Genomic DNA, 72,089 nt, shown 5'->3' on the forward strand with positions numbered 1-72,089 from the left:
ATTCTATCTGACAGGCAGGCAGGAGGTATACAGGCAGAGGAGCGTGCCGCATTTGCCTCGGGCAGCCAACAGGTAAATGGCAGTACAAAGATCTGTCTGAGGTTTGATTAAAATGCAATTATAATTTATTATTCTTTTCGAAGTAATTATACCTTAAATAGACTTTTAATATAAAATAAATAGGCTATAAAAAAAGAAATATTTGTTCTGCGTTCTTACATTAAAAAAAAAATTGGTTTTACGTTTTGCTAGTTTATAAACTGATATCTAAAAACTATTTATTTTTAAAATATTCTAAAACTAAATAAACATATATTAGAAAATATATAGATAGTATATTAGAAAAAAAATTATGTTTTAAATATTTTTTCCTTACTTGTACATTGTAAAGGAAGTATTAAGATCGTGAAAAATGAAACCATTTTGACTAGATTTGGGGTGACGTCTGTACGTACGTACATGTGTATCTCGCTATACTCAAAATTGATTAGCCGTAAGATGTTAAAAATTTTTAATTTAGAACTTTTATAACATCTAGTTGTGCACCTCCACCTTCTGATTGCAATCGACTGAACCAAAAGTGTCCAAAAAAGCCCAAAATCTAAAAGATTTGGATTTTGGAATTTTTTGTGCTAATTATTTGCATTGGTTTCAGAGTTACAGCCAAATGAAATTTTAATTAATGAAATATTTGTAAGGCACATCAGTTTGAATCAGACTTCATCTCTTTTTTTTTTTTTTTTAACTTTTTTTAATTTAAATACATTGATTTATTAATAATTATTAACCTGTGATTGTAAAAAAGTTTTACAATAAATAATTATTCAATAATAACAATAAGAAAAAAGATATCAAAAAATCAGAAGTTATTAGTGAAAAAAAATGTATGTACTTTTAAAAATGTGTATACGTAACTTAATAGTCATTATTACATAAGTGTATATGTAATACAGTTGGTGAAACATTTGATTATTTAATAATATTAATTGGAAATTATAATTTAGAATCGTATTATTTTTTGGAATTTCTATTTTAATTATATTTAATTATCCTGTAATTTCTATTTAATTTTTTCTACATTAAAGTTAACTAAAGAGTGACTGAAAAATAGACCCTCATGAGAACAACATATACACTGAGGCATACATGCCCGATCTTTAATAAATTGCAAAAAAATCTTTTTTTTAGTTCTCCTCTGATATTATCGAACAATATTCTCCCTAAGTCAAAATTGATTATCATTTCATTTATTTGTTTTAGTTGCCAATCATTTAATCGGCTCTTTGGTTTGATATAATTCTTCTGATTTAAATTTGAGCATACGTTCTGTATTTTTCAAATTTTCTTTCTCTTTATACTTATCATCCTCTCTTAATCATTTTATTGTTTCCTTGGTCTTAACATATTCTTCCTCTTTATATTTATCATCTTCTGTTAATGTTTTTATTCTTTCTTTGGTTTGAACATTTTCTTTCGCTTTATATTTATTATCTCTTAATTTTTATACTTCCCTTGTTCATAACATTTTATTCCTCTACGTTCTAATCTTCTTTTCGGTTTTTTTTTAGATATATTTCTTCAGGTTATCTTTCTTTTTCCTATATGATTGTGTTTTTTTTTTTCATTTTTTATTATTCACCAAATAATTCAATAATAAGAACTGAAGATTTTACACTGTAAGGTCGAAATTAACAATTGAAACCAGTATAAAGGAGTTCACTAAACGTAATAGTTTAATTATTATTAACGTTTATTTATACGACACACCAGTAATCTGAAACTTTTGTTAATCAGCAACTCACGAAAATACGAATAATACTGATCTAGTAATACGAGTACTAAAGGGACTTTTACTCTATCCTAATATTTCATGTAAAATTTTTCGATTAATAACTTTATAAATATTTGATGTTAATATCAACTAATATTTCAGAAATTGTGTAACTGTCCAATTTATTATAGAATTGGAGGATCGTAAAAAAAATCTGATGTGAACATTACATTAGATTTTAAATATGGTTCCCATTCAGCCCCCAAGATTTTTTGGAGCATAAAAGTATATTTATTGAAGTGATTATTTATTCCAAGAAATGGCTACAATTTGTTGGAATAATATTCAACGAGAGTAGAAAATAATTAATTGCAAAAAAAAGAAATTTGAGTACATTATTATTATCGAAAAAAAAGTAAATTTATGTATGTAATTTATAATTACTTTTTATTACTTTACTTTTATTTTACTTTTTATTTTAGATTTTCAAAAAATCTGATGTGATGTTCACATCAGATTTTTTTTTGCAAGTAATAGTTATTTCAAATGGAATATTAATTAAATTATTTTTTTATTGAGCAGGTTTTGTATTGATAATGTTAGAAAAATTTGGATAGTAAAAAATCAGGCAAAGGGTTTTCTTATTTTCCCTTAACAGATTTTTATTTACAATACACCTAGGGTCTTTAAATATTAATGATAATTAAGTCTGGTTTTATTCCTTTGATTGAAAAAAATCATAATAATCCTAATAGATTTGTATTACCTTAGATCTCCTTAAGGAAATGGCGTTTTTTCATCTAAATTATTCTTTATTAATTATATTTGCTAAATAATTCAAATATTGTAGTAAATAAATTTAGGTTTTATTTTATTCCATTACTTGATAGCTACTTCATATATCATTAATAACACTAACACCTTAAAAAATTGATAAAATTTAAGAGATTATAAAAAATTCAGGATATATTTTAATTTTTAAGGCGGATATGTTTAGACTTTCTTCTTTTTAAAAACGTTCTCTTCTACAGTAATACTGCTAGATACAAATTAATTTTTGTTCTTGAAAACTAAATTATAAAAATTTGTGTATTTTAAATATGGGTCCCATTCAGCCCCCACGTTTTTTGGAGCATAAAAGTATATTTATTGGAATGATTATTTATTCCAATAAATGGCTACAATTTGTTGGAATGATATTCAACGAGAGTAGAAAATAGTTAATTACAAAAAAAATATAAGAAATTTGAGTTCCATGATACACCTTTTGGCCGATGAAGTCGAAAATCAGACGCAAACCTGAGATATATACTCAAAATTATTATAAAAAGTTATTGTTTAATATCTCGAAAATCTGTCAACCAAAAAATTGAAATATGGAGAAATATTTGTGTATTGAAAGAATTTTCGTTCCAAATGTCAACTTTTTTGGTTCCAGATTTTCAAGATGTTAGACAGTAACTATTTAGATATAATATCCCCATCCATAAATCAAGTTGACTTAAAACTCTGAAATCTGAAATAACTAATTACATCGAAATAAAGCAGGACGTTTTATGAGCGCTATAAAATTCAAAATATCGAAAACCAGCTTTCTATTCTCTTTTGTTTTTCCCAGAATATAATGACATCATGTTGCAGATATAGATATTATTTGAGGCATTATCGAAGCCTTTATAACGCAATTCGAAAAAATTAATTAAAATATATGTTAACACATTCACGGAACAATGTACACATATCTTTTGGAAATATCTATACTTTTTTTGGGTTATTTTTTTTTTTTTTGACAACAGGGATTTTGAAACATTGACATTTGCAAAAACCACTCATCCAATATTTTGACCGATCGATATACACTACCTTTATAGCAATTCTACTGCAGCAACAATGCAGCTATAGCCATGAAAGGAAAAACGACCAATCATACTTGGAGGTGTGAAAAAATACTTGAAAATAAAATATAAATTTAATATTTCGCACTACTACACATTATGTAATATCAGTTTTACAAGGCAAAATATTAGTAGAAATTTTGCAGCATAGACAACAGCTTATTAATAGAAAATTTGTAGTCTGTTTATTACGTGTTTATTAAGTACTTCATTATCGTCCAAGTTAATGTAGTTTTATGGTAAATATATGGTAATAATACTTTATTCTGAAGGATTAATAGTTTTTTTTTTAAAATTAATTTAAAAAATAAATTAAGTAAGTTAATTTTTTAGCATTCAAACTGATAAAAAAAATTGCAGATAATTGAAAAATACTCCCTCCTAGAACGCTTAAATTTGTCGAAGATAAATACATTGAAAGTGCTTTGATTAATAAGCAATTAATAAGCCAAATTTTTAGAGTTTTTTGTACGTTTTCCAAGATTATTAGATATACGAATAATAAAAAAAATAAAATCAGAAAGGAATTAACAAAATGTAATTGGGGGAAAAATATGACTAATCTCGACTTGGCGTCAGACATTCTTTACAAGAAATATAAATAAAAACGGAGCTACTCAATATTTTTTAACAAGTAAGTTGCTTTATAACAGTTTAATGAAAGACATTCTTCGCAGGCTCGTTGGGACCGCTCCTTCAACGGGCGGTGGTCTCACCGCCTGATTCCGCAGGTGAAGCCATGGGTCAGCAGTAGGTTTCGGGAGGTCTATTATTGGTTGACCCAATTCCTCTCTGACCACGGCGTGTTCCGGGTATATTTGAATGCACGACAGCGGGCTGATGACCCCTTTTGTTTATTCTGCGGGGAGCTGGACACTCCGGATCACGTCGTGTTTGCCTGGCGGACCTGAGACAGGGAGCGCTTGCAGTGTGAGTTGATTACTGGGCCACTTACAGTGGAGAGCATCATGGGCAGTATATTGGCGAATGAGGTACAATTCCGTGCTATATCTGATTTTATCATACGGGTCCTAACAGAAAGATATGGCTGCTAGGGCAACGAGGGAATGAGGGACAGCTCCCTACTGAGCTGCTATTCGTTTGTGCATGCATAGATGGGTAACAGTGATGAGGCGCGGGGATTCTCTCGTATAAAAGACCGTAGTCCCGGCGAGAATGTTCTTTTGGGTGTTCTCGGTGGGGAACACAAGGCATAAAGACCGATTCTCGGCTCCTAGGGTGGGGAACAGGAATGACATAGTCGGGCTTGGTAACGTACTCTGGGAGTTAGAGGCAGGCATTAATAATTAAGATCGAGCCGGCTTGTTAGAGTAAAAGGACACTCCCGGGATTGTGTTATGCTTCACTGTAGAATCCGATTCGGTGGAGAGGGGGAGAATAAATAATGAAAGACATTCTGCTAATTTTAATGTTAATGCCGGTTTATGAAAAATTTGTAACATTATTATATCATAAAAAAGTATTACAAACACTAATTAATTAATAAATATTTTGTTACAATATAAGGAAATTCAATTAACTGATAAGGTATTATTTGCAAATAATTTAATCCTTCATACGTAACCTGTCTGATGTTTTAGGATTAAACCGCATCTAATGGTCAAGAGCAACTTATCTTGATTCAGAAATTTTAACTTTGAGTGTGCCAAATGTTACTAATTTTGTTTCCCGTTAGAATGCGCCTGCTAATAAGATCAAGAGTTGTTATCTCAGAATTTTGAAGTTGAAACATTTCAAGATATAATAGTAAGTAATGCTGCTGTTATAAGAAATTCTAACGTAACTCATTCAATTAAATTTATTTTACAATTAAATACTGAAATAATAAATAAATATCTTAGAATATTAATTATACATTTTCTATAATAAATCTTCTATTTATATAAATTTATATCTTTAGTCAAATTGTATCAATCTTTGAATTCATATAATTTCATTTTATTTCAAATTATTGTTAGAATGATTGAAGGGAAGAATCATCGGAAAGAAGAAGGTTGGAGTATATCAAGCAGACTATGAGGGATGTGAATTGTGAAACCATGTCAAACTGAAAAGGAAGGCTCAGGAACTCAAGGAGGCTTGCTGCCAACCAATCTTAGGATTGAATACCAAATAGATAGAGAAAATTTAATTTTTTATATTACTTTGTTACGATGACTTACCAGCACTGAAATTGTTTGAAGACAGATCTTTTACGTTGTTTGTTTATAGTCGCATCAATGCTAATAGTTATTAGCGACTTAAATAAAATTAAGTGATCATAAACAATTAAACAATAAACATCAAAAATTGGATAACAATCTGGAATATGAATAACAAATATTGGAACATCACCACTAGACTACTTTCACTGCGCACACAGTACTCCGTAGGGGATCTCACGTACGCGAAATCACTAAATCAAGTTATTCATCGAATTATCACAGAGAACCGAAAGTCTTTTAAGGTACTCTTTTCGGTTGAGTAAACTCTTCACATGTGAACTCGGGTTTAATTATCGTCGATCAGAACCGAACATTAGCAGTCTATGTATAAGTGATTTATGGACCATTTTACATTATACAGCTCACAGTTCTCTGAGAAGAGGCAAATAGATCGGTACCCGATCCTCAGCCGAGTTAGGATAACTTGGTCTTTTCTGTTGTTTGGGATAAAAGGTTTCGCGAAGAAATTCTCCCGGATACCGTATAAGTTCTTGGGAGGATTCAGAAGTCTCAACTTATTCCACTGAGTATGTAGTTTCATATAGACTGTCTTCATAAAGTCGTTCTCACATGTTAATTCTTATCAGAAGCCATTTATTGTCGCTCTCTTGGTAGCCTCATCAGCTCGTTCGTTCCCGAGGATGCCGCAATGGCCCGGAATTCATAAGAATACTACTGTCTTGTTTACTCTTGAGAGGGTGTCATAGATTATTTGAACGATGGACTGAGATCGTTTTTAACTCAATATGAATTTAAAAATATTAGTAGTTTGCATCTTGCTACTGATGATTAACGTTAGATATTGAAATAAAATAAAGTAATAAATATCAGAAATGATTGACATGATATTTTCTTAAGAGTAGCTCTTGAAATAAATTTAGTACACACCCTATGCTGGGGCAGTATAAAAGAAATAAAAGAAAAGAAATTAAAAAATGTCAAAACAAAATAGCAATTTAAAAACCTGAACAAGAAGTTTTGTTTTGGAAATGAGTTTAAAAATTAAGTAATAGGGAAAATTAATTTAAAACTATTGTGTAACAACTCATAAAAACAGATTAAAATAATTCCAGTAAAATTTTGAGTAAAATGAATTGTTTGATAACCGGAGATGAAATTTTAACATTTAATTTTTACAACTTCCTCGTTCAGAGTTTTTTTAATTCTTCTGGTAGATAAAATTAAAATAATGATAATTAGATAAGTTGAAAATTGTTTAAATGAAAAAAATCAACTATAGAAGACAATTTAAATTCCTTTTAATTAGAAAAAAACCTTTACACAGTTAATCATAGGCTAAGTGATGAAAATTCTTCCAAAATAGTTTCTTTTTTTTCGTAGTAATTATTTTCTAAAAGAGTGTACTCATTTTTATAAAAAAACAAAGGTTGCAGAGAAAAGAAAATAAGCGGTTTTAATGTTATTACAATATTACTTTTTTTTAATACTTAACATGTAGCCGCTTTATGTGCAAAGTAAAGAATTATAAAAATTGCAAGTAGAGATAATTCTTTTTTTCAATTGCAAGAAAATTTATTATAATAACACTTTATTATAGTTAAAACTTTACATAAATAAAAATAAACTATTACTTCATAAAAATAAAATTACTAAAAACATCTATCATAAAATAAAAATAATACTAGTACTACATTTTTTGTAATATTAATTAACGATGCAATTATTAATACCATAATTAACGTTTATCCGCGTATCTACATCGGGATGAACGAAATTTTCTGTGATTTCATATAGTTACTCGTGTTTGTTACATAAATCTGAGTACACAAAAAAAATTAAATTATACATCCCATCACCAAACTTTAAAAGCATCGATATTTTGTTTAACTCTAGCCTTGACGGTCCAAGCGTTTCAACAAGACATATTACGTGTAATTTCTCTATTCTGCTAGACCCTTGTCAGCTTCTTCATGGCAACTTATCCTAAATTTATTCACCTTCGTATATGTTCTTTCGAACCTTCCGTGTCACAGATAGTTAACCTAAAATAAATGAAATTGTGTACCACTTCCAGGTTCCCTAACCGACCTGTGAATTGAACTTGTTCTTCTCTATCAATTATTATAAGTTTATACTTGCCGATATTGATATCTAGTCCATTTGTTTTATCTTTCATTCTTGCTAGTAAGTCAGCAAGTTCATCTTCAGTTATGATAAGAATAGTGGTATCGTCAGAAAAACCTACCGGGTTGGTCTAGTGGTAAACTCGTCATCGCAAGTAAGCTGATTCGAAGTTGAGAGTTCTAAGGTTCAAATCCTAGTTAAGGCAGTTACTTTTATACGGATTTGAAAACTAGATCGTTAATACCGGTATTCTTTGGTTGTTGGGTTTCAATTAACCAAACATCTCGGGAGTAGTCGACCAGAGACTGTACAAGACTAAACTTCATTTACATTCGTGCAATCATCCTCTGAAGTAATACCTTACGGTGGTTCCGGGGGCTAAAACGATGGTTTCGGAAAAAAAATGTTCTCATCAGAAAATCGTTGAGTATTATTGGTTATTCCGCCAAGTGAGATGCTTCTAGCCCAGTAATCAAGGGCTTTTCTAATGATATTTAGGTATATATGTTAAACAATTGGGGAGAGAGAACACAAACGCTTTTAGACATTCTGAAGAGAATTCGGATATGCCTCGGGTTCTTTTTTTTGCTGCCGTATGCTTATATAGACCTTTTAGTAAAGCTAGTATTTGGGATGGGACACTAAATTCTGGTAATATTTGAAACCTAGATGTTCAAAATTAATTGTTTACTTTCGCTATGTATAAGTTATTATCAGATTCTAGAACTGATTGTTATAAAAAACTATCATGATTTAATCACCGAGCTTTTTTATTCTTGCTGAAACTGATATGAATCCTTATAAATGCTTATTTTGTGAAGGAAGAATTTCATTAAAATACTTCCTCCACAAAAGCTAATGTAGTGTGAAAGATGAAAATATCAAAATTTAATATTGTATATTAATTTACTGATTAAATTTCTTTTCTGTTAATACAATTCATTAAATATGTTCCCAGTCCGGGTTTTAACTGTTATTTATTTTTTATTTTACTTTTTGACAACTCTGAAGCTCTAAAAAGGGCAAAAAGAGTTTTATAACGGTAATGATCCAGCTGTGGCACTCATGCGTCGTTCTCCATTTGGTATTTTTTATAACAAAAAAAGATTAAATGAATTAGATAGAACATTTAATTTACTAGATAAAATATTGTACCCGCATTAATTAAATGTTAGTACAACTTTGGGTAAGGTGTGTTTTTTAAAATGCCTTGTGAGGAAAAACTTTAATAAATATGGATGAAATTAGTTAAAAAGATAAAATCTAATAAACATAAGGTAAATATAATTTGTACTTTAATCATAGTATAACGTAATATACAAAAATAATTTTATTCGTAATTATATAGATACGTAGGATAAAGAAAATTATTCTATTATAAGATACAGTAAATTATAATCATTTGAATATTAATGATAATTAAACCTGAAGGAATTTTCTGATGAATAATCCTAATTTAAAGATAAATTTAACAAGTTTTGAAATATTAATTACAAAACTACACATAACTAATAACATGATTTTTTTTTAACTCAAGATCTGCGAGACATCTTACATACAATACAAGATGGACACATACAACAACTGAAGTTGTGTAGTAGTTTAACAATACGAAAGCAATCTGTCAAAAACGGTGCGATTTTTTTCTCCTAATTGGTGGGCTCTCCCTTTGTTGAACATTTCTCAATATAACGAGTAGGCTACTTGTTACAGTGTCGGATTTTATTGCTACACTGCAAAGTTTTCAATAACTGAAGATTCAGCAATCCGAATTCTTTTAATAATGTGCAACCTATAAAAGTTTATACAATAGTAAATGAAATATAATTTTATGACAAAAATAATCCAGGCTAAAAGAAATTATTTCAGTACATATAAACTAGATTTTTAAGGTACCGGTTTCAAATTATGAACAGATTGACACTTTTTACCTGTTAGGATATTCATATCTCAAAAAATAAGGTAGAAAAATGTATTGCGTAACTTTCCGGTCAAGTATACCTTGATAAAAGTACAGTAACCTTTGTAAAATGAAGTATGACTTTTGTGAAAAATGAAAAAAAATGCTTTGGTTCCGAAATATAAGTGCTGAAAATTTTAATAAACATTTAAATGATGAAGAAAAATATAAAACAAAAAAATAATAAAAGTAATAATAAAAATTAAAAGATTAAGAGCCAAAAAATATACATATTTTTTTAGACGTGGAAAGTAAATTTTAAGATAGATTATTCTAAAAATATTTATATATAGATTAAGCTTAACTATTTGCTTAAGTAAAGTTTTCTCCAAATCTAACATCCCTTCAATAAAGACTAAAAAAGAAAAAGAAGGTTTTTCAAAAAACATTTCTGCTTTTTAGACCCTGGGTTTATAACTTTAAAAAAATTGTAAACATATCTTGGTAGTTCTATATATGAAGTATAAACTTACAAAAGGTCTTTGAAAAATATTTAAACCGCAAAAAGATTACAGCATAAAATAAAAAACATTCATTTTAATTCTAAAGGTAGGGGGTTGATGTTTTGAATTTTTTTTTATAAATACTGTACACAACAAATTTTCTTTGATAAAGTTTTCAATAAAATACCCCTAAAGAAAATAGAAACCAATTTTATAAGATATCCCCTCTCTCTGAACTAATTTTGAAAAGATTAATGTAATCAAAACCACGTACGTACAGAAATATTTGAGAAAAATTTGAAGAAAATCTGTTTTTGAAAATTCTGCTTTTGAGATTTAAAATCAAAAGCAGCGGGATCCATATACGTACACAAATACATACATAAATATATTTTTTGGGTCTAGTTGGACCCTACAACCTAAAGATTTGCAAACAACCCGATGTTAACTTTTGACGTAATCATCAAACGAGTAATTTCTCCTTTAATATAATTATTCTATTTATATTGGGTGCGAAAGTAAAATAAAAAAAAATGAATTCAGGGTATCAGCTTTTTTCAATTATTATCAAAATTTTAACTTTTAAAAGTCGGTTTCAAATTAAAAGCTACTTACCAACCCATCATGTGGTGCAAAATTAAAAATTTTCAAAACTAAAAGAACAACTAAACTCTCTTAGAGTGATTTAGGGTACACTCAGATACACTCTCGATCTAACAGATCACAATTATTTGGAAATGAATCTTCGCAAAAAATCGTCCGATTTTCATTTATTAATGTGATCTGCATATTTTCATTTATGTTAATGACATTAATAAAACTACATGTGTTCTTGAAATATTTTTTGCCCAAAAAGGACTGTAATGCATTTAAAAAAATAAACGAAATGATGTTCAATTCCGACTTAGGGAGAATATTATCCGACAATATCAAGATAAGAATTTTTTGCAATTGTTTAAAGATCAGGCATGTATGCCTAAGTGTATAAGTTGTTCTTGTGAGGGTCTATTCTTCAGTCACGCTGTAGTTAACTTTAATGTAGATAACATTAAACTGAAATTCCAGAATAATTAAATAACATTAAACAGAAATTAAAATAGAAAATCCAAAAATATTACGATTCTAAACTATAATTTTTAATTAATATTAAATAATCAGTGCTTCACCAACTCTCTTACATATACACATATGTAATAATGCCTATTAAATTAAGTATACACATTTTTAAACGTACATAAAATATTATTTTACTAAAAACTTCTGATTTTTTTCATATGAATTTTTTATTGTTATTATTGAATAATTTATTGTAATTTATTTTTTTAATAATACAGGTTAATAATTATTAATAAATAAATACATTTAAATTTAAAAAAAAGTTAAAAACAGGAGATGAAATCAGATTCGAATCGATGTGCCTTCCCTTGTAAGATACAAATATATCATTAATTAAAATTTCACTTGGCTATAACTCTGGATCCAATGAAAATAAGTAACACTTGTGATAGGTATATCGTTGAAAAGCTCTCAATGTGGTTTTAATACTGCAGTTAAGAAAAAGTTAAAATCCAATTTTTTTTTTTTTGGATTTTAGGCTTTTTGGACAATTTTGGTTCAGTCGATTGCAATCAAACGTGGAGATGTACAATTAAATGTTACAAAAGTCCTAAATCTCAAATTTCAACATCCTACAGCTAATCGTTTTTGAGTTATGCGAGAAACGAAACAAAGTTCATCATCTCATGTTAGGGTATGGATGTACGTATGTACGTACGTACAGACGTCACGCCGAAACTAGTCACAGGGGTGATCAAAATGTATATTTCCGTTGAAATCTGAAAACCGAAATTTTTCGCCATCACAATACTTCCTTTACTTCGTACATACATGTAAAAAAAGTTTAAATATTGTCCAAAAATATTATATTATTTACGAATACTATATACAAAATTGTCATCCGCACGCTCTTAATTATCCTATATTAAAGAGCACTGTTTTTTTTTTTTTTTTGGTAGTCGGGTTTTTTATTTTTGATATCTTTTTCTGAAGTTGATTAAAAGAATAAAACAACAATAATATTAAGTCTGAATAATCAATAGTAATAAAAAATGATGTAATTTGTCAAAAAACATTTTACAGAAATAATTGTTTATTTAATTATGTGGAATTTTTTTAAGGAAAAATAAGTTGTCTGTAAAAACAGCAATATACAAAACTATATATTATTAATTTATTGTATTTCGAATTTGGTTATTTATTTTGTTTTACATTCGTATTTAATGACAGATAATTAATTATTCATATGCATTTAAAAATATATTAATATTTTATTTAAAATTACAGACGTACGCCTAGTAAAAATAAACATCAAAACCGTTCCGCAATAAAATAATTATAAAGTATAATAAATAAATACATGCACTCTCTCACCCCCCATCATCCCCTTCTACCTCGCCTTTTTACCAGAATAGTAAAATACACTAATTTACAATACAGTGTACGAGTATGTTTTTGTATATGTTCACTCGCGCATTTGTTTTCGTAGAAATGAACATAAAACAAGTAAGATAGAGTCGTTTTTCAACGAACGGGAACAAAAACATTGAAATTAGAGTATAAAATTTTAAACTACTGTAATATTCATGTAATTCATTTAAGTACATTAACAAAAGCGTAAGTAAGTGAATGAGTTAAAGAAAGAAAGATGTAGGCAAAATTTATTTATATTCATATTTTGTGTGTGTGTGTTTGTTGTTTGTTATAAAATGGTAAGTCTATGTTTGCAAATTACAAACTGTTAAAGCTACGTAATAAAATGTGTATAAGCTGCGGTAAACAACTAAGTTATTCACATTAAGCTACAGAATATGATTAAAATTATAAGCATTTGTAAAAGTTTGATACAAATAACTTTGCTATTTTAGTATAAATTAAGTTAATTTAACAATAAAAAATTTTACAAGGATCCTATAAAATAATAAATATCCATACATGAGTTTACATATCCTATGCGGTAGTGATATTATTATTATTATAAAATTATAATAATAATAATAATAATAATAATAATCTATGAATCACATACAGTGTTCTGAAATTCGCATCTGTAGTACGCTAAAATATGCATTGACACGTAGTAACATTATTGTTGTAAGTTAATGAAATTGTACTTTTAACTATTTGAATAATAATTTGGATTATTATAAAATTATTTTGAGAGAATTAGACCTTCTTTTAACTCATAATTGGAAGATTTACATAATTTTTTAAAAATTGTATTCAATCGTTATTAACTTAACTAAATTTATTTTTCTCAGAATTAAGTTCTTTATTAAGAAGTTTCTATTAAGTTTTTGGCAAATTGGCGTTCAGTAAATTTATGCCAAATCATAAACAGCATAATTTTTGAATTCAGTTTTTTAAGTTTTACAAGAATCTTCTTAGAAATTACTGGGAATATAATTTTGGTACATTTTTCATTGATTGTTTCTATTCATGAATGATATCTGCAAACCGTTAATTTCGCTCAATAATTTTTGACGTATAACATTATATAAAATTTAGAATAATTTGGACAAAATCTTTCGCTAACCATAATTTAAATGCAATGCGTTTTAAGACATATTTATATGAACCTTTTTAACTATTTTAATGAGTACAATAAAGCACGGCAAAATTCTTTCTTAAATATTGTGTATAAATTTAATATAAATTTTTAAAAAGAATTATTTAAAAATTTATCCTATGTAAATTAAACGTATTTACAAATTCACATCATAGTGTGAAAACTGATACTTCAAAAATTTTATTGACATAGCAAAAAAAAATAAAAACAACTTAGATGATCAGTAATTTGTTTGTTTACTACCAGTAGTAAGAGGAAAAGCATATTCTAATTTTTATTTAAATTTTCAGGAAAATCCAATCAAAAGTGTATAACGTAGTGGAGACAAAATATTTACGTTTTAATGACTAGTTGCTGCAAAAAAAAAAAACCTTCAGTAGCAATTGGTATATTCCTAATATACAATTCCAATTGACATTTCACTCGACATTTTGATTTTACTTTTTATGTAAACCGACGTATAATTCGTTTTAAATTACTTTAATACCTAGAACGAACGTTTTTAAATAATATTAATTTTCCTGAATATTCAATAACCAATAATCTTTTTTTAGATTCAAAGTTTATTTGCAATCTGTTACACTTATACCTTGTGTAAATTTAATCGAAAATTACACCCTTGTATTACAGAGAACGTTTGTGGCAAGCGGCACATACACTAAGTAATTATGAACAACATTTTCCTAAAGTAGAACAAGAGAAAGCAAAATAAAAGAAGTCACAAATAGAAAGAAAAACTATGAAACAATTGAGGCACCCAGACTGGACGCCTCAATGATAAACTCACAAATTGAGATATATTTTAACCTATACAACTCCTTGTTATCTCTCGGCTCAAAATCTACAACAAAAAAAATTGATAATGGCTCTTTATCAACTTTATTCGGAGCGTCGCAATGACAATCCCACGGACTGCATGACCGTGACTAGTGACCTTTTCTCTGATGAGCTCAACTGATATTGAGAAATGTAAGTTCTTCATTACTATACTCTTTCATCCTTTGTGGTGTAGGTGTCATTAGTTTTTGATCACTCACCAGTCACTTTTTTTTTTGCAGGCTGCCATATTTTTTTAAACAATGCGTAGTTGTTTACAGCTAAACATTCTAATAATGCAGTCCCATTTATCGACTACTGCTTCAATTAATTCGTATAGCCTTCTAATAACATTGATGAGTATAGTCACAAGACTACGGATGCAGTCACAGAGTTGTAGGTCCTAACTAAGGACTATAAGTGGCTTGATTGTGTCCTTCTCATCGGTTTTCACGTTAGATTCCTCCATCTGGAGATCTTGAAAACGAATCGATAGGAGTAAATCATCAGTTGATATGGCTGAGATTTGCTACGTCCACAAAAACCCGGCACAGTTTGTTACGGTGCAAATGTTACATGCGGATTTGTGTTGTAAGTCTCTTGTTTCCTTGTCATCAGATACTTCAAATTCAATATTTTCCCTGATCAGTCTGTGTCGAGATTCTTTACTGTTTACGACAATCTCTACTAGAGACTGACAAGGATCCACATTTTCTGGTCGACGTTTTACCAGAAAACCCGGTTGTTGACTCAGTCTCATCGATGGCCATAGCTCGTCCAGCTGATCCATACTTGAAGCCGTTATCGGAGGTATTAGGTTAACCCAAAGATTTATTTTACAACGGGAAAAATACGTCTACTAAATAATAAAAATTAAATATATAGAATAATACAGTTATAACTCGTGTAGTCCATAACTCACATCTATAGAATAATACACTAAACAAAAGAAAACTCAAAGAATTAAATAGCAAACTGTAAACAATCTTGTTACAAAAAACAGTAAATGCATGTAAAATTTTAAATTTGATTGTACGGCTGTTAGATTATTAATTCTCTCATACAACTGCACCTTCATTCATACAACAGTTAAGAATCCATAAAATGGTAAATTATTTAAAAATTATACTTTGTAATTATTACGCTTAATTAGTTTTTCATTGCTACTTGTACTAATTAAAAGTTAATAACTAGTTACATGTTAGATGAAACATCTAAATAAAAACAATTTATTCAAATCTTCCCATCAAATGTTTTAGAATTAATCCGTCGTAATTACTATGTAAGTAACGTTACTCGTTCTTACGTAACGTAGTAGTTCTCGACTACTATAAACCACAAACATACTCATAATACACTCATACTACAAATGTAATAAATGTATGAAGAAATTTAATACACTATAAAAAAAAAAAAAACAAAACAAATACTGATTCTATAAATATTGTTTATAAGATTTAATAGAAGATAAACACAGAAAAATAATATAAAAGACATATAACACCGGTCAAGAACGAGTTTTTAAAATATTCTAAAGACGTTTTACATATTAGTTTGAACAGATATTAATAGATTTAATGGGAAAAATATATCTATTAAAGTTGTAATTAAAGAGTAATCTCTCTTTCCAATTTGACATTTCTGCCTGCTGTATTCATGCATGATAGTTGCAATGATGTTGGAAGTGTTTGCGAAGCAATTTTCTCTTTCTAACATCACTTTTAAATCATATTTACTTATATAATTCTGCTGTATTTTTAAAATCCCTTTGTTAATTCTTATCATTTAATGTCAGAGAATGGTTACTAAAATAAAGATTACTAAAGAATGAACAAGTGTGTTGAGGTATACGTCTCTCGTTATCGATAGTAAAGAATATGGTGATTTTTCTTTATTCCTTACTAATCTGTTATATACTGCTATACTGTTCTCATTCAAAGCAAATATTCAGGATGCCGTAGATAGAAAAAGATCATCTAAATCATTTAATAATATTTTGCACATTGCACATTTCTTACGTAGATTAGTTTGTAGGTAATTTGTCCTTGTAACTAATGTAGAAAATAGGATTTATGTAATCCTTTGGTGATTACATATAATTGAAGAGATCTAAATACTTTTCAACTTATTTTTTTCTTAGATTATAACCACTATTTCTTTGCAAAATGACTAAAATTAGCGATATATAATACGTAATATTTTTAAATAATTCGGGTGAATAATTATATTATATTAATTAATATTATATAAGTATTTACAGCAAAGCAAAATATAATTTTGTCAAACAAAACCGTCAAAATTTGTCACAGAATAGAAAAATGCTTAAGTAAAATTTACTAGAAACTAAATGTAAAAAAATCAAACGTCATTTACTTACATAAAGAAATACCTTAGAGATTGCAATCATGATATACGGACTCACCTTTAACAGAAAAAAAATTATCAGAACCTTAATCTAGCAATTTTATATTAGCGAAACTAAAAATACTTAGAAACAATAAATGAACATTTTTTTTATAACAATATAAAAATAAATTTGATGAGTTTCATATTTGCACAAACAATATTATAGATATAGACATACGATATGTCATTTTTATATAAATAAAAAAAAACTACAAGAAGAACCATTTTATTTAAATTCTAATATTGTTAATAAATTAAAAACTGGAAGAGCATTTTTTTCTAAAATGTAGTTCAAAAATCTTAAAAAAAGGAAATACTTCCAGTAATTTCAATGAAATCTATTTCTGTTATAAGTTAATTTAAACAGAAAAATAAATAATAAAACTACATGTTCGTTTTTTAATAAAGATTTTAATATGTTCCATTTGAAATAAAAAATAAACTTCGTGAAATTTTATTTTCCGTTTTATGGGCATCAAATTAGGTGACATTGTTTAAAGAAGAATTAAATCACCCGTAAAATTGTCAGAAGTAAGCGTGAATAGAGTCGTTACATTTTTGTAAAATACAAAAATAAACGGAACATGAAATATTTTAACAAAACGAACACATATAGGTCTTAAATATATAACGCCCTGTGTAAAGGGCCCATGGAATGCTTCGTTGAAACATGAAATAATGCTTCAACTATATAAATGGCGCATTCGCTGCAATTTATCGCTGTTATTTTGAAATTATATGAACAATCATACTGTTCAAGAACGAGTTTATGAGTACACGTTAGAAAAAATGTTGAAAATGGCACACCACAAGGCTCGCCGTTGAGCAGTACCTTGTTTACGATCCCCATAATTAAATTGATGTTAGCATTTCAGGAGAAATAAGGTAATAGCGTTAACTAATGGACTGATGATCTTGCAGTCATATAGGCCAATAACAATAAAATTATGCCGAAATATAAACTGGAAGGAACTATAACGCCTCAACGAAGTTTCAAAGAATAACGGATCCAAATTATTACCAAAGAAAACTTGCTGTGTATTCTTCTGTGGGAAGTTAACTCCTCTCATAGTCCTGCTTTGGCCATCGACGACCATTCTAATCAGGAAAAAGATAACATACGCTTTTTTAAGCCTATTATTAGATAAATCTCTTACTTCGGGATTAATCATACAGGATCTGAATGTTGGATGCAAGAAAGCCCTAAACATTAAATGTCTATCGAACATCAATTGGGGCCCAGGAAAAGATAAATTACTGCGATTATATAAAACATTGGTTCAATCGAACCTGGATTACAGGTGTATTACATATTTATCCGCTAGGAAGTAGCACCTAAGACATGCATAACGTCATGACGTTATGCATAACAATGAAACGTCATGCATAACAATGGAATCAGATATGCCACAGGCGCTATCCGTACAAGCCCTGTGACTCGTTTATTGTCTCAAGCCGGCATAATGCCATTACATTAAATTACATTACAGTAGAGAATTGTTATTATTAAGATGTGCAGAAAATACATGTATTTGCTGCCCATAAACTATAAAACCTTTAATAAAATTCTGTTGTTGCATTATACAAACACCGTAATACTTATTCCAGACAAGCCGGAATACGGTATCGTGAATTAGAAACAAAACTCTGAATTTATTAGCTGAAAATTAATTTACTGAATTTATTAGCAATTTCTATAAGAGAAATTCCTCCGTATCTTCTATAAATTATAAGCAAATGGTTAGATCACTCTTAGGGAAAAATTAAACAGAAACCAATAATGCTCATCTTACACGAATCTTCGTCAATCACCAGTAGCTATGAAGGATATTTAAAAATCTATACCGATGGTTCTAAAACTGGTGTTGGATGCTCTATATATATATATATAAATGTAGACAACGATGTGGATTTGTATTAACTCCAGAACAAGCTGGTGCCTTAGGAAATGAAATCACAAACAAAGCTGCAGTAATGGCAATAATATGTGAGAATATTGAAACTATCCATATTCGCGTGGCAAACGTTAAAAATCGTCTATCACTATCACACGTGGATATATAACTTGAAATTACTATAAGTAAAACTTAAACGTGGAGTAGCAAATGAAGAACAGTAAATACGGAATTACATGAATTAAAATTACACCATATAAATGGAATAACGACGTGAAACTAACTCGCCTGGAACAAGGGTTGACCAGATTCAGAATCGATCACATGCGAAAAAAATTTATTTGCTAATTGGAGAAGAAACACGAATAGGAAGTATACGTTATAAACCACTTACTGTTAAGTATCTACTGGATGAGTGTACAATAAATAAAAACCTCCGAAAGAGCTACGGACTAAGCATTAATATTACTACTGATTTCGAAAATGGTAAAAATTATAAAAATAATTGCTTACGTACATGCCAGCGATTACTAACAAGCTTATGTTAAACCTTTGTGAAGTCAGTATGTGTTGTTTGACTGAGAATCGTTCATCAAGATATTATATCAAGGTAGTTTACACCCAAGCATAACGAGTCCTCAAATTTACATGGTATTGTCCAACATTTTTTGTAAATTTTATTTTACTGTGTGTTTAATGTTCTAGTTTTATGTAAATGTCACAGCCCTTTACAATCTGTAAGTTTTATATATGTTTGTTTTGTTTAAATGTCTCGTGTTCCGTTTATTTTTGTGTTTTACTGAAGTGTAAGGGCTCTAATCACATTTACGTCTGACAGTTCTGCTGGTGATTTAATTCTTGTTTAAACAATGTCACCTAATTTGATGCCCATATAACGGAAAAAAATTCTACTTAATCTACTTTTAATTTCAAATGGAACACATTAAAATCTTTATTTAAAAAACGTACAAATAGTTTAAGTATTATAATTTACTGTTTTAATTAATTTGTAACGGAAATAGATTTCATTAAGTATTGAAATTATCTGATTTATTTAAATTTTTATTTTTTATTTACTACTTAGAAAAACGTGGTCTTCCAGCTTTTCTGGAATATTAAAAATAAATAAAAATAAACAAATAAAATATTACCTCAACCCACCTCGGAATATCTGTTATATTATTATAGTTTTGGACAATAACATAGATATCTTTATACATCTAACACAATAACTAAAGAAAAGTACTGATAATGTTGAAAATCTCCGTTAAATATCAAGGTACATTTCAGATGTTTTTATTACGTTAAAAAATTCATATCATACTGCAGAAATTTTCATATCTGGTGAAGTAAAAGATTTATAATTACGAGATTTGAATAAGCAATCTTTCTGTTAAAATAGCAATGGTTAAAATTATTAATTTATTCGTATGGAGTGACCAAAACATTTGTAAAACAGAAATGAACCAATAATAAATCATAATGAATATCTTTTAAAATGAACAATAAAAATCACGAAGGGGAATAACGTATAAGTAGGTCCGGGTTGGTGAAATGAGGGTGTGTGCCATTTAACATCCGAATGATTTTTAAAATAAAGTCCATCTGATTATTCAAGGACAATTAAGTTCTTTTACAATTCGAAGGACTATTGTTCTATCCACTTAATATAGAGAGAGAACTTCATTTAAGCTGTAGATTCACTTGAGCATCATATTACCTGTGTTATTTCTTTTGTAAGAAAAATCAAATTCTGCCTTGCTGTTCTGTGCTTCAATATGAAAATAGTGCCATAAGAAATACGTACTATAACAAAAAATAGTAGAACTGTACTATTGATTTTTATTGGAGTTTATCAGAAGACATTTGGTTAATTTAATCACGTTCTACCAGTGATATTCAGACTTTATTTATTTATAATCGTTTGCCATATATCTGCAGTAGCATGCAAGGTAATCCGAACACAGATCTTAATTAGTAAAAAGTAAATTTATTTAGAAAATAAAAACCATACATGAACAATTTGTTAATATTTAGTAATTAATATATCCTCCTTCATGTTTAATCACTCACGTACACCATCAGACATCGATTCAACAACTGTGTTATACATTTTTTTTTATTTCTTCATAATGTTCATCACGAAACCATACTGATTATTATTGCTTTAATGAGGTAAAGTTTTGAACTAAAATTGTTTTTGGGAATCGATTTTTGACTGTTGCCTATAGATTTTCAATTGGATTTAAGTCTAGGATGTTCCCTGATCTTGGGAGCAATTTAATGTTTCGCTCTTTTGAAAAAACTTTTCCACTTTTTTAGAAGTATGGCATGGCGCCAAATTTTGTTGTAACATTCTGCTGCCTTGTGGGAATCTATTTTGAAGTTGTATCACACCCTGATATTCTAAGGTGGTTTGCGGTAATAATATTTTATATTGCTTGCTTATTGATTAGACAGAATACAATGTGTGAATGTATTCAACTTTTTCTTTGTACTTTTATTAATTTATTAGGTAATTATTATTTATCTATTACGAAATAAGTTTTTTTATATAATAAATTCATTATCTTACTTCCTATACTTGTATAATTGTAAATAATCATTCTCAAAATGGTTACAATACTTTATGACTTCAGATATATATTAATCGGTCCATCCCTTTTTTTACATGAATAAAACTCTGTTTAGCGTCAGTATAAAAACAGAGTTTATTCTAGATACCTATTTAAAGGCGGTCAAATAAACAAAATGCTACTCTTAAAGAAGCTTGTCTTCCAACACAAGAAAATATAATACAGGAAATACAATAAGCGAATACAAAAATTTATCGCACAGTGGATTTAAAAAAAAATAATAATTTTAACTTACTTAATATTTTTCGAGCTAGCTAATTTTATAACAAAAATAAATAATCTTTATAACAAAAGATTATTAGTGAATTAGCGGATTAGTGAACTTATTTAAAGATTTTTAAAATTTACATCTTAAAAGAACATAAACACAAATTTCACTTTGCAAAGAATGATAAGACTCCATCAATTATTCTGGTGGGGTGGTAGCAATTTTTATGTTTCATCCGGAAGATTATGGACTTGAATCCTGGTTCAGTTTGGTATTTTTAATATCCCGTAAGTCCTGACTTAATAATCTAAGGAAAAAACGAATCATATAATAAAACGGATAATATAAAATATAATTACTGCATATTTTTTCTTAAAATATCTATTTTATGGAATAATATTTAAATTTTAATAAATATATTTTGAGAATGCTTTTATTTATTTCTATTTAAGCCATTTTGAAAGCAGGCTATTAATGTTTACTTTTTATGTAGGAAAAACATTTTATATCTATCTAACGTGGAGATATACTGAAATTATTTTTTTAATTTCATTTATTTCCACTGATTTTTTTTCTTTCTTAAAATAAAGATATTTTTCGTTTTAAATATTAACTTTTTCTCTCATAATTAAGAAAGCACTACTACAATTATTTATAAAAGCCAAAAAAATTAATTTCTATTCAAAAGGTGGAGTAGAAATATTTAAAAAGCGTTTTCACTTCGTCAACTACAGCCTGATAGAAATTTACAAAAAAAAAAGATTTTGTCAAAAGTTGTCATTTTCCCTTTATTTTTATTTTTACACCAAACAAAACGTTTCCTACACAACGTAAAAAAGAATCGCGATTAATTGCGATAAATTCGACTGAATAGAACGTCGGTATGGAAGGAGATACTTTTTCAATCACCGACTATTTTAAAATATAATTTAAAATTAATTATGGTATATTTGAACAAATCTATACTAATAGGTATCTAAATCAAGCAATTACAAATCTGAACAAAACGATAATTTGCTAATTAAATATGTTTAATTCTGATTAACAAATGGAAATTTTAATCCATACTTGGAACTCCCAAGCCGTTAAATGAAATAATATAATTCCTTCATACAGTTTAATTTAAACAAGTATTTGATTACTTTTTTAGATCTTTGATATTAAATAATTTAACTAGTAATTTTATAAAATATACACGTAGTAATTTTTTAAAAATATAAATCAACTCAATAAATAATAAGTAAAGTTTTTTTAGGGAAAAGAAAAGTTAAGTATGTAAAAGAAACGTACATCAAAAGAAAGAAATAACTTTTTTTAACGTAATAAAAGTGAATTTGATAAAAGGTAACATCAGTAGTATCTACAAAATCTGTACCTTTTTCAGTATAGAATACAACCCACTCATTCAAGAAGAAATATCCTTACAGATAATGAAAAAATTCAGCGAGGCGTTTCTTTTGTAAGTACAAGCAGGTAACCAAATAAATAAACAAGACAAGACTATAAACGTTACCGGTTAAACAAAAATAAAAAGTTAAATGTTAAAAGCCAATTCTCTTAGTAAATCTAATTAATAGAAATTTGTATTTATATTTTATCATTATAATTTGTTTCTAAATTTTCCATTATAAATTATACATTTTAATAATATGAATCGATATTTTTACCATGGTATGATAATAAAATCCGGGGACGTAATTATTTATACATTTCAATTTCTGCAAATTTTGGTATTTCTAAACTTTTAAAGATCCTAAATACAAAAAAAAGAAAAGAAATCTATTATTACAGAGCTCTACATGTCCGACCCTATCTCTACATTCCCTCTACATGCTCTACATTTGACATGCCCGACCCTATTCAGGTCAGGGATTGTAATTTTGGTCACTAAATGTGTCGTACATTAGGGACGATTTAATCGAAAATTATGAAATAAAATCTGGTATCTTGTGTATTAGAAAGACTGATTTTAATATTTAAAAAAAATTGTATTTGGGGAAGCATGATGCTGGAAAAGAGCAAATGCTCTTTTCCAGCAAATATAATATACCCCAATATATACCCCCAATATAAATACAAGTTTCGATTGAGAATTTAGTTTAATTGTTATTTATGAGTAAGCCACTGATCAGTCTTGCATTTTCATACAATAACGAACATACATTTTTTTATTCACCCTTTTATATAATGGATAAAACAATATCCTTCATGACCGACCTTGATCTCTTTCAGTTAACACTAACTTAAATAAATTCTTAGCTGTTCTTTTACATCAATCGTTAAATAAATGGTGTCTTAATAAGAACACGTATTTAATTAAATTAAGATAAAACTTACTTTTTTATCAACAATATTAAATAACATTTTTTATTGTAATATAAATACAATGTACGAGGTTAAATATGGAATAATATATCAGCCAAATGTTACATTTTAATAAAACTTTCCAGTACATAGGTCACGTCTGCAAGTCTATTCTTTAGTACAGAGGCGGATTTCATTCTTCAACTCTAGCCTCTGTGGAAATTGGCGTACACGTTACTCTTTAAATAACCCGACAAAAATTAATCGCAAGCTGTTAGATTGCACACTAATTAGTTCTCTAATGAGAACTAGTGACTAGTTGCTGACTAGTTCTCTTCTGTAAAACGAGAGATAACACTACCTGGAAATTAGATCTGCAATAATGGTTTCACGAACTGAGTGTCAGGCGCACCGTCCTGATGCGACCATATATCTTCCAAGTCCATATCTTCAAAGTTTTGGCAAAAAGGATTTTAGACCATCGCATATAACAAACAGTATTCACCGTAACAGTAACATCGACGTCGTTCTCGCAATTGTCTCCAACCACTCCCTTAAGCTATATTGCGTACCATAACGTTAATTTTTATGAATTCTAATTTTAATTGGATTCAAGGAATCCCTGCGACCTCCTTGGGTTTTTACCGCCTGAAATTCGACAATTTTATTTGTTTTAAGAAGTCCTTGAGGTTTAGATGAGCATCGTCAGTAAAAACTATTACCTGTTGAAATTTTTTTCATCATCCACTTCCTTAAGTTCTAATACCCATTTGATGAGGTTTCTTCGTTGTTGATGGTCTCTACAAAGTAGATCTTAACTGAATTTTGTATGCATGAAGAAGAATGTCTTTTGTCAAAATTCGCTATACCGTAGCCCGTAAAAAAATGTTAATTATGATCGATGGCGTATGGGTATTTCCGAATCAATTGTTACAATCTTACTACTGCAGCGATGTTTTGTGCTGACCGTAATGTTGACCCTTTCAAGGCCTTTCAGGAAGTCGGCCTCCGTGGCGCGAGTGGTAGCGTCTCGGCCCTCCATCCGGAGGTCCCTGGGTTCGAATCCCCCGATCAGGTATGGCACGGCATTTTCACACGGTATTCTCATTCATCTCATCCTCTGAATCAATACCTAACAACGGTGGTCCCGGAGGTTAAAAAAAAGGTCTTTGAGGAAATACGTACGCTCAATACTTTATAATCAGCTCTTCAACTGTTGACCGAGATAAGTTATTGTGTCTGCCGAAATGATTATGTTATATTCTCATTGTTTCGCCAAACATTTCCCATTTCTTTTTTTTTATTGGATTTTACATTAAATAAACGTCGTTCTAACGTATAACGGGATATTTATAATAATCTTTAAGTTTCATTAATACAAATCAAATATTAAATATAGGCTAGAATGTTTTAATTTGAAAATTGCGCGAAATAAAAAATATCAGCTCTTATAGTGGCACTTATATATCAAACCCAACTAAATAATAATTTTACGATAAATCCCATTAACTTTATACTCCTGATATAACTTAAAAAATCATTCGTATATTAATATCAATTAATTAAACTTACTTCAATTCAATTTTCGATTAACATGATTTACCGACCATCTATCTCCTTTTATAAAAAATTATTCCGTTACTTTACTCAAAATTAAATTAAATCTTACATGTCTAACATTCGATGTCTTGTTGCAAAATCCTTTTTTTACTTCATCCTTATTTTCTGGTTTTATAGATATATTTTTAAATTAAATAATTCTATAATTTTATTAAAAACTATATTTAATATTTCTTTTTTTATTCAAATAACTTTTTAACTTATACTGATTACTCAATAAATAAACAATAATGTTAAACTTTTTATGGAACGCAAAATATTTAACTATAAATAATTCAGTATGTATTTATTAAATGTTTAAATGAGAGTGGTAGCGTCTCGGACAATCATCCAGAAGTCTGGAAATCCTGGGTTCAAATCCCGGTCAGGCATGGCATATTTCATACGCTACCCTTCCATATCCCACGCACAAGCTTCAAGCTTATGTGGCGATATCTCAAGAAAAAAAAAAGAAAAGTCATTTACAAGATAACATTTTTCTTCAATAAAAAAATAAATAAATAATCTGAACAAACTTATAATTAATATTTTTGTAATTAATTATAGTATGTAAATTAATGCTAACAACACTTAATTTATGATCAGCCAGATGAAGTTACAAGCAATTTTTTATTTTTAGCTTCCAAGTAATTATAAATCATTGTTTTTTATTTTCCCAGTTAATTAAATTTGTTATAATTTAACGGCAATATAGAGTTCCTGCAATCAAGGCTAAAACAATTAACAATACTCGGATTAAACTAATTAAAATAACATGTAAAACATTATATATATATATATATATATATATATATATATATATATATATATATATATATATATATATATTATTATTTATGTAAATAAAAGAACAGGTAAAGGATTCTAAAGAGAATCCAGTTCGTACAAAAAATACGAAGCGCCTAATATCAACAGTACTGCAGAGATATTATTTTTACCCAACATTCTTAGAAAAAAATTTTTTTTATTTATCATATTTGATCTACTATAAACAATATTTATTCATGGATGAATTACATATTAAGACATTTTATGGTAGCAACTAATTAAAAAATTAAATATTCAGTTTTACTATTAAATGGATTTATATAAAATAAAATGAAGTAAATCTACAATCAAATTCGAAATAAATAACAAGAAAATCTATATTTTATTACAAATTTAACTGAATAAGAAGTTTCTTTAGCTTAATCAAACAAATTTTTGATTGTTAAGTAAGAATTGAATCATTGCAAGATAAAATTACCAGTTATTCTATATTAGCTTGCGTGTTTAAATATAAGTGTATATTTAATTAACTAAAAAAAAAAAAAATAAATAAATTATTAATTTAATTGTTCAAGATAATGCGAAAAAAACCATATGCTGTATAACGCTAGATTAGGTTTCAAAATTGAAAATTAGTTGCAAAATTTAACACGGTTAAATAAAAATTATAATTTAACATAAAATTTGATTAAAAACGAAATTATAGTAACGTGATTTGAATGTTTTATTTAATTTATTTTTTTAGGCCTGAATCCTTCAGAAATTCAATAAAGAAAGTTAAGCATAAAAAACTAAAAATCGGTTTCTAGTTTTCATATAAATTGAAATTCCGAATTTTTGATTTTAAAAAATTTATTTATTTTTTGAAGTAAAACTGGCTAGTTTTACAAATATTCGGTTTCATGTAAACCTAACAAACAGTACAGACTTTGTTCAAGTCAACCAAATTATTCATGTACCATTGTGAGAAATTATTGTATTTTTCCCAATTGACGGTTGACATTTCTATCCATTTTAATAGAAGTTGTTTTTTCTTCCTAATTATTTTTTTCATTTCGTGTTAATTAAAGTTAATGACGACAGCTTCCTGATAATAACTGATTATGAGAGCACTTGAGAGCTTGAGCTGCAGACGATCTGAACCCATCATGCAAACAATCTATGACACCCTCTTAAGAGTAAACAAGTCAGTGGTATTTGTACGGGTCCGGGCTATTGCGGCATCGTCGGAAACGAACGCCCTGATTAGCCTGCTAATAGAGCGCCAAAAAATGGCCTCCGATTAGAATTAACATATGAGAGCGACTTCATGAAGACAGTCCACGTCAAACTAAGTACTCAGTGGAATAAGTTCAAACTGCTGAGTCTTCCCACGGCTTTACGTGGTATCCGGGAGAATATTTTCGAGAAACCTTTTATCCCAAACAACAGAGGAGACCAAGTCAATCTAACTCGACTTAGGATCGGGCACACAATACTAACCCAAGCTCAACTATTTGGGTCTCCTCAGCAGAACTGCGAGAACCGCCATGTAAAATGGTCCGTAAACCACTTACTCATATACATACTCCTCATTGTTCGGGTCTGCTCGACGACAATTAAACCTGGGTTCAGATGTGAAGGGTTTACTCAGCCGAAAGAAATACATCAAAAGACTATTGCGGTTTCTCTCTGATTTTGGAATAGTAGGAAGAACTTAAATTAGCGGTTTTGCTTGCGTGAGAATAATGTGTGCGTATTGAAAATAGTCTAGTGGTGATGTTCCAATATTTGTTACCTATTTGTTATTCATGTTCCAATTTGTTATCCAATGTTTGGTGTTTATTGCCTAATTATTTATGATCAATTACTGTTGTCGTTGATGCGAATGTAAACAAACGATAGAAAAATAAAATTAAATTATTGAATTATAAATTTAAATAAAAATAGTAAAACACATGTTTTTGATGGAATAAAACAACATAACTTAATTTTAATTATTAAAAAAAATGATTGAATAGCAAATACATAATAATTTCTCACCAAATTTTCGGAACGTTAATCATACAAACAATACTAATATACAAACATAAATATGACGATACGTATTTCCTATTAGTCCAAATTTTTTCTTTCAATAAATTTTAACACATACCTCAAAAATAAACAAGATTTAGTAAAGTATAAAGCCAACTTAAAGAAGAAGCTTTTACTTAAAGAAGCTTTTACTTTTCAGAAAATATATTATAGTATAAAAAAATTGATTCAAATAAATGTTCTAAATTATTTTTAAAATTAATAACATGATCAAGAAAATTATAATACTTATCACTAACAAAGGGATTAACTTTAACCTCATTATAAATAGCAGGAAATTTTAATAAATAAAAAATTTCATTCCGTACTAAAGACCTGATTTCACTCATTTAATAGCAAAATATCGTAATTTAAATACAATCGACACAAGAAAATACATGATTTGAATTCACATACACGAAGGATTTTTACAAGTTTAAAAAATAAAATAAAATAAATTGGAAAAGAATGATGATATAAGATTAAGAATATGCGGAAGAATTGCAAATGTATGGTTAGAAGAAATGAAACAAATTCGTATGATAACCAATTTAAAACTAACTGCACTGTGTTGTACGAGATGCACATATACATTTATGCAATACGGTGATCCAAGTCAATTTAAAATTTATAACATTTCTTCTGCTACTTTTCTCATCTGCACTGCTATTCAAGATTCAACGAATTATTCATGTAAATAAAATATTTTCCATCATCCTGATCAGCAAGAAATAAAGTAATCATAGTTGCACTTACTTTAATCCTGTGATAAATGATGAGATGAAAATCAGAGTCATAATATATCTAAGGATAAACTTTACTCAAAATGTTTCATTTATTATAATAAAAATAATAATAATACTAAGCCATAATAAAAAATTTGTATTTATATAACAAATACATAATATTTTACGTATTAACATTTAAATTTAATACTACTTAAAAATGTTTTCTTTAAGTCTATATTTGTCCATCACGAATAGGGAATTATAAAAATATGATTTTTAATTTGAAATTTTGATGAGCGATAAACGTTATATAGTATATTTTGTTTTATCACACAAATATCAAAAATATTTTCCCAGGAAAATATTACAAATTTAACACGCATAAAATCTTGAAAAAAACCGCACTGGAAAATTGATGTAGAGGCACAAAAACATTCATAAAAAAATCCCGTCATAAAAATAATAAATGGCTATGGAAAAAATATTTAAAATAAATTATATAGAAGTGAATAATTAATTATATAAACTATTTTTAAAATGGTGGGCTGGCTATACTTTTTCGGATTCTACTTGTAAAACTAAACAAAAAATATCCTTAGGAAAAATGGCGATTTCTCCTTCGTTCTCTTCTTGTCCGCCATTTTGGAATTTTTATATAAAAATTTATATCTGAAGTTGGAATAGAGAAATCACATTAATATTTTGGTAAGCCTCTTGGTAGTACAGTTTTAAAATTAGCAAAAAACCAGGAATTAAATAACATCTCACATTACAAAATAGCGGCCATGTTTATTTCTCAATCCGTTATATCTCCGTAAATAATAGTTTTATCAAAATTTATGCTATTCGCTAAATTATTAAGCCCTTTATCTTGAACAAAATGACATTTTATTTTTTAAATTTCGGTTAGCCGAGTTATGGCAGAAAATTGATGTAATTTTGTGTCTGTTTTCATGTCCTCTACTTTACGTTCAATTCGATTAAGTATTAATTGTTTTTTATTTATCGTTAATTGTAGTATTGCAAATTAAGAAAAAAAGTATAGCCAACCCACCATTTTAGAAATATTCTATATAAATAAAATAACAATAATAGAACAGAAACAGGTTTTAAATTTGTTAAAAATTAAAAAAACACGCCTGTCAAAAAAAATTTAAAAAAATAGTATTTCGGGCCAGTGCAGATAATTTGCACGACAGTGAAATGTACAAATGCGGAGCCCCTAAATTTCGAACCATTGCCATTAGATCTGCGAAGTTTTTATGCCAATATGGCTTGGTTAAATTATTTAACTTGCTTAAAATATCCACATATATAAACTTCCTGTTGCCTTTACTATGGAAATAACATTGTTCATTTCGTTCGACGTATTAATTTTGCTACGTTATTTGTATATAGTATAATTCTTTTTTAAAATTCGTTAAATTTATTTAAACATATATATATTATACATTCCTTTTTGGGCAGTCGTGAAAAAGCGATAGAGACCATAATACAGATACCGTACAGAGCCACTTTATACAAAATTACAACTGTTGATTTATCATTGAAATAAATCTTTGTAAGAAAATTAAAAACAGAAAAATCTGTTGAAAAACTTGCATTATTTCTTTATTTTAACTCTATTTTATTTGAAAAAGCCAATAGAGTTTAAAAAAATGTGATGAGGATACCACATGACTTCCTTGTACGCCTATTAAAATACATATACAAACTTTAATTTAAGTACAAAAAATTTTATTTCATAACTTCTGATTTTTTTCATATTGGTTTTTTTATTGTTATTATTGACTTAATATTTATTGCAAACATTCTTTTACAATCACAGGTTAAAAATTATTGATAAATCAATATATTTAATTAAAAAAAAAAAATAAAAATAATGTTAAAAAAAAGGAAATGAAGTCGAATTCGAACCGATAGTCCTTCACCTTGTACGATCAAAATATATTATTTATCTGACTAAATAAATAATAAGAACCAATAAAAATAAGTACCACTTACGATATATCGTTGAAAAGCTGCTCTCAATCAAGGCCTATTACTGCACTTAAGAAAAAGTAAAAAATCCAAATATTTTTTGGGTAAAGGGCTTTTTTGAACGTTTTTGGTCAGGCCGATTGCAATCAAAGGGTAGTTGCACAAATAGATATTACAACAATCCTAAATCTTAAATTTCAACATCCTACGGCTAATCGTTTCTGAGTAATGCCAGATACATACGTACGAACGTACAGACGTCACGCCGAAACTAGTCAAAATGGATATTTTCGTTGAAATCTGAAAACCGAAATTTTTCGCGATCTTCCTTTACTTCGCGATACTTCCTTTAATTCGTACAAGAAAGTAAAAATAATTGATTACATGTATATTGTACTTAATTTGTCTACAGCAAGATATATAAAAAAAAACCCAAAGAAAGTTTTTTTCATAATGTTATGACAGTATTTAGTAAATAAATTATTATGTGAAACTTAAAATATATATTATTCTTGTTATAAGTTCCTATAAAACTGTTCCCGATATTTTTAATTAACACGAAGTATATATTGCATTTTTCAATACAAAGCTTTTATTAATTTTCTTATCAACAATATTTGTTCCTGCCTAGATTATGGCTGTGATGGGTATAAAGCATTACACCTGAGGTACAGCAATCACCAATTAACGTATATTAAAATATATACTAAGTGTAATGTGAAATTAAAAATTTTTTCGTGCCACATTAAAATACGATTTCAGGTAACAAGATTAGAACTATATACCATAAGGAAGACAATAAAAATATGCAAATATTGAATAAGATCACTAAATGATTACAAAAATGAATAAATAGAAGTTTGAAATCAGTACCGTTAGTCACCAGAAGGTAATAAAAAAATGTGTATTTAAAAATGAAATCAGAATTCACTTATTACGATGGGAAATGTTCAATTTCAAAATTAATTTTAATCAATAATATGTGCTTTTGCACTGAAATCAGAAAATAAACATGTTTCCTGTAATAAGAGAATGACAGGCACTCGTATATACAACATAGTGGGTGAGTGCATTTCCAATAATGGGGCTCGATAAACACATACGCGTGAATAACGCTAACGAATTAGGTAGCGGGGAAAAATGTTTTGGATAGGAGATGGTGTGATAGTAAAGGGAGGGAGTTTGAAGAGGAAATTTGAGTACGATGGGGTATTGTGGTGGGGAAGAGTTGTCAAGGAGGGGAACTATGGCAGGCGGATATTGTCGTTTGGGCAATCAAAATGATGAACAGGCGCTAGAGGCATGAACAGGCAGCGTGCAGAACTGAACAGTAACTGCACACATAGACATGCGAAAACACTTTTACACATAAACACAATCGTACGTAAAACGAGAGAGAGAATGGCAGATTACGATTCGAGAACCACGAACTCTGACCTAACAATATGGTAGGAAACAATTTCAAAAAATCGCATCCTTCTATGGAAATTCTGTCTCTATCTCTTTCTATATAGTCATTCGTGTGTAGTTCAGATACTTCCTTTCCTCATTATAAAAACTGTATACTTCTCTGTTCATGTAAACAAAGAGTACTTTTTACCATTTTCTAAATTTTAAAATAAAAATTCTCTATAAGCTTTAATTTGTATAAAATGAGAATTCTTTATTAGTAAAAATAATTATGGTAATGAATTTAAATTACTTCTTCAAATCAAAATAAATTACAATCTAAAATTTGTATGATTTACAATTTAAAAATATAAATAATAATAGTATATGCAAATATTTCTTCCAATTATTGTTCCCTATGAATAATACGAAAATTTAAAATGATTAAGACATAGGATGGGAACACAATCAAATACGCTTGTGTTGTAATGACTTTTGAATCAATTTATTAATAATCTACAAAGGAAATCTCTTATTTTCAATTTAATTTTAATTAATGAAAATAAATAAACATTATTTACATATGAAATAAAAATAAAAACAAATATTCGAAGAACAAAGCAATTCTTCAGGGCTTTCATCAATAGCAAGGATCTAGCGGGCATAAAGCAAAAACCCACAAAATATTCTGGTAATATTTCAAATAAACCAAGTTTTGATATATTCCTGCCACAATTTTTGGGGAGATCAAACAATCATAACTTCAGTTGGGAAAATGTCACAGCTCAAATACCGTGCATTGATCTGCTTGAAGTATGCACTGTAAGCAACAGACGTTTCTTAAGGTTTTAAAGAGCCAACTTGGAACAAGCTCTTCCTAGATTGTGTGGCTTTAGAAGTACACTAGTAAAGTATAAAATGTTAAGACGTAGTCACACAAAAAAGAATATATGTTTTATTTATAATGGCAAATTTAACCTCAACTAAATTTCTTACGTTGTTGGTTCATAAAAAGCTCTCTATATACTCTGACTAACAGTAATTGACAAAAATCACAGTAAAACTACTGTAGAAACGTATAATAATTTTTTTTCTCATCTACCCATTACGTCGTAAGTATATTTAAATAATAATTAAATATAATCATCCAAATTTGTTAGCTAGATGGATAACTGAATAATTTTCTGTTTTTTCGGTGCTACAAATTTATTATTATATGAAAATTTTAAACCACAGCAGTTCTTGCACACAGAAAATGGTTGTATTTGAATAGCTTATCATTAAACGTCGCGCTATGCGGTCTGACAACATTATTGAGAAAAATTAAAGGGAAAAATAATACTATATCAATTTTCACCAAACAACTTACAACAAAACCGAAAAAATATTTTTTTTTTTTATAATTAATAATGTCTGATCAATAAAGTGATATGTATTAATAACGTGAATAACTCAAATTCTCATCGCTATGATACTAAAAAAAATTACATTAAAATATTCAAAGGAAATATTCCATTTAATATTATTAAACTAAGAATGAAAGAAAGTTTCCAGAGAAAAACAGATTTGTTGGTTTGAGCCCAAAATAAATTTATCTCTTTTTCGTAAATGACTATACTTGTTGTACCTCTGGATTCCAAGACCAGTATTTAGGTTAATTAGTATCTTAAAAAATTTAAAAAAGTAAAGAAAATGAATATTGAAGAATTTTCCCGGTCTTTCCACTATCCGATATACTAATAAAATAGAAACGCTAACCCTCTGTGCCAATCTGACTCGTTGATAGTTTTCATCTGATGACTTTTTCAACTCCCAGTTTATTTTTTATTTTAGCTTCCGATCGGTAAAGACAAGTCTGTAAGCAGAGTAACATCTACCAAACCTCAACAACACCAAGAACTCAGAACCTCTATAAGGTTTCACTTCCTTACCAATGATACCGGACTGATCATGTAATCGAAAAGGATCTATGTCACTTTACTACTAAGGATATAAGGGAGATAAGAATATAATAAGAGATGCTCTACCGAATGAGGGATCGCAAAAAAAAAGGTTATAAATCCAACAAAAGATACGCCCTCTTGCAAGCAGTTGATTCTATTATTAACATTTCTTGGAAGTTTTGGGTATCTTATTTTTGCAGGCTCTAGCACAACCAGCTCATATACATATATAAATATACAATCTGAGAAAGCAAATTTAAGCTACACTAAGGAAAATCTTCGCCCATCCACAAAGTTACGTCTCGAATGGAAGAACACAATAATATTCCGTGAAAGGATAACAATATCTGCAATTTAGAACGTAATAAAATACTCAATATTTTCTGAAACGTAGTCATGATTATCAAAAATGTACACTCATAAACACAAAATTTATAAATATTTTAAAAGTTAAATTTTTTGAATCGCATACGCAGTCAGTCCAATCGAAAAATTTATTGAAATTTTATTAATTTATCAATAACTAATATTTTAATAATTCAAGTGTTTTTATTTTAAATAAGATACAATAATTGCCATCATATAAAATTAAATTTTCAAGAATAAATGAATTATTTTTTATCGTCATACGCTCTATTAACATAAAAAATGAAAATTAATGTCCCTATAAAATATATTTTTCACGACTCTTAGCACAGAACACTGAATGATGCTCTTAAAAAAATTAATAATAAAAACATTCAGTTTATTTTTGTGTTTTTTTTTTTTAAGAATGGCATTATGTCAACCAATATAGCATAGATAAAAGCCTCCCTTAGATGCATTTATTACTAATGTTATACTACATGTATCATTATCATTATATCTACTAGAAAAACAGCATATAAAAAATTCCAATTTTTTTTCTAGTGTCTTTTGTACGCTAATGAAAAAGTGAACATTAAAAAAAAAAGACATTAAAAGATTTAAAATTTTTATTACAACAAACAGAGATAAAAGTAATGAAATAAAAGAAATATAAACAAAATAAACAAAAAAATAAAAAACATCTAAAGCAAATAAATTGCTTTAGAAGTTCACTTTTTTATATTATTTATGAACTACATAAAAGTGGATTTGTGAAAAAAAAATTAAATAAATAAAAATACTGACGTGGATCTCAAAACCGGCACTTACTGCATCCGGACAGCTGAATTATTCTATGTGAGTTATACCTCTCTTTTTTCATTCATTATGTTTCGCAGGGAAATTTAAACTGTCCATCCTCTTAATGGAAATAATTAAAAAAATTATATTACTTAAAAATTAAATACCGCCATATAAACATATATGCTCGTATTTTAATGTCTTTCCTATGCTTTAATTTTAACTTATTGGGCATTATAAATAATTTTGTAATACAGACTATATTTTTTTTAATAAAATATCTTTTTGTAATAAAATTTCTTCCACTATTGTTTTATAATTCATATGACGTAACTGTAGTCAAAACTTTAAATTTACATAAATTTACTTATCTACTAACGGGTTAAATAAATACGATGGAAAAACAGATTTAAAAAACTACGGTAAAATAGTTCTACAATATATTAGTTAATTAATAAAATTAGGTTTACAATAGTTGAAAAAGCAAGAACGGAAACAATTTTACATTAACATAATAAATTATCACCGTTTCACAAAACTAAATTAATATTATAAACAAGTTGATATGAATTACAATAAAATGTTAAACAAGCTGATATATTATTCGTACTAACAATATTTATATACTAAATACAATGAATGAAATAACGGTTTCACGTTTATTTCGTTACTTTTATATCACAATTAAATTAATTCACTGTTTAAAAAAAAACAGAACGATATAAAATAAAAATTAATACTATTAAAGACTTCCGGTAACAATTTAAAAATTTTATCAAAAGCTAACATTTATTATTCACTTGATCTAATTAAATAATTATTTCGATATACTTAATTAAGGGAAAAAAACGAAAATTTATTTAGTTGAGATATATCTATAAGTAATACTGAATATTATTGCCTTTATCTTTGTATGAAATATTTATTAAAAACTTCAAACCATTTTATAAAATTTAATTCATTTATTTACTACTCGCGTCGATCCATTTCCTTTTTTATATGATAACGTTTCCGACATCTTTAGAGCATTTTTATTAATTAAATATTTGTTATAATTTATCTTTTAAAAATTATTAAAAAATTGGTTAAAAATAATTTAACATGGATTTTCACAATCAACATTGTTTTTTTATGCATAAAATTATACAATTGTAAATGAAATATTTACCCATATATACATAATCGAATTATTCTATTTTTATTCTGCAATTAATATTTTTCTTTCAGCAATATGTACATATTTTTGAAAGATAAATATTTGTATACATTTTCAAACAAATTGATTCCTTTACCAATTTTTTTTTTTAAATAAATTTATATATATATATAAGGAAATTATGTTCTTTTTTACTTCCTTGCACAAAGTAAAGGAAGTATTGTGATTGCGAAAAATTTAGGTTTCCAGATTTCAACGGAAATATACATTTTGACCATTCCTGAATCCATTTTAACTAGTTTCGTCATCGTACGACATCTGTCGTACGAATGTATCTCGTATAACCCAAAAACAATTAGCCGTAGGATGTTAAAATTTTGGATTTAGGACTATTGTAACACCTAGTTGTGCACCTCCCCTTTTAATTGCAATCGACTGAACCAAATTGTCCAAAAAAGCCCAAAATCCAAATATTATGGATTTTTTTTACATTTTACTAACTGCAGTAATATGCCACATTGAGATATTTCAACGATATATCATAATAAGTGGTACTTATTTTCGTGGGTTCCAGAGTTATAGCCAAATTAAATTTTAATTAATGAAATATTTGGATCTATAAGGGGAAGGCACATCGGTTTGAATCAGACTTTATCTCCTCTTTTATTTTTTTAACTTTTTTAAATTTTATTTTTTTTAATTAAATACATTGATTTATTAATAATTAGTAACACGTGTTTGTAAAAAAAATTTACAATAAATAATTATTCGATAATAACAAAGAAAAAGAGGTACTTACGTATTAACGCCATAGAATGCTACAGCTTTTTTTAAAAACAAAGTAGTCAATCGGTGTTCTGTGGAAAATGAACAGTCTTTATTATTTTAATAAATGGTTATATATTTTATAAATATAATTTAACCAAACTTAACCTATGCTCGCTTCGCTCGCTAACCTTGACTAATTAACACCGTAAATTTTTGAGTATTTATTTAATAAATTCAATAATTATTCCAATTATTTATTATTTAAATAATCAAAACACTCCTGTTAATTAGTCCAGGTTAGCGAGCGTAGATTAAGTTTGATTATATATTTATAAAATAAATAAATATAAATAACCATTTATTAAAATTAATAAAGAGACCGTTTTGAATCTATGTTATCTCTATATCGGCCCATTTTCCACCGAAATCCGATTGACTACTTTGTTTTTAAATAAAGCTGTAGCTGCGGTGGCGTTAATACGTAAGTAAAGAAAAAGATATGAAAAAAAAATCAGAAGTTATTAGTGAAATAAAATTTATGTACTTTTAAAAATGTGCATGTATAATTTAATAGGCATTATTACATATGTGAATATGTAATAGAGTTGGAGAAACATCTGATTATTTAATATTAATTCAAAATTATAATTTAGAATCATAATATTTTTGGAGTTTCTAATTTAATTGCTGTTTAATTTTATTTAATTATTCTGGAATTTCTGTTTAATTTTTATCTACATGAAAGTTAACTACAGAGTGACTGAAAAATAGACCATCACAAGAATAACATACAAACTGAAGCACACATGCCCTATCTTTAATAAATTGCAAAAACTTCTTATCTTTTAGTTTATTACTCCTCTAATATTGTCGGACAATATTTTCCCTAAGTCAGAGTTGATCATCAACTCGTTTATTTGTTTTTTGTTGACAATCATTTAAACGCTCTTTGGTTTGATATAATTCTTCTGATCTTAATTTGTGTTCACGTTCTCTAGTTTTCAAATCTTCTCTCCCGTTATAATCATTTTCTCTTAATATTTTTATTATTTCCTTGGTCTTCTTCTCTCATCGAGTAAAGTTTTATTGCAGTAATTGTTCGATGCACTTCATCATCCTATTTAATTCATCTTTAATATTCACCCAAAATGATGTTAAAAGTTAATTATTTACAGTTACTGTATACTAATTGTAATAATGTTAATTGTATAAATTCATGTTTGATTTGATAATAATTAATAACCTCTCATTGTAAAAACAAATTTACGATAAATTAGAATTCAATAAGTTATTAGTGAAATAAAGTTTATGTACTTTTCATTTTTTTTAAATGTGTATGTGTAATTTAACAGTCTTTCAAGGAAGTCATTTGTGTTCACATCAGAATTTTTGTTTTTAAAAGTTTTTGTTGTTGTTAATAAGCTAAATTCATGAACGTTATTTAGTTACAATTGGCAAGAACATTTTACTAAATCATGCGAAATGAAACATAAACCAGTAAAATTTTAACGGCCTGCCTATGCCAGCCTTTTTTTTAGTGTCATATATATATGTTAAAATAATAATATTATACGTAATATAATAATTATATGTTTTAAAATAATTTATTTTTATTGGAAATTAAACGGTTATCTAATTAACTGCTTATTTTCTTAGGGAAAAAACGCGAGTCATTTTTTTTTAATAAATTTCAAAATAAATATCAATACAGTTATAAAAAAAGACTGGATCTTATACACAAAAAACCCTTTATTTAGAAAAAAACTACAACACCAAGAAATATTAATTACGATCCAATCGTATGTATTAATTTACACAGTACTATGTAGTTTTAAAAAAATAATAATTACTTAAAATTGATTAGTACCATCTTTTGGAAAAGCAGGTAGCAATTATAAAAGTAAAAGAACGAAAAGGAAGGTAATATGTGATTTAGAAAAAAATGAAATAATTACTAGATTCCATTGCAATGGTGATGAAAAGTAATTTCCATTGCTGCGAGTTGTATATATAAGAAACAATACAGAAATTGAAAAATATATTTGAAATTGGAATAACTAACCGAGGTGAAAAAATAAAAATTGATTCAAATTCAATTGAAAAAGATTCAGTGATGAAAATCACGTAGAAGAGGAGGAAGAAATAGTGAATGACATGAATATATTTTTTTTCTAGAAGAGATTTTCAGATTAAAAATTAAAAGAGCAAAACAAAAGCTATAATATGTGAAATAAAAAAGCATAACTGACTGGTTATCCTTTGATTGGATTAAAGTACAAAATGTTAGACAACTTTGTTATTTAGGGAGTAAAATTATTAAGGATCTATTAACAAACGAAAATATAGAAAGCAATCAGGGAAAAGCTATGAAATCTTTCAAACGAAAAACAAGTCTTCTACTAATAAACATATATCTAAGAATTATAAAGAAATTCCTGAAAATAATTCTACGGAATAAAATATTAACAATATATGATACGGAACAGAAATATTAGATATTTAAAATATGACGTTAGAAAAGTATCACGAGAGAACAGAGGTTTTATGGAATAATCTTATGAAGAAATTAGTACACAAGACCAACAACATGTATTAGTGAATATTAACATGTATTAGTATCATGTTTCGATAATATGTTTTTAAAGGGACGCAAAGAAGGTAAAAACAATACAAAAAGACAAAAAGACAAAAATAAGAATTTAGGAGGCAATAAATTCTTCTTCTTCACCCCATCGATACCATATAGTTGATGTAGGCCTCCCACAAATTCCGCCCTCTCTTTCTTGAACCTGTCATATCTAATTATTCCCCGCTATCGTTGAAATATTGTTCATTAACGCTTCTCCGGTATTCCTCGATATCTATGTTCCTTATACATCTCCACTCTATTATGGGTTTAGTCCATCTGTCGTCCTTTACTTCGGTTAAGCGTCCGGTAAATTTCCATTTATTTTCGCTATTCTGACTCTAACATCATCAAATCCTGTCTGATCTCATACTTTGTCTGTACACTTTATATTCAGTATATAACTTTCCATTCGTTTTTTACACCTTCTTTGTATTTCGGCCACGATACTGATCCATAAATCTATCCTGGAACGATACACTAATTAAAAAACCTCTTTTTTTATTTGACTCTTTAGGTATCTTTTGATACTTCCATAATCTATCCATCCGGACCTTATACTTCTTTCTTCTTGATCTTTTACTCCTTATATTCACCTTCTTCCCAAAGTAAACATACTCGTATGCCTTTCTAAGTTATGAATTACTTATCAGGTAATAATTTTACTTGAGAGGTAAATTATTAATACCTCTCAAATAAATTATTTGGGATTAAAAAGATTAAAGGACAACAAAAATAAATGAAGAATAGCATCGAAACAGAAACTGATGATTCACATAAAATATATATAGGAAGTAATAGAATCTTTCGGGTTTATTAACCCGCAAGATAAAGTGATTTTATACGGCTTCACGGTAGTTCGAAACAATTTTTTATAGATTTTTCACTTAAAATATCGAAACAGTTTGTGAATTTATTTATAAAATAAATAAATAAACAATAAAGTTTCTGGCGAAGAAAAAATTGAAATATAATTTTATATGTCGAACGAAAAACACGTGAAAATTTAAAATCAAAGATCTTGCATGTATTAAACAAATTACCTACAGGCATCCTTACCCCTGCAGAGGAAGACAACTGCCGTTTGTGTTGATATATATAAATATATCAACACTGGAAAGAAAATAGAGTTATTATTGATTAATAAACAAATTCATTCAATACGGCACTATAAGGAGAGACTTTCAATATTCTTTATTGAGGCTGAATTCCAGTCGTGACATCAGAAATGAAATATGTAAAAACATTCTCCATCCACTAGCCTAATTTTCGTAGTTTATAAATTATTGTATAAAAAAAGTGTGCAAATTTGATCAGGAAACTGACAAGAATGGTTAAATCTGGGCCTAATTATAATTAATGATAGCTGAATATAAATTGCTCCCACCATAACCTCACCTCCCCGGAATCATGCCCTCTTAGCTACGATGATCGATATCACGACTCTACCCGTTGCTATTTCCGTGTCCAATTGAGGCCAACTGTAACTATGCAGCCTGAATGCTTACTCCTCAGCACAATGATAACTGTATTGGTCACAACAGTAAATCCCGAAAGCCAAACGCTTATAGATCCTTTGATCAGCGTGACGGACAGACTTTCCCTTTGTAGACCTTTTCACTATACAAACTTAATGAACAGCATTCTTTTTATTTGTGCATGGAAAGAACTTAAGTCAGTTTATGATGTAAAACAACGAGGTCTTACCCCAAAAATTCTCTTTCAAATTCCTATTACAGTATTCGTATTTTTTTTTACTCTACTAACAACTATCATCTATTTTAATAAAAAATTTCTATATTTATACTTTAAAATAATCAAATAGTAATCAATATTCTTGAGAGTACAAAAAAAAACTGTTAAAGCGAAAAAGTGCAATGCATTCAGCATAAATATAAAAAAAAATTAAGGAGCATCAAACAGAACATTACACCGAAAATGAGCCCATATAATCTAACGGTAAAACTCTATATAAAGAGAAACATGAGTAATTTTTGAAAAAAAAGATATTATACGGAATACAATATACTTTCATTATTGTGACTGGTAAAAGAAATAGACTAAATTTAAAATAGGGATGCGTATTTTAATTTTTTGATAAAAACAGGGAAAACGCCCCAAAAAAGTTAAAAAATATATAGATAAATAAAATAATATTCTGCTAAAGAAAGAAAAAAAAATTGAATAGTTAAAAAAAAAGTACCTCAACATTACAAATCCGGCTTTAGATTACTTCTGATTAAACCATAAGATTTTTTTGAAAATTATTTTTAAACAAATATTTAAAAAATTTTAATTATTTTTTTAATCTATTAATTTTATTTTATATTTAAAAAAATGTATGACAAAGTGGGCACTAACACAATTTAAGATTACTATTAACTGTTATTTTTAAAACAAGAAATAGAACAATCTAATTTAACCAAGAACGGTAAACAGATATGCAAAAAGAAAAAAATTGTAGAATGGATACAGAAATATAGCATAAAAACATGAAAATTTATAAACTTATGCTTTAAATAAACTCAGTAGTAGTCAATAAAAATATGACTTCAATTTTTAGATAAATATATAAATCTAATTCTTGGAGATAACTCATTTTAATTTAGAACGATACATATTCTTCTTTAAATACCCTGCAACCTGTATGGCAACATTAAGTTGAAGTCGAAAAAATAAAACATATTATTTCAAATAAATACATGTTATTACACAATAAGAAATAAGTGTTACGTGGTTTGGTAAATACATAAGAATTAAGCAGAACTGGAACGTATTATTATAATTTTTATTTTATTATTAAATGAATCCTTGAATAAAATTAAAAAAAAGATTTATTACGTGATATGCTGTATAGAAACAATTTTCAGTTAAATTGTGAAAATAACTTATGAATAAAAAGCATAGTAAGGACGCTATGAAACTAGTCAATGAATTAAACAGTAAATATTTAACAATACTTGTGATGTCACTGTATAAATATGCAGGTAGTTAAATCCATACTCGATTGAAGTTACTTTACCTGATGCCTATCCCATTGTGTTAGTTAAAGGAGAGACTTAACGACTCCAATCAATTATAGTCAAGTTCGTCAAGAGAACAGATAAGTATAGTATTATGCATAAAAGCGTCAGTCAGTATTAAAGGATTTAGAGCGATAGTGTTAAGTGTCAGTTATCAACGCGAAATGTGAAACTGCCTGCTGATGATTTGTTTTAAATCAACTAGTACAAGTTCAGTTTAGAGGCTAATTTATTCATATTGTCAAGGAGGTATTTTAAAGGCTATAAGTATCAAAGGCAAGTATATGTCTTGTTATTAAGCAAATCCTGTTACTATTTTTGGAAGCCATTTATGTATTATTTTACAATGTCTTTTTTTAATATTTAAAGTAAGTTCCGTACGTAGAATCTGTGTAATTTTTTCCCCGAATTCTGAGTACCGTTATTTGTATCATTTATTTTTCTGTTACACAATTTTATGTATTTTCTACTTTATTTTATTATTTAAATAATGGTTTTTCTTTTATTCAGAATCAGTTTATTTTCTGTTTTAAATAATAGCTATATTTTTTTGCAATATATTATGAAATATTACAATAAATATGGAAGATATTATTTTTACAGCTTGTAAATAACTGTAATTTCAGCTAATTGAGTTTTTTTCTTACTTTATTGTAGTACCCTAATGAAAATTTTGAGGGAAAATTGTTTTATGCCATAACGTGGGCTGGAATCTAATTTTGGCTATTATTATTTTTTTAAAGAAATTTTACAACAGTAAAAAAATTAAAAAAAAAGAAGTTATTTAACATTTTGAGAAAGATATACGAACAATTTTAAAATAATTAATATACCAACAACGGTATGAATATAATATATTATTTCAAAATATATTTAATAAAATTAAAAGTTAATTAAAAAAAATTATCACATAGTTTAAAACTCTTAGAAAATAAGTTTTGTTCAGTAGAAGAATTCTTGTTGGAATAATTCAGAAATTGTCAGATTTTTATTTTACATTTAATAACTATCGTATACGAAATTATATGATGTATAAAAATTTTTTACTACTCTCTTACTCTATTATTAGTTTTTTATCATAAAAATAACCTGCCGAAAAAAATTAAACAAACATCATGAGGGGGGGGAATGCAATTTTGGTCTGTTAATATTAATTTTCTCTCGGTTATTATTTATAAAAAATGAAATCGTATTTACATTTAAACTGATTTAAAAGATATAGGTATCCGGCAATTGATCTATTGCTCAATAGTTAATTACAATTTTTCGAAATTATATATATAATATGGCTAAATCGGTTTCTACCCGTAATTTTCTCTTTTTGCGTGGGAAATTAATTCCACACATAAGCCTGAAGTTTGTCCGTGAGAATGTAGAAACCAAATTTTGTAACGTATGAAAAATGCTATGCCTGATCGGGATTTGAACCCGGGACCTCCGGATGAAACGCAGTGATGTTAGCACTCCAGTTAATTAATCCAATATATTTATTTTAGTAAATTGCTTTTTTATATTTAAAAAAATATGTCTAATATAACATAATTATCAAATTTTAATTTCTTTATAAAATGTATAATTATAAATGTGGCCCGCATTCTTATATCTGTATTATAATAGTAAACTTCATAAACAAAAATCATATCATATATCATAGTCGACGTAATAAAAGTTGCTATATCAAATTAGGGAATGCAGCGTATATAATTAAAATAAGAACAAATACTGTGAATTATTTTCAAATTCTGAAAATCAGCAACTTGCATATGCATATGCAAGTGCATATGCATATGAACTTGTTACTGCATACAACCTAGTCACTACGACGTTGCTATTAACGTATTAAATAAAATATTCAGCTGATAATCCACAGACGTACGTTTATGACAAATATCTATTTAATTTCCGGAACTATAGAATAATACGTATAATAATAGGTTGCGTATAATAATTTTAAAAAATCAACAGTAATTAAATAAAATTTTTTAACTAAAAACGAACAATTACTGTAAAATTTCCAATAACCTGCAGAATAATAATGAAAAATCTCAGTATTTATCAGTTAGGTGTAATACGAGTAGCCTTAATCGTTTTAGCTGAGGATAAATTCCTATTTTTTTTATTTTATTAAAAATTACATAATCAGTTTACTCATCAAATCAGCTTAAAGTAATAATCATCATAACTGCAACTAAATGGGAACGTAGTAAACCGTGAATTCCTATGATAGAAATTCATCGAATACTGATATAAAATTGAATTGGCATTTAACCTTGACAAAAAATGAAAACAAATACCTTTGGTTAGGAAAGTTTCCAACATACAAGAAAGAGTTAAAGTTAAAAAATAAAATAGAGAAAAATAATTCCTAAATGTTTTGTATGGATATTATTTTTTATTCTAGTATTGGAGGTAGCAATTGGAAATATTATTCAGATCCCTTCTGGCTCTGTTTCCGTTCTTTTTTTTTTGTCAGGCTTAACAGAATGAGATTCAGGTACGTTCCTGGTTTTTCGAAGAACAGTTTAAGATAAGCATGGATAAAATAACGAAAAAGATTGATAACTGTTTAAAAATAAAGATATGACGTATACAGAAAATAACCAATTCTAAAAAACTGATACGGAAGTGTTTGCAAACAAAATAAAATTACAATGGTAGTAAGTAAAAAAAAAAAAAGATAAGCTGAATGATACACAATTATTTCACAGAAAGACATACTGTACTTGTATTTTATGTTATTCCTATCTTGATATTTTTCCGCCATAATATTTTGATTTAAATATAATTTAATTAAAAAATACTATTTCACTATTTATTTTTACATGTTAGTTTTGTTTAAAGTAATTTATTTTATTAAAATAAATACTTATTTACACAATAAATCCGAATGTTATTTAAATGATTTGCACTTAACGGACACATAAAAATTCTACATCTATGAACCTGCTTATAATATCTGGTAGTTTTAATAACAATGAAACAATTCATAATTGTGATTTTATCAATTGTAAAATTTTATAATATTCTTTTTTCTTTAATTATAATAATTTAAATGTATAAACGTAAATGAAGAAAGAAATAAAGAAGGTAAACAACCTTATAATATGGTGAGCATAATTTACCGTAATAATTTTAAAACCGGAAGTCAATATTTACAGTTATTTAAAACACCGCTCACTTTTAATTTCATGTGTATAATAAAACGAGTAAGGAATTCCAACATTATGCAAACGTCAGATTGTTATACTTTTAAATTGTGCATTAAAAGTAAGATTATTTAGGTTTATTTTTCAAGAGCAAGTAAAGAAATACTTAAAATAATTGTTATTCAATATAGAAAATTATACTCTGTGCATGTGTGTGCGGGCGCGTGGGTGTGTGTGTGTGTGTGTGTCATTATATATATTAAATTCAAATAATTGATAAAAGACAGAAGAATAATAAAAGAAATACATAAACATTTTTTTGAATAAAAAATAAATAAATTTAGCAATCGCTAATCTGGTAAAAGAAAAGTGTAATTAAATATACTGGAAAAGAAACCACAGATTAAAACATCAAAACCTAACCTCCTTTTTTCTACGAGAAAAAGGAAAATAGATTTAATATAAAATATTATTTGAAAACTGGTTTTGAAACAAAAGGAGTCTTTACTTGAAGAAACACAAGAAATCTGTGAAAGCGCACGTTGAACCTCATCGATATACATAAAAGCAAAATAAGCAAGGATAAAACAAAGTGGAATAGGTTGTGATAGAGTGAGCGAAATATGAAGAGATAACAAGTGGGTTGTGCATCAGAGAAAGGCTCCTTGACATAAAGCCTTGAAATTTGATATAAGTCTTACGTCGCTTGGTTGAGAAGACTAAACATTAATAGCAAGAACAAGCAGTAGAAGATGAAGAAGTATCAAGAACAGGAAGCTTTACCTTACATCCTATTACTTGTATTATAGTATCACGGATATACAACTTTGCAGAATCCAACCCGTACATACAACCGCAAATCAGGAGATTAAAAGAGGTGTCGCTTATGTTCTTGTTCTAGAATTTAATAGTGGTATATCTAGATTACACTAAAATACTTGCGTTATTACCTTACTGTTCAAAATAAGATTACTTATTGCTATATCTTAAAAGGAATTTTTATATAAATTGAAAAATAATTCCTAAGAAATTTTTTCTAATATTGAATTCAAAAAACAATTTTGAAGTTTGACGAAGTGGTTTAAATAATTTCTAATTAAACTCAATGCTAAATATAAATTCGTTACTAAGTCAATTGCTAACGAATTTGTTGACTGAACGAAATAATAAATTATTTAACGGTTACAAATTATTTACAAGATATTTTATTTTTAGACTTATTAAGCAACTACTAGCTTATTATGCGCTTCACATCAGATTACACGTACTAAAAATGCATTTAATTGTTATGATCTGTGTGCAACATATTCATTTAAAGGAAAATTGGATGAAGGATAAAGAAAAAGAGGATCTAAGGGTCATGCAACGAGCAATCAAGCCCCAAAAATTAGAACAAATCAATAGCTTACTTCAGAGATTAGGCACATTTTATCATAAATTCTTGAAAAGTTGTCAAGAGATTTTTAATCACAAGCATATTCTAACCAACGCTTATATGTAACTAGTTGAAATTTATGATCCAATAAAATCTTCTTTCGTTCTAAAAAGCTAAAAAAATACTCAGTACTTAGTAAGGCTTTTTTTTTGGTTAAGAGTGTTCAAAATGTGACGTAACCTTCTGGAAGAATGTTTCCTTCTTTTTTTGCGGGTATAATTGAGGAAAAATGGGTTACACAACGCAGAAAAGAATATTCATTGTTTCGCAATACATTAGATGTACCAGTTATGCCCAGAACTAGAATACCTACACAGAAAATTATGGTGTGGTTGCACCAATCAAGCGGCTGTACGACAAGTTCCAAGAGACAAGAAATGTAGCAGATACAAGCAAAAGTGATCGAGCGAATGTGCTAACATCAGAAAGGTTGATCAACGTGCTAGTGCATATTCTGTTAGTACCAAGAAATCTGTGCGACGTCTATCTAGCAAGTCTGGATCTCCATTGGTAATACTCACACGGCATTGCACAAGTGTTTAAATATGCCGTACAGATTTCGTGTTGTTCACGAGTTGTTACCTGCAGACACCGGAAAATGTGTAGCTTTCTATCAGTGGTTTACGTCATCTGTAACGTTAGATGGGGAAGAATTCGATGACTGGTTTCAATCTGACAAGCTATGGTTCCACCTTGATGGAAACGTAAATGCACAGAATTCACGAATTTGTAGGGAAAATCCACATCAGCTGCACGAGTTTCCTCTGAACGAAAAAAGTGAGTGTTTGGTGTGCAATTTCACGTAGGCAAATCTTCATGACGTTCTTTCATGGCACAGTGAACAGTGAGCGTAACATACAGATGCTACAATTTGTAAACACTATACCTGCAGACCGGCTACAGTGTACGTGGTTTCAGCAGAACAATGCTACTCTCAAACAGCCACCTAACTTTATTGTAACTTTATTGGATTAGTGTTTTCATGGACAAGTGATTTCCAAAGGTTTATCCCCGTCGGTCTCCTGATTTATACCTTCCTGACTTTTTCTTGTAAGGGTAACTTTAGGATGCTGCTTTCAAAACTCATCCTCACACTATTCCCGACTTGCAGAGTCAAATTGAACAATGTGTCGTAGCAATTCCTCAACAAATTTTACAACATGTGTTTAAGAGCATGCAACGTCTTATTCAATTATGTGAATCGCATAATAGAGGCCAGTTCCAACAATTATTATAACTTACAAATTTTCCCATATGGTTTCGTCACTTTTTGAACACCATACAAATCTGTATGTCGTGTGAAAATATCTAAACGGTAATAACTGTTTTGTCAGATTCCACTGAAAAATAAATAAAATAGGTAAACAAGATTTAAAAGAAAACTTAAATAAAAATACAATATTTTAATAAATTAATTATGACGACTGTTTATGTTTTTTTATTGTATTTTTTCTAATAAGGTTCATAATTTTAATTTAAGAAGTAATTTCATAAAACTGAAAAAAAGGAAATCAATTTTTAATTTCTTGAGATCTCTAACAGAACACTTCGTTTTTTGTGATTCTTGCACCTGAATTTTTTAAAGAAATTATTAATCTAAATATGAAGATGTATGGACATCAAAAAGGCACCAGAAACTACGTAGTTACAAATTACAAACCAAAAGCCTAAACTATTTTTCTTCTATTATTAAAAATCGAAGAATCATACCAAGAAATAATCAAACTAAATCGTATGAAAATAAGTTATTCATACTGTTTTTAACATTATAATTTATAAGTACAATCGATAGATATGAATGTGTAAAAAAGGGATTCCGATATATTTATGTAAGTAAACATTTTTATAATGATACGTATATAAAGTTCTAATGTGGTTTCATAATAAGTATTGATGTTATGATGAGTATTGTTACAACATTCATATTGTTTATAACTGTATGTCATGTTTTTACGGAAACAAGATCGCTCAAAAAATCTATTGCGACTTATTTTACTTAAATTCTAAACCAAAATGAGCGTTTCTGTTTTTACAATAATCATCAGAAAAATGTACGGAAAAAAACATATATACACGTAAAAAAAAATTAATGAAATGAAAATACCAATAATAAATAATATTAACTGAACAATACTATCAAAACTCTATAAAAATGAGTATTTTTCCTGCGATATTAAATAACAATAAAAGTAAAAAATAAAAATGGTTGTCCAAGCCAATCCCGATAGAAAGCGTAAATTTGATTTAAAAACATTTCACCATTTAAACCCCATTTCAGACAAACTTACTGCACGATTCTTTATCGATTCGGTAGTTAAAACTATCTAAGAAAGATAAAGACACTATGAACCTTAAACCGGTAAAAAAATATCCCCATCAACGAATAAAATTTTAAGGAAGAGAACAACAATTTAATATTTTTATGAATGAAATTTATACGAAACTATTTTTAATAAATTAAATTTAAACAGGCTATTGAATATTAATCCCATATTGATACTTTTTCAGAATCAGACAGCCACTTTTTTCAGTATTTTCTTCCAAATCAATGGGTATTTGGAGGTATTTGCAGAGAAATTTTAAATATAATCTAACCGTACTTAACTTACGTTTGCTAGTCAAGGTTAGCGAGTGAAGCGAGCGTAGGTTAATTTTGCTTACATTATATTTAAAATCTCTCTAAAAATACCTCCAAATACCCACTTATTTGGTAGAAAAAATAGAAAAATAAAAATAGGCTATCGGATTCCGTAAAAGAACTCCCATATTCAATAACGAAGTTTCTACTTCATTATTGATACAATTTCCTATCTGAATTTCATTCCTGTTTATTAAATATATTATTTAATAACTTGTTTTGTAATAAACTATTTTTGTGATCAGTTTCCAGAGAAATGTTGGGTTCAGCCTATTTCTCTGTTCTATAATTTTATGATTATAAAGTTTCCATTTTTGATTAGCGCGACTGATATGTTCTAATTGTCATTATAGTATTTATAAATTAATTTAAACACGCCAGAGTTATTTCTATCTTAAGCGTTTCCAAGGTCAGAAGTCAAATTTTCTAGTCGGAGCCAAACTTACATTAAGTTGGGATTTAAAAAAAGTACTTTTTACATTGTTGGTGTAGAAGGATAGCATTTAATTTTTGTCCTTACTTTTTCAGATCTTCCTTCTGTTATATAATGCAGCAGTCACGATAGTAAAAATGGATTAATAATAATAAAAATAAACGTAAAAATAACTTTAAAAAGTAAATTTTTTTAAATTATCATGGTTATTTTAAAGTTTATCTCATAAAATAAAACTTATGCGTAAATAAACGTGAAGTTCAGATGTTAATTTCTATACATTAATCTATACAAACTATATATTGTAATTTTTTATAACAAACAAATAAGTAAAGTTTTAAGGAATTATTGAAGATAAAGAAATAAAGCAATTTGTTGGTTTATTTATCGATTTTAAAAGGGAACTAACAATTTCCCCACCACGCTGTGCAAGCATAAGAGTAAGGGAGTTATTCAGGACCTTAACTTGCTTATTTTACAAACGCGCCAGAGCAGCCGCTTATCAGCCCATACAAAATAATTCAGGGTATTCTACTAGAGGCTTTACTTAAAATATAACCGCCGTTTTATATCTAAATTCGAAGACTAACAAACGCTATAAGTTAAATATAATTCACAAATTCAGTCATATTATCTTTTACGTTTTAAAGAGGTTTAAAAAATTCTCTATCTTATTTTCGCGTAAATAACAAACTTAAAAAAAATGATGATAATAATAATAATAAATCAACTAAAATATTACCGATCTAAAAAAATTTGCAGAACAAAAATAAAATATACCTATTCCTTCAATATTTTAGCCCGGATCTGCATCAAACAAAGGTTAAGAGATCTAAAACGGAACATTGCTTGGTTCTTCAAGGGAACGAAATGATTGGGGAGCTGAAAAACCTAGGTTCACCTGACATTATTTTAAATGTATATAACTTCTAATATTAACATAATTTATTATATTTAATATTATATATTATTATATGAACTTTCTAATTTTGATTTTATAATTAATTTTTGACTACGCGGCGATCTGAAACTGTTATTTCCTATGATCTGTTTAAGCTGATATTATACGGAAAAATCATGATAGATATAATTACAGGTAACATTGCACAATTTTTCTGAAATTAAAAAAAAACACATGATAATCATTTTTTTGTGATCTACATCGCCTTCAGTGATTCTTAACATTTAATCTTATAAATATATAAATAATTTTATTTCGATCTAATATCTAATCCTCATTACTTTTCTTTGTAAAATATTATCTGACTAATCGGAGAAATATTTTTATTTTATATATTACCTATTCAACAACAAATAACTAATCTCTTGAAAAAATGATCGATAAACTGGTAAACTGTCGCTCCAAATATAACAAGAACAAAAAGAAAAGAAATATTTTTAAAATTCTATTTTCATATTTGAAAAGTGATTATTTTGAGTAAAATTATCAGTAAAAGAACAATAAATGAACACGTTTACTTCATTTTACTTAATTAATATAATAAAAAGAAATTTTGAAAATTAAAGGAAAATGATATTGCGGAATACACACTTAATTTGACCAGTTTCAATGATTAAATATCACGCTTATTAGCAGAAATACAAACGACTAGTATAATATTTGTTTTAAAAATAAATCACTGGATAAATAAAATATCTTAAAAATTATTTATTAAACTTCTAACACGATTAAAAATATATAAATAAAGCTTCTTTCATCACTGATGGAAAAAAAATTCAATTAATAATTTCATTTCCATGTAAAAAAATATTGTCATGATATATTGAAATTATTTATATTAATAAAATATCAAAAGAAAAATTTTACTTTCAGTAGAAAGTAAATTTCCTTTGAATTTTAATTCTAAAACATATTCGTATCTTTAGTAAAAAGTAACTGTATATTATTCTCTCATAAATATCCATGTTTGTAGTTGTGTGTGTATGTGTGCATTCAGTTTACGTAACATATAACTTAATACAAGTCCAAGTAAATGAAAATTATAATTGAAATTTGTAGAAATCTCTGCTACAGAAATAGAATATAGGCATTATTTTCCATTCTCTAGTGAAGCCACACAGGTCTCATTATTTCTGGCTTTTCGTACCCACCTAGGATTTGACTTGCTTTATTGCGGTTCCCAGTACGATGTCATCAGCCTCACTACAAATCCTTCTACAAAGGAATATTTGTATTTTCATACTATTACTCTTCCCAGATATTACCAAGATTCCCCTTATGATTTTGAAACTCACGACTTTTGTTTCGAACGCTAACACTCTAACCACGTTCACTTTATACATAAAAACTCGTGCAGATCAAAATATGCTTATTTTTCTCCTTTAAAAAAATTGTCTTTTAGTGTTTTTTTAATATGTTTTACTGATTATAGTGTTATAAATTGCATTTGTCTGTAGGAACCCTTGCTAATTCATACAGTAAGTGTAAAAAAATTAATTAATTAACTCGACTTAATAAGCATAATAATTTAACAAACCTTCCTCCTAACTGCTCAATGACTCTTTCTTTATTTTTCATAAAAAAAATAAACGCTATTAACAGTAATGTTTTAAAAGTAATAAAAATTATTAAAAAGATTTAACAGCAATTTGCTTCTTTTAATAAAATAACAATTTATTAATTAAAATATCTATCAAAATTAAATGGAGTAGTTTGAATAGCATATATTTATAATTTAACTTATTTAGATAAACTAAAATTCAAAATTAAATAATAATAATAGTCTGCTAAATTAGATTAACTGTAACCATACACGCAAATAGGTCATCAAGTGGCCACTAATTTAATAACTAGAGTATAATTCAATTTAATAAACCCTAAAATAACACACCTGAAGGTGAAATATTCCATTCATTTTCTATGAATGTATAAATAAATGAATAATAAGTTAATATTAACTATCAGTAATTCAGAATAAATTATTTGTAAATTAATAACTATATATATATACGAATTAGAATAATTATTTATTTTTTAATTTCAGTTAAAAAGTTTAGTTATAAATAATATTCTCGAAATCATTTCATTTAGTTACATTTTCAATCAAATACTCTCATTTAAGACGGTTTTTTAACAACTGTAAGGTAATACCTGCAAAGTCGATAAAGATGTATAGCGCATAATATTTATGTAATTGTCAACCAATTTCAGAATAGCGTACCGCAAACTGATGATCGTCTGTTTATGTATAGAGTGGTATATAATTAAAATCAATACTTTCAGTTTTCATGCTTTTTATATAGTAAGTAAGCCTATAAAATTAAAAAAAAATAACAAACAAAAAAATATTTCCTTGTGACTAATTATAACATTTTAAAAACTACACCAATTTATAACCCAAATTCTGGTAAAAAGATGTACATGTCACAAGATATATCTATATATCTTATGTTCAATGAGCAACCGGTTTTAGAACAGTTATGTGGTATTATTTATACCCCAAAATAAGATATCTTTTATCAAGAATAATAAGTTCGATGGTAAGGTTAGTAATGAAAATGTTTTACGTAGTGAAAGTAATTTCTCGCAGTCTATTACAGTGAGCCGAAGGTAATGTTTTATCATATCATTGTGCCAAGATCACCAACAAAAACTCAGCCCAACAAATTGCATTTTCATTCTTTTTATTGTATGAAATTATACCCAGTGAATATTACTACCCTCATTGAAAGCAGATTTGATTGCTGCTGCTTTCAACTTTCATTTAATTTAAAAATTAATAAATGTAAGTTAAGAAAAAACGTAGCATAGTGAATTAGTATTAAAAACCTCACATTTTTAGTCAATAATCTTACGAATAACTCTAAAAAAAAGTAAAATTTTGATGAAAGAAATGGTAATCATACTTTGAAAATTTATTAAGATAAAATAAAATCAATAAAGAAAAATGAAGATGGAAAAGTTTAAAACTGGAATTTTAAAAAATAAACAAAATTACATAGAATACCTTTATTTAGATAAAAATTTTAAAATCAGAAGTATGAAAAAAGTTAATTTAATTAAGTAAATTTTTTTTATCTGAAAATAAAATTTACAATCTGTTACAATATTAAAGAAACCGAAGTAAATATAATTACATGGAGTAAGGCTTCATCGAAGATTCTCAAAATCACATAGTAATAATATTCCTATGTAGAACATTCAATGTAAGTACACACATAAAGTTAAGTCAGAGAACACTATCGTTGGTAGCCCAATTCAAAAAAAAAAAAACAATCATATTTATTAATAAACAAGAGAAACGATGAAAGATTGAGAGAAAAAAAAGAAAATAAGACTAAAATTAATAACGAAATAATAATAATAATAATTAAAATTGAATGAAGTGAAATAATGTATTAATGGGTAACACTCAGTTGATGCAACAAAAACTCAATCACATAGTCACCAAGGTCCAACAGTGGAGTCGTTTTAGCCTTCTAATGTCTTCTTTATTTTCTAGAAGGTTAATTAATTAATAGCTAAATAACTCTTCTTGTTGTTGTTGTTTATATGCTTATGTTATAAACATAAGTTTATAACATTTTTTCTTTTTTATCTTTCACCTTCTTCCCTGGGCCGGATCCTGCAGTTAAGTATAAAACAGCCCCGAGGAGTGTCATATAACGGGCCTATCCGTCTAAGCCCGCCGGTCGGATCTTACTTCGCGCTCCCAGAGTAGGATCCACCAAGCCCGGCTATGCCGTCCCTGGGTCCCCACTGCGGGAGCCGGTCGGTCTTTAAACCAACGCTTCTAACGGAGACAACCCGAGTAGAGCATCCCCTCCGGGACTCGGTATTTTTCGCTCGGAGGTTCGAAAGTCCCCGTCCCTCATCGATACTGTCCACTCGTGCAATCACGAGTGAACGGCAGCTCCGCAGAGGGCTGTACCTCATCCCCGAGCTTGCCGATCCTTCTCTTAAAGAACCATCGTCACGAATCCTGCGATTGTATCAAAATTCTTGGTGGCGATGACGGTCTCCACGCTGAACGGTCCACGCCAAGCAAACTAGGTGGTATTCATCCCACTGCAGGCACCAAACATCATGTGTTCCGAGGTATCCGGGTCGCCACAGTAAGGGTAGTAGGAGTCATCCGCCTTCCACCTATCACAAAGGTAGGCGCGTAAGACCCCACAGCCGGTGTACATAAGAGAAGTGTATATAACATACGTTATATATAACATACATAATATATGTATATATATATATATATATATATATATATATATATATATATATATTATTATTGCTACTGCTTGTAGTACGTCAAAGCTGGATCCCTTAGGTCCAAATCGGTTTTAGAATAGTCGTGTACAATAACTGCTTCTTAGATAGTGAAAATTATGATCTCCTGTTTAGCAACCAGTTAATTTCCTTAAACTTAATATTCAGTTGTTTTCTCTTAATTAAGTAAAAAAAAAAGGTAACAAAAATTAAAAAAAACATAAAATTCATACAAGAACAAAATAATTTACATTTGCTATATCAAGATTATTCATTAAAAGGTGGAAATAGATCATAAAACTAAAAAGATATTTACGTATGGGTTTCCATCCAAAATCATTAGATTATATTCAGGGCTTTTGACTGAAGAATGACCGAGTGAGAAAAATATAAAACACAATTTTTATACTACATATCATGAAGTTGTTTACTACAATTTTATAAGTAAATTCTAAGGAACAATAGAAGAATTGTTAGATAACGGGAATCGAGAAGTGAGAAGATTTGATGACGTTTATAATAAAATAAGATTTAATAAATGAGAATATGAAGTCACTTGGATTGAAACATACAATTCCGATTTTTTTAATTACACCACAAAATGTGTCCGAATGGCTGTGATCGGAGAATAGCTTATCCATACACTGTCATTAATAAAACTACACTTTAACAATAAAAACCATAAAAAAATCCAACTCAAAATTTGAATTTTCTTTCATTATATCATCAGTGTTGTAGAAAACCCCCCAACTGATTTCCTTACTTAAATTAAGGTATATACACAAGAAAAACTGCACATTAAACCGCTTATCTTATATTTTTATTTGTTTCTTCTTCTTTTTGTTACCAGAAAAGAAAAACCTTTAATATTTTCAGAAAGGAATTTTTAAGAAAAAAATTGTAAAAATATATAAAATAATGGTATTATTTACTTACTTAGGGAAGAGGAATTATGAAAGATGCGCGACCTAGTTGTCGGATTGTTAACCTTTTCTCACATAGGACCTTGTGACCGCAAATGTCTCAGAATGAAAAACACTTCCATAATTCATAGAGGAATACAACAGCAAAATTCACTGACCACAAATGTCACTGGCACAACCGTTGCAACACTCATAACATACTAAATGAAAAAAAAAGAAAAGGAAATGTAATTTTTCATTGGTGATTATATATTAATGTTTTAATGCCGCTATCTTGTACTTGTAATGAAATTAATTTAGAAACTTATGCTTTTTCCGCAAAACAACATATAAGCTATCTTCCCAATGTTTATAGCAAATAGTATTTATACGTTTCTCTCAAAGGATTGTGTAAAATAATTCAGTCATATATAAAATATTATTGTTGTTTTTAGCTAAGCAGAACAAAAAATAATGTTTTAAAAAAGGTTTAACAATTCATTAATAATAACAGTATTAATAAAGTAATGTATTATTATTGTGATAAAAAGTAAAAAGGTTTGACAGATATAAAAATAGCACAAACTCCTAAAATTAAAAATGTCTTTTATTAAATCATATTTTGTTAAAATTGTTCTTATTAAAAAGTATTAAGTTTTATATTTGTTCAATTTTTTAAGTGTAAAAAAGAGAAAAAAATAAAGACTTTTAGAGCACGTCCTTCTCTAATGGTAGAATTACTCTACCATAGATACTTTAATACTTAAAGTATTAACTTTTAGTGTTTTTCTAGTAAACACTAAATTAATTACTAAGTATATGGAGGGAACTGATAAAAATAAATTGCACATTAAAATCTGTACAACTAGAAAAAAAATGTAACAGTAAAGCAAAAGAATAAAAAGTATAATTAAAAAAAAAAAAAAACAAAAAAAAAACACTTTTATGGTTTACTCCTAAATTAACCATCACTTTAATAATAAAGAAAAAAACAATAAGATTAATAATAGAAAATAACCAATTTAATCCAAATATTAATAAAAAGCTAACAAAATTCTATTTGTATAAGAATGTAAAGTAATATTCTGAATTATATAATAAAAACAATTTCTTAAAATTAAAACGTTATATTTCGCAAGATATTAATACCGTAACTTTACCTTGTCTTTCTTATTTTTAAATAGAACTACTTACAGAGATTATAACAAAAAAAAAGACAAAAAAATTATTTTAAGTGTAACATTTGGCATTATCATGAAATATCGTATTCCTAATAAAATTATTTTCACTGAAAAATTATGAAAAGAGTAATAAAAAACAAGCATTAACTATTGCAGCTATATAACTTTGTTTAAATTATTTACATAAGATCGGTCTATATAAATATCAGTAACAAGAATGAAAATCACAGGTCCTAAACCAATAAATACACTTATTATTATTATTATTATTATTATTATTATTATTATTATTATTACAGTTTTTTAATGTTAATTTTACAAATATTTTATAATTTAATTACAATAATTATTATATGAGATTACTACTACAACTGTTGATATTAAATTACGTCAAGACATGATCTTTCTATCACAGATAGTTTAACTCGAATATAAAAAAAATTTTGACGATAAAATTACAAGGAGCAATGTGAAAACACGTTGCAGTAGTGTTACACCAAGTAAAGTTGTGTATTCCATACTTAACCAATCATTTAAGAACAGAATTTCAATCTACAGTACAAGGCAAAAAGTCAATAACTTGTTAAGTAAAAATGAATTAAGTACTCCGTGTTAGTACGGGTATGTTTTGCTTAAGGTTTAGTGTACTACATATGTATACGTTAGAATGGCTTAACAAAACCGACTTTATACAAAAAATATCACAGGCAATGATTTTTTGCAGACATACAGGAGATATGTTCTCGTAAAAATTCTTTCGTCAAGTTACTTCTCCCCTTAAAAATAAACATTCAATAAGAATATTTTATGTCTAAACGACACCAAGTCTTTAGTGGATCCCATGTTTTGTAAATATCCACAAAACAATACTTGGAATGAACTCATAAATGATAAGGAGAAAAAATGAATAAAGAAAAAGAGGTGAACATACAAAGGGACTACAAAACGCGACAAACAACTCTACCTCAAAGCAGGTCACATCATTTTTACTCGGAACGGGTGCAGATATTACTTATTAATGATGTAAAATATGTAAAAAGTTATCACACATTATATCACAGGTTCCATTAAAGAAATAAATAAAAATATTTTTTTAAAATAGAAATTGTTAAAAAATATGTTGTAATATATAATAAATAATACAAATTAAAAAAAAAAAAAAATGATTAAAAGGAATAAAAATGTCAAAATAATATCAATGTATTATTAAAAAAAGTAATGTTTTATGTAATGCGAAACCAGTAGCAGGAAAATTTTGATTAATCTAAAACCTTGTTGAACCATGGTATAAATTTCGTAAATTTACGAACCAATGTAAATTCCACTTAAAGGATCTAAAATTAAACATCCCTTCTGTATAAAAAAAGAATTAATCCAATTAAACCGTATAATACTGCCCTAATATAAAAAAGTTTTATTTAAAATAAAATGCCTATTTATTTAAAATATATAATGCCTATTTATTTTCTGATATATTAAAAATGATAATGGAAAAAAAAATAATTTTAACAGAATCGGTTGTTTGAGGTAATACAATTCTCGAATCCATGCACTATCCTTCTCCACTACATTGTGACAATAAAATGTATGACTTAAAATCTGATATCAAATTCGTTTGTTCTTACAATTTCCGTGACACCAACCTTACTATATATATATATATATATATATATATATATATATATATATATGGGAATTATTATCGTAATTTATTTTTTATGCTTTGAAATAATATTTAATTGCAATGGAAAACTATTAATAACGTGATTGGTGATTCACCTCAATCTGAAAAAATAACAAAAATTATTGCAGCTGTAGGGGGGGATATGAATGCTTAATACTGATATTGCAAATTCGTTTAACAAATATTTTTTAGACGTCACAGGAAAATTAAAAAAAAATGAAATACAAATCACAGTTGATAAAAATTTATCGTCATTGGTCGCAAATGATAAATTTACAATACTACGCTCTACAAAGTCTCTTTTTATCAAACCCACTAATGAATTATATAATGTAATATTATCAACGGCTGATAAATATTCTCTTGGGTTTGACGGTATAAATAATAAATTCTAAAGAAATTTCAAGTGATTTCGAATACATTAGTCTTTTTTCCCAGGAGTGTTTTTTCCCAGAGTTTTAAAGCAATAGGTTGTACCAATTCTAAAAAGCACTTGAAAAAATAGTAAAAGTAAGACATGAATTTTCTTGAATCAAATAGACTCTTTTGTAAAAATCATTACGGTTTTCGTAAAGATCATAATTGGAAAAGGAAATAACTAGACTATTCTCTGATATAAGTAAAGATATAAAAACAATAACAAAGTAGTAGGCCTATTCATAGATATGAAAAATGCTTTTTTTAATATGGTGGAGCATTTAATTTTGCTTTATAACATTGAAAAATGATTATTAAAGGGATTTTTAATACGTGGTTCTCGAAATATTTGAAAACAGAATTTAATTAATTAGCGTTGGTAGTGTACTAAGTAAGGCAGGTAAATTATTTCATGGAGTTTCACAAGGATATGTGCACTTGGCCCGTTCTATTTCTTATATATGTGAACTATTTTTGTAATGGGAAATTTAAATGTGATGAAGTTGCCTTTGCAGATGATATGGCTATATGGTATCGATCAATATTAATACTGTGTCAGTGATCTCAGACAGATATTAAAAATCTTATTGGTTTCTGTATAAGAAAGTTTTATTACTTAAAAAAATACGTGTTGAAATTATATAATGAAAATTTTATACTTTTTCTTTTCTGTAGTCCAGAATCAATTAGGAATAACATATTGAGGAGGTATAAATTGGTTATTGAGTCATTACTTATAATACGAATATATATTGTGAGGTTGATCACTAATGAGTATAAGTTAAATTCATAATTACCTATTTATGGGAAAGATATTACCTATAAGACAATTGTACATCCGTAAATTAATTGATCTTCTAGTTACGAAGAGGACAAATTGAAGATCGTAATATCGTACAGTCTGGCAGAAATAAGAGGAAAATTATTCCTCTTTTCCCAAAAATTAAAAATTTCAAAACTTAACTTTATTACAGGATTACTGGGGTTTTTTTATGAATGTATCGTAATCGCTCTGACCGTTCTTATTGTTCAATACATGTAAATATAAAACTAACGTGATGATATCGATCGTGACATGATATTTGTCTTCAATATTTGAATAGTTGTTTGTTCGAATTTGATTACAGGAATAAGGACCAATATGTAAAGTGAGTGAAATTCTATGTTTCATTAATGGGAAATAGGTAATACAATAAGTTTATGGTGAGTACAACTTTTTGCCTCTTTTATATTAGTATTAAATTGATGTTTTAATATTGCTCTTCTTGTATTAAGTAATTATGTTGCTGGTAATCTCTGAAACACCCTTACTTCTAAAGATACTGTATTTCCAATAATTTGGAGTGTTGTCTCAACTGTATTATTAAGTAAGCTAAATTTATTCTGATTGTAAAGCAGAGTAATAATTAGAGTTTGTAATAAATGATGAAAATGGAAATAAAATTATTATAAATTTTAATAATTTTCATCTTTCATCATTTTAGTTAGTAGAAGAGAACTTCAATGAAGAAATATTAGAAAAAATTATGCAAATTTTGTAGTAAATTTACTTTTGTAGTACCTTATAATTATTCTTCTTTGAAACTTAAATTTAAAAAAAAAGTTCGCATCAAATTTTTTTTTCTTACCGAAAAAAAATAAATAAAAACGATAAATAAATGATATTTTAAAATTTAAATTGAATAATTGTATAGATTTAATGATAAATATTTTTTTATGATTTTTCTATCTTCCATCAACACATAAAAAATCTTGTTTAAAGACTACATTAATGTTTTTCGTAGCAATATTAGAACTTCTACGGTAGTTTACGTCTCATTTCGTCATATGGAGATATTTTTATTGGTTGAAAAATTTCTCTTGCAAATTTCTTACTTTATTAAACCAATTAGACTCTTATTAATAAAGCAAAAAAAAAAAATACTTTTAAAAATTAGTTATCGTGATAAATTGTCGGATTATTTTTTTTGTTAAAATAAAATTCGTTATTTCATCGGATATTTATATGTAAACATAATTCAAACAATATTTATCTTATCTTTATAGCACTTTCTAAAAATAATTTCCATTATTTTATTTATATAATACTTGCCGATGTACTCGATATCTGCAAAGTAAAATACCCAACTTTTAATGTTTGTAATGCCCTTTCTAATCCCATTCAGAATTGTGAATCAGACAATAATTCAATTTATGCTCAAATCTGTTAAACCCTTTGCGAATATGTACAATAAAATTTACCTTTTTAGATATTCGGAAAGCGGAAAAATTAGTCAAGAGTAAGTTATAAAGGACTTAACCATTCTTAAAATCTTACGTATATTACGACTGCCCAACTTAAAAGTTTCTAAAACCTTCTGAATATAAATTGAAAATATACAAACCTCATTCTTCAGTATCATATTTTAAGGATGAAAGAAGTTTTAACGGAATTTCGATAGTAGTATCTATGCAAAAATTTTTTTAAACATGTTTTTAACATCTTCAGGAATTAGAAAAACCCATCTTATTTTAATTCAATCTTTTACGACTGGGTAAGGACCATATATTTTTTTCTATAGTTAATGTTATTAATATACGGGAATTAATAATAATAATAATCAATAGTCATACTTCATTATTTTACAGAAAATATATTTACAAGAAACCCGAGATATATTTATAGTCGCTGATTTTAAAATTCCATCAAAACAGGTTTAGAAGACATTCGGAAATTAGGAGAATCTTTGTATTCTCCTAATGGTGGTTCAAAGTTAAAACTCCAGAAACCTGATGATACAAAAAGATGGATTAAATAGCATTAACAATTAATGCACATATCAATATTTGCAATGTTGCATTTCAGCTCGAGAAAGTTTTGCAAAAATCCTATGCTCAATTTTTTCCCAGCTTTACGTTACCCCTTTTCAACCACCGGGAGGTGAATATCAGGTTTTTCCTTTACCATATTTCAAACTTTAAAAATATTTTCTACATTATTTAATAATTTAGAGTGGATACTGAAATTTTATGAGGTATTATAATTAATAATATTACAAAAATTTTTAAAACTTGCTTTATACTTTTTAGTCATACTTTTATCAAATTATTATTATCATACGGAGCCGAGTGAACCGCCAGAACCTGTGAATGGTAAGGAGCCGAGTGAATCATGTGGAGCCTAGTGAATCGGCAGGAGCTGTGTGTTAACATACTGCCCGCCAAAAATCATTTGTGTATATATATATATATATATATATATATATATATATATATATATATGACAGATGATAGACTGATAGGACATAGATCTCGGCTTTCAGCAAAAAGTAAATTATTGATTTATAAAACCATTTTGAAGCCTGTTTGGACTTACCGGCTTGAATTATAGGGTACAGCGTGCAACTTCTGTATTGACATATGTGAACGCTACCAAATAATAACACCGCAGAACATATCGTGGTACATAAGTAACAACCTTATTTATAATGACCTTAAGTTGCGAACCGTTTGACAGGAAATCTCTCTGCTCAGTTCACGGTATCAAAATCGTTTGGATCGACACCCGAATTATTTGGCGGTCAATTTTTTGGATAACACGATCAGTGATTTTTCATAATTTCTGAGGAACAATATTCTTGGTTTGCCTTATCGTTTCAATTAGGTGACTTATGGTCTTCTTTCTTTCTCCTGTTTAGCCTCCGGTAACTTCCGTTTAGATAATTCTTCAGAGGATGAATAAGGATGATATGTATGAGTGTAAATGAAGTGTAGTCTTGTACATTCTCAGTTCGACCATTCCTGAGATGTGTGGTTAATTGAAACCCAACCACCAAAGAACAGACTTATGGTCTGGACGTACGGAGTACTCTTCTATTCCATTATTAAGTCACAAGCCGCTGGGTCTGTGTGTTAATTCAAATAGATCTTATTTACTTTTTGTTCAACTATCTTGCTGAACAGATTGTTTGCTGTGTCATTATAATAAATAAAAGAAAGAAAAAAAAAATGATGTCAAATATACAGAATACATAAATATATGCTGACGAAATGTTGTGAAATTCGAAACCACAGAAACTCCCGTACCAGGTTTTTGTCATTTTTTATGTCAAACTGCTGTCGGATTTGTCATCTGTGACCCGATGAACTCCGCATAGCCGTTTTGATATTTTGCTATTTTTTACACCCGCACCCTTAATTTACCCTCATACGGGGGCATGTTTGCAAAAGTAATGGTGGAATATTGTATTTTCACCCGACCTTAGTAACTGTGCAAAATTTTATCAATCGGCAATGTCAGGAACTATGTTAAATTAAGGATGCAAGATTTGAGGACAAACATGAAAAAAAAACAGTGAGGTAAAGGGACGTAAGTAATAATTAAAATATTGTTTTAAATTATGTTTTAAAAATTTGATGAACTCTTTCATTTATTTTCATACATATGCGTTTTTGATTATTCAGGAATAACTTCATTTTTGGTAAATTTTTATTTTAAGGTTAACCGGTTATGGGAATACCTTTTTAAAATCAGTTAAAGATAAATAAAAAATAAAATAAAATCTGTGTAATAAATATAATGAACGTATTCTCTATCTAAGCACTTTTTGAAAATAATTTTGTTTTTATTTCATTTTTCTAGACTACAATTGTGTCATTCTTCTTTCCATTTTCATTAAAACACAACATGTTTCAAATTTCCTCAGGCAACCTTCATGTTTTCATTCATATTTAAAACATGTGCACGGTTTAAAAACAATATTTTCAAATATTATTTTTCTTAATAAAAAATGATACTTCATTTTTAAATAAACAGAAAAAACCAATTGTGTTATGTTTTAAAAACAATTTTATTTTTTAGATATCACTTACTTTATGTTTTCAAAGAACAAGCTTTGAGTACGATTGTAATTTTAAAATTTTAAATGCTCGTAATTTCTAAAATAAGAATAATATTGTAATTAAAATATTGTTCAACAGAGATCATACAAATTTAAAACTTAATATCAATTGTATTCAAGTAATAATTTTTTTTAATGCTTTTTTTATAGTCGCATCAACAATTATAGTCTTTACTAGAGTAACACTAACGTGTAGTATTATATAAAACAACAAAAATCATAAAGAACAAAAATAAACAATAAATAAACAGGAACAATAAAGAATAAACATTGACAAGCGACAACAATAAGTACAAAATAAAATACATAAATCAGACAAAAATCACTAAATCGTATTCTTCATTCCATAGTAGAAGAGTAACCGCAACAGACGTTTTAAACCTTCGTTCTGGTTTAATAGAAATTTCATATCCGAACCCAGGTCTAAGGAGGAGATTCAGGATTATCTGGAGCTCCCATCGGTTCGTGAGATTGCACAACAGCGGCATGTCAAATACCTGCAGAGGTTTGAGAATAATGTAAACCACTTTGCAATTAATCTACTTGATAACAGCAGAGACGTCCGACGGTTGAAACGAGCCCATGTACTCGACTTAGAGTCTGCGTAACAGTTTGGAATCTGACACCGTCAAGTTTAGTGGTGTCGTATCTAATTTCTTGTTACTTCTTTTTCTTTTTTATTTGTTATTAATGTTTGTTTTGTGGACTATATGGTACTGAAATTAATGGTTTATGATTTATGACTGAGCTTGAAATTTCATATTTGACTTTAAGTTTGCTTGCAACTTTTTATTGTGTATTATTTATTTTGGGGGTTCCTTAAGAACCTTCTTATCACGTGATTTTGTCAGGAAACTTACTTATGGCTCCGCAGGAGAGCCGATTGTAATTATAATTGTTACTGAGCAAAAAAAATTTAACTGACAAACTAATCCTTTAGAAAGTGTCACTTGTTTAATAAATTTTTTTCTTTGAAGTTTTTTAAAAAAGCAGAGAAAATTCGTACAGACGATGAGTTTGAAAAACGTTTTTAATATTTTTTTTTTATTATTATTAATTTATGCTTTAATGTTTTAATATTTAGTTTCTATTTTAATTTTTCTAATCATCGATATAACCTAGCATAATGATTTTGAGATAGTCTGTATCTGAAAATATTGGGTTTATTTAAAGATAATTCTTAAAAATAACCAAAAAACAATGGCTGAATCTTCAATAAAAATCATTTTCAAACTAATAATAAGAATTTCAAAAGTTAAAACTACACTACAAATAATTTACCACAAGGATATCTGAACTCTGTAAACCTTCTTGAAAAAAAAATAAACAGAAATAGGCCGTGAATATTAATGTGTTTGAAAAATTAATACAAGATTGTTTGAAAAAATATGCAACATTACACAAAAAGATGACGCATTTTTTTCACATTATGATTATAATAAAATACGAGAAAATTCAGTAACTAAAATTGGATTACATTTTAGAATGTTTAGAAGCTAACTTTTTTAATTTTATTTTATAATAATTAAGAATTACCAAAAATAAACTAAAATGAGTTATATAGATTCTTTTGAATATTACTGTCAGTTTACATAAGAACAAATTAATTAATTTTTATTACATTAATTTACAGTACGCATTTACCAAAGTCGCAAGTCTACCTCGCCTACGAGGACGTAATCTTAGATGTATAAGAAATATCACTAAGCTTATATTCTTTTGACTAGTTCATCACAAGAAGTCGTTCGATAGCTTTCTAAAAAAATGAAGAAAAGTGTATTCTGCATGTAGCATTCATCTCCTTCCTTAATTGTATAGGCACTTCGCATTACTTTGTAGTAAGGTAAATGAGCTATACGCTACGGTTGGATTCCGCCAAAATATTTCACTGTAGTGTTGGTTGATATTCTTTTAATTGTAGAAAAGAATTATTATGAGAATGTTTTAGCTTCATATTTTTGGTAATTTTTGTTGTAGAAAGTTGTTTGTTCATAGTTAATTTTATTTACTTTTAATTCAAACAAAGATTTAATTATGAATTCTGAAAACTATTTACCAGCATTACTTTTTAATTTGTTGTTTTTTTTTTTTTTTAGGGATAGAATACAATATCACATCTTGCTAATACGTAGCAACATACTTTTAATATTTAAGAATTAATATTTACAAATATTATAACTTAATAACGAAAAGTCATTCATTTATTAATTTATCAATACGAATAAATTTTTTTTCTTAAACACATTCTGATCTAATATATCAAATATATTGTATTCCTTATTATTTTGTGAATAAAATTACTTTTTTTTTTTTAAATCTTTTTTGAATTTTAAAATAATATATATGATGTAGTTTAATTGTAAAAGAAGGTTATTGAAGAATACGAAAATAAATATTCACTGAAATTAGATGTAGTAAAACATATTTATTTCGTTTAGAATTATTTACTGACTCCTTAAGAAAATCGTTATATAAAGGCGGTTGTACAACAAGGCAAACACGAAAAGTATAAATATGAGCGTTAATCAATAAGTAGACACAAACAACTACTCTTAAAATCAATTTTTATTTATTTTTATTAAATTCTATGCACAAATGTAAAAATAAAATGGTTCAGATTATGAAAAATTAGAACGACTTTAAAAAGATATTAGGGAGACCACACCATTTACCGACAGTATTCCAATGACCAATTATCATTCCGATGTTTATAGTTAAAATTCTTACTTTTCCATTTAAGAAAAAACTCATGTCCCAAACTTCAGCCAGTAATGTAACACTAGCGAACTGTTAGAATACTAAAAATTTATTTATCTGAGATCTGAGATCTTAGAAGGCAAGCTTACTCAAAATAGTAGTACAGCATTAAATTTGAAAATAAACTGAATTTTTACGGCTGAACGGAGACTGAATACTAGTAAAAGACACTGGTGATATTAAATAGTACCAGCACTATATGTTACGCGTACTGATTATATCCAATCCAATAAAGATTTCTTTTTATATATTACATCAGCTATTTCAACAAATCCTAGTTGAAATTGACCTTTGACTAGCCCTGTCGGTGCATGGCAGTATGTGGTATGTCGTAACGTAAGATATAAAAAATGTAGAAAATTAAGAAAAAGTCCTAGGCACCTTAACGGAGTCATCAGTTGAGCTGTGGTAACCCCTACAGGAAAATCCCTATTCCTCCTAGACCAGTCGTCTGAGACGGTAAATGTTGATTGATTCGTTCATATAAATATTTAGTTACTTCTGCGCTAAAGGAAGTTGGGAAAAGGTTTGAAAATTTCGAGGAATTAAAGAATTCAATGATAGGTTAGACGTTGCTTTGGATCTAAATGAAATAGTTATTGAAGTTATATCATCTAAAAAGGAATTTTGTACTAAAAAGAATTAAGGAATTTTGTACTTATCCAACGTTGTTTAATATTTATTTAGTTGACGTAGGAGAAGGAAATTAGAATTTGATATTCATATATCCTATATGAATATAGGATATATTCATAATTCAGCTTCGACTGTATTCATCGCATATAACAGAGGCTGTTCTACATTTTATTCTAACGATGGTAGATTCAAAAATTCTGAGATTGTTTCCAGAAGGCCGACCGTACATATTTTGTGTTAAATACAACGTAAGACAATATTTATGACTTCTATAAATAAAATTTAGTTAGATGGAAGATTGAGTTAAATGGCATAATATCAGTCCTTATTTTAATTTTTTAGTTTGTGATGTGTCTTATAAGTGTATTAAAGATAGCGCAGAAATTAGGCAGAACTTAAAACAATAAGAAATAAAACAGAGAAAGAGACTTTTTTAAGTTTTCTAAAAATATTCGTTTTTTTCTTATTGTTATAGAGTATTGAAAATAGGGAATATCTGCATCTGATAAGAGTAAAGATCAGTCCCATGAAATCACACATTTACGTTCTGTTAATATTATAATCGATCAGATATGATAAGGGGCGAAATAATATAACAACAGTTAAGCTGAAAACTTGTTTTAAAAAGTAAATCGTTACGTTGATCGATTTTACAAAATGTTAATGGACACGTTAACACGACAGATATTCTATGATTTCTGACCAACAGGAAGGCGTTATAGAGGAAGGCTTTAGAGATGATGAGTACCAAAACAGGCTGTACAGCCAAGTTGCTGAAATGAAACAGACAGGAATGAAGTGAACATTGCGTTATTGAAAATAAGATAGTTGTTTATAGACATAGATGTACTTATTTTTTTCCGGTCAATGTTTATCCGAATATAGCAACAAATACTTTAAACCAATGAAAAATTAGATACGGTGGTTCTGCTGTTATTATCTTATTCCATAGCTTGTTGAATCAAACTTATTTTTCTTTGAGTCTTTAATTTATAGGGGTCAAATTTATTTAATTAAAAGGTAATATTAAACAAATGCTTAAACTTCAAACAAATATTTCTTTCTTGCTGGCAAAAATCTAATGAAGGAAAGGTACATTGTATCTGATAATTATTAGAAAAATAGGTGATCACTAATTTATTGAATAAACCACCCTTAAATAAAATTATACACTGATTACTCAGATCTTCTTATCTTTCGTGATAAAGTATATGAAAAAATTAGACTAATTTCATAATAATAAAATTAAATTTAAACGACTTTCGTATATAAATTAAAACAATTACAAATATTATTGAAACAGATCACCTTTCGTTTTTCCTATTAATAATATCAAATACTAACTACATAATTACTTTACAAATAGACGCTAAATTAAATAAATCATTTAAATAAAATGAACGAATGACTGAAAATATTAATATATAATATTTGAACAGTCCAAGTTTTACAGTAAAAAATAACATAAAGAATAAGAATAAAAACATATAAATATTATTTAAATAAATACATGAATAAGAAAAGAAATAATTTAATAAAAAAAATTACAATAATAATAATAATAGATAGATAGATTCATTCTCATAAAAAGAGAAAATACTTAACGACGCAACTATTGAAATAAAACTCTTATTAAACTGTAACCATTACAAACTTTTTCTTTCCTAATACTTTTCTAAAATACTATAAACTAGGTTTTCCAATGTTATTACAAAACTTTACTATCCGTAACTGTAAAATGTTTTAAATAGAAACTAACATAAGTGTTACTAAAAAAGTCAATTTCAGAAACAGAAAAGTTAAACGTAATCCCAGTGCTTCAGTAGTAAGTGTAATATAATAATAAAATGCATTTGAAGTAGCAGATCATCCAAACTGAAATAATCATAGGAGAATGAAGAAAAAACAAAATTACAAATAAAGTATTAAAAGAAGTAGCACTACACTATTAGAATCTATTCAAAAAATATATCTCTTATATGCATACATTTGAAGTGAAAATTTGTATTTTAATTGCAATACAAATGTTATTATAATAATAATGTACCGTAAAATACAATTAAATTTTCATATGTTTTATACAGAGTGATTCAGGAGGATAGGGCAATACTTTGACAACTCATTCTAGAGGCTCAAAATAAGAAAAAAACTTCATATAAACATAGGTCCGAAAACGCTTCGTTAGCGACTTATACAGAGTGAAAGATATCGCCCGAGTTTCAGTTCCTCCGGGTAAATTAAGGCTTTCTGAAATTCTGGGAAGGTCAATTAACAGACAAATTAAATTCTTTCTTATGGTTTTTGAGCTGGAAAATCGAAAAAATAGGTCCCAGAACTATATCTCTCTTAGTTTCTAAGATATCCCATGTAAAACACCAAAAATAGGGTAAAAAAACATATTTTTTTACGTTTGACGTACAATAACGTTGTTAAATTGGCAATAAATCATACATTTTTTATACATAAATTGTAGAGAATTTAATTATATGAAGATTGATGTAAATAATGTCAAAAGAAAACAAATAAAATTTTAAACATGTCGACTCTTTATTATTACATGTCAACAAAACCGACGTAAACTTAGAAGAAAATGTTACAAAAAAAGATTTGTCGACTTTTATTAACAAAACAGATTAATTTTTAACAGATTGAAAAAAACTTTTTCGTTATGTACAGTAGAAAATAACTGGAGGAAGAAAGAATACTTACTGTTTTTTTTTGTTTTTTTTTTTTGATAATGATAAAATGTTGCTTACAAGTAGTATTTCATGTGGTTTAATAACTTTCAAAAATGCCACCGTTGTGTTGAATGCAGTTTTCAACGCGTTGTACTAGATTTTGTGTTGCCAGTCTAACGGTATCTTTGCGTTCCTTGATTATAGCTGCAGCGTTGAGAATGCGAGCAATCAGTTCATCGCGTGTGTTTACTTTTTGCTTGTAATCCTAATTTTTTAACCATCCCTACAAACAATAATCCAACAGAGTGAGGTCTGGGGATCTCGGTGGCCAATTACTCGGTCCTCCACGTCCTATGCATTTGCCAGCAAACTTTTCATCAAGACATTGCCTTACTTCATTAGTGAAATGTGTAGGAGCTCCATCAAGTTGGTAATACATTTAAATTCGATTTGCTAAGGGGATATTTTCCAGCAATATAATAAATTCATTACGTAAAAATTCCAGATAATTTCTCCCTGTGACACGATGTTGTAGTGTGAAAGGACCAATTAATTGGTCATCTATGATACCACACCAATCATTCACTGAAAATCGTTGCTGGAA

Source organism: Lycorma delicatula, chromosome 5, assembly GCF_047948215.1.
Source record: "Lycorma delicatula isolate Av1 chromosome 5, ASM4794821v1, whole genome shotgun sequence".
Lineage (NCBI taxonomy): Eukaryota > Metazoa > Arthropoda > Insecta > Hemiptera > Fulgoridae > Lycorma > Lycorma delicatula.